The following is a 72,089-nucleotide window of genomic DNA, read 5'->3' on the forward strand; positions in this document are numbered from 1 at the left end:
TAAAAGCAAAACCAACAAGCATAGAAAACTACACCAGATTAAAAAGGGTTAACCACTAATCACTCGGGGTTACCTTCACTAGTTACCATCATCATTAACTTGTTACAAAGATTGAAAAAGTCAGTAAGACATGACCAGTAACCATGTGACCAACATGGCAAAGAGGCCTACAAACCTGACTCAATTACACCAGCTCTGTCAGGAGGAATGGGCCAAAATTCACCACATTATTGTGGGAAGCTTGTGGAAGGTTACCAGAAATGTTTGAACCAAGTTAAACAATTTATAGGCAATGCTACCAAATACTAATTGAGTGTATGTAAAATTTCTGATCCACTGGGAATGTGATGAAAGAAATAAGAAATCATTTTCTCTGTTATTATTCTGACATTTCACATTCTTAAAATAATGTGGTGATCCTAACTGACCTAAGACAAGGATTTTTTTTAGGATTAAATGTCAGGAATTGTGAAAAGTGTAAATGTATTTGGCCATCAATAGTATGAAATTGAAATCATTCAATTTAAATAAATCCATTAGGCCCTAATCTATGGATTTCACATGACTGGGCAGGGGTGCAGCCATGGGTGGGCATTGGAGGGCATAGGTCCATCCACTTTCTAGCCAGAACCACCCAATGAGGAGCCAGGCCCAGCCAATCACAATGACATTTTCTCGACAAAGGGGCTTTATTACCGACATAAGTACTCCTCAGCAACCCCCCAGGCCCCCCACCCACTGATTGAAAACTTGAGACATCTGTGGCATTGTGTTGTGTAACAAAACTGCACATTTTAAAGTGGCCTTTTATTGTCCCCAGCACCTGTTTTATGATCATGCTGTTTGTTTAATCAGCTTTTTGATATGCCACACCTGTCAGGTGGACGGATTATCTTGGCAAAGGAAAAATACTAACTAACAGGGATGTAAACAAATTTGTGCACACAATTTCAGAGAAACAACCAGGGAGCTAGTGCCTGGTACAGGTGGTGGCACTGCCTTCATGCTCATCATTCTGTAATGTGCTGTTTGGAAAAGGAACCATATGGTTGCACATAGATATCACTGAAGCACACAAACAGGACAGAGACAGCATGACAGCAGGCTCCACATCTGTTTGCAAAGTGATCTACAGTGAACATGTAAACCGATATCAATACGATTTACAATAATTTTTCCTATAAAAGACTGACAGATTTTTCTAATAATGGAGAATCAACAAATGCAGTGCACAGCTGTCAAACCTGTGAAAGGGTTAGGCAGTGCTACAGTAGACAAACACAGAGTCCTGTGAAAAGGGTTAGGCAGCACTACAGTAGATAAACACAGAGTCCTGTGAAAGGGTTAGGCAGTGCTAGAGTAGATACACACAGAGTACTGTGAAAGGGTTAGGCAGTGCTACAGTAGATAAACACAGAGTACTGTTAAAGGGTTAGGCAGTGCTACAGTAGACAAACACAGAGTCCTGTGAAAAGGGTTAGGCAGTGCTACAGTAGATAAACACAGAGTACTGTGAAAGGGTTAGGCAGCACTACAGTAGATAAACACAGAGTCCTGTGAAATGGTTAGGCAGTGCTACAGCAGACAAACACAGAGTCCTGTGAAAGGGTTAGTAGTGCTACAGTAGATTAACACAGAGTCCTGTGAAAGGGTTAGGCAGTGCTAGAGTAGATACACACAGAGTAATGTGAAAGGGTTAGGCAGTGCTACAGCAGAAAAACACAGAGTATGGCCATGAGAAATAGCTATATTGTAGAGTTATAAAGGCAATCTACCACCGCAGTAAAACAAAAGTAATGAACTAGATCAATTCTGAACTCTCCCTAATCTCATCTTAATCGTACATATTGATAACCTGAATTTTATGGGGCTCCTCATTCTTCTTCATTGACGTAGAACTCAAAAACAACCTCCCTGTTTACCTTGTTGCATACTGAACATTTAGAGGACCAAACATGAAAATCATTAGTTGTCAAATGAAGGAAGGACTCAAGTAATCAAGCTGGTATCACTTGAACTGAAGCATGTGTTATAGCTAGCTAACTAGCTAGCAACGTGTTATATTCAGTCCCAGGTTAAACAACACCATCATGTTATAGCCTGAGTTGGTAGCTAGCTAGCTGGCGTTGGCTAATATTGTTGATGGTAAACTTACCCCCGTAATTGAAAAGGTAGTTCTTGTGGAAGAACTTGAATCCTTTATCGAGCTTCGAACTCTTAGTCGAATAGTGGAGCTCAACAAGATTGACTACATCTATCTAATAAACTTTTGGCAAGTCAAACATAGAACTTGTAAAAAAAAGAAATAGCAGCTGTGACTCCATTTTGACGGTTTTGCTATGCAACTATGCACTGACTGGATGTGACGGTTATTGGTGATAAACGTCTGTTCTAACCTTTTGCCAATATTTGGGCAAAATAAAAGAATTAGGCTGCCTGTGTAATCACAGCCACAGTATCAGAATGTACAGTGTACATAGTCTTTCAGATGTGCAACATTCTTTGCAGATGCCATTCCCTGAATGTGAATCTATTGTTGGAGGTAACTTCCTGTCCACATGATCTTTTGCAACACAAGCTCCAAAGAAATCAATCCCTTGCCGTAACTGCAGCAACAGAGATACAGTGGGGCAAAAAAAGTATTTAGTCAACCACCAATTGTGCAAGTTCTCCCACTTAAAAAGATGAGAGAGGCCTGTAATTTTCATCATAGGTACACTTCAACTATGACAGACAAAATGAGAAAAAAAATCCAGAAAATCACATTGTAGGATTTTTAATTTATTTATTTGCAAATTATGGTGGAAAATAAGTATTTGGTCACCTACAAACAAGCAAGATGTCTGGCTCTCACAGACGTGCAACTTCTTCTGTCCTCCACTCGTTACCTGAATTAATGGCACCTGTTTGAACTTGTTATCAGTATAAAAGACACCTCTCCACAACCTCAAACAGTCACACTCCAAACTCCACTATGGCCAAGACCAAAGAGCTGTCAAAGGACACCAGAAACAAAATTGTAGACCTGCACCAGGCTGGGAAGACTGAATTTGCAATAGGTAAGCAGCTTGGTTTGAAGAAATCAACTGTGGGAGCAATTATTAAGAAATGGAAGACATACAAGACCACTGATAATCTCCCTCGATCTGGGGCTCCATGCAAGATCTCACCCCGTGGGGTCAAAATGATTACAAGAATGGTGAGCAAAAATCCCAGAACCACACGGGGGGACCTAGTGAATGACCTGCAGAGAGCTGGGACCAAAGTAACAAAGCCTACCATCAGTAACACACTACGCCGCCAGGGACTCAAATCCTGCAGGCCAGACGTGTCCCCCTGCTTAAGCCAGTACATGTCCAGGCCCGTCTGAAGTTTGCTAGAGAGCATTTGGATGATCCAGAATAAGATTGGGAGAATGTCATATGGTCAGATGAAACCAAAATATAACTTTTTGGTAAAAACTCAACTCGTCGTGTTTGGAGGACAAAGAATGCTGAGTTGCATCCAAAGAACCATACCTACTGTGAAGCATGAGGGTGGAAACATCATGCTTTGGGGCTGTTTTTCTGCAAAGGGACCACGACGACTGATCTGTGTAAAATAAAGAATGAATGGGGCCATGTATCGTGAGATTTTGAGTGAAATCCTCCTTCCATCAGCAAGGACATTGAAGATGAAACTTGGCTGGGTCTTTCAGCATGACAATGATCCCAAACACACCGCCCGGGCAACGAAGGAGTGGCTTCGTAAGAAGCATTTCAAGGTCCTGGAGTGGCCTAGCCAGTCTCCAGATCTCAACCCCATAGACAATCTTTGGAGGGAGTTGAAAGTCTGTGTTGCCCAGCAACAGCCCAAAAACATCACTGCTCTAGAGGAGATCTGCATGGCAGAATGGGCCAAAATACCAGCAACAGTGTGTAAAAACCTTGTGAAACCTTACAGAAAACATACTGCCTGTCTTTCAGGGCTTAGTTGTCCCTTAACACAGTGGTCAGAAACTCCTGGTTTACAGGCCACATCAGGCCTGCAAAGTCACTTTATGCCAGTTTGCAAAGCGATGTGTAATTCCTATTGAAATCAAGCATGAGTGAGAATATCCAATCATCTGAATCACCTGCACTCAGAATGACAGCCAGGGTAGGGAAGGTTGACACTAAACTGGAACAACCATCTCAGTAATGGGTACCATAAATCCAATTACTAGCATATTGGATTAGTTTAGAAAAAGTTATGTTATTTATCTTTGTGCAGCATAACACTAATCAACCAATCAATGTATATGCAAAAAATCAGACATTGAAACAAACAGTTATGAAAATGACCTGCAGTAGAGCATGCTGGGACATATGATAATGATGGGTGTAGCCCAGAGGGCGGCAGGTAGCCTAGTGGGTAGAGGGTTTGACCTGTAACTGGAAGGTTGCTAGACAAGGTAAAAATCTGTCATTCTGCCCCTGAACAAGGCAGTTAACCCCCTGTTCCTAGGCTGTCATTGTAAATAAGAATGTTTTCTTAACTGACTAGCCTGGTTAAATAAAATATTTTATTTTTTTAGAGGCAGGGACTGAGAGATTATTCAGGATAGAGGGAAAGATGAATGGAGCAAAGTACAGAGAGATCCTTAATGAAAACTAGCTCCAGAGAGCTGAGGACTTCAGACTGGGATAAGGTTCACCTTCCAACAGGACAACGACCCTAAGCACACAGCCAAGAAAACGCTGGAGTAGCTTCAGGACAAGTCTCTGAATGTCCTTGGGTGGCCCAGCCAGAGTGCAAATTTGATCCCGATCAAACACCTCTGGAGATCTGAAAATTGCTGTGCAGTAACGCTCCCCATCCAACATGACAGAGAGGATCTGCAGAGAAGAATGGGAGAAATTCTCCAAATGCAGGTGTGCCACGCTTTCAACGTTATGCCCTAGAAGACTTGATGCTGTAATCACTGCCAAAAGTGCTTCAACAAAGTACTGTGTAAAGGGTCTGAATACCTATTTAAATGTAATTTTTCAGTTATTTATTTGTTATAAATTTGCAAAAATGTATAAAACCTATTTTTGCTTAGTCATTATGGTGTTGTGTGTATATTAATCAGGGAAGAAAAAAAAACAATTTATTCCATTATAGAATGAGGCTGTACGTCACAAAATGTAGAAAAAGTAAAGGGGTCTGAATACTTTTTGAATGCACTGTAGGTATAATTTGAAACATTCTCACATCTATTGTAGATGATCATGCTCCCTTCAAAAAGTTAAGGGTTAAAAGTAGATCAAATGCCTCGTACACACTGGAATTGTCAGAAGTCATTCAGAAAAGAGATGATGCTTGGCAAGCTTTTAAGCAACTGAGGATGCATTGTATAAAACCAATCAGAAATGCTAAATCTGATTATGTAACCTCTCGTTCAGATTGTAATGGTAATCTGGCTAAGTTCTATAAAAACCGTCAAATCGCTGAAGGGTTCTACTTCCTCCTCTCTGCCACAACAAATTAATTCAGATACTGGCCTCATTACGGGAAAAAAATCCATCATTGATGCATTTAATCACTATTTGATTTCAGCGGGCTATCTCTTTGAAATAAATTCTAAGTGTATTCACGATGATATTGGGCTGATTGCTGATAGGGAAAACTTTCTAAATGAACTTGCTGAATGATCATTGCTTGCAAGGCCTTATTTCATGAGCTTCCGTCTTATCCAACTTTGCTGTTGAAGTATACTGTAGATACCTGGGTTGCCTAACCCGTTCACAAGATGAGTTATATCTTGAGCTTCCTAGGGTCTCCATCGAGGTAGGTAAATCTAGTTTTAGATATAATGCATATAATATATACTGTATAGCTGGAACAAAATTCAAATCCATTTAATCTTGATGTTCTGGTGCCATTCATGCAATTTAAAGTAGTGATTGGGGACTTATTTGTGGAGAAGTATAACAGTTGTTCTGGGTGATTTGTGATGTGCTTCTCATGGCTGTGTTTTGTATTTCGACAGACAGACAGACAGACAGACAGACAGACAGACAGACAGACAGACAGACAGACAGACAGACAGACATAATGTGTATATTTGTTGTATACAGAGGGACCATATGAAAAAGAGACCAAGTTCTCAAAATATCTTAATTAAAAAACATAAAAAATATTTTTTTACTTATTTTTTACTTATTTTTATTTTTTTTAAACTTATTTTACTTATTTTTTACTTATCATATAACTCAAACTCCTGATGTTAAAGTTTAAACACTGAGGTTAACACTAATGTACAGGCACTATTTAAAAGACAGAAATTCTATTTAAAAAAGCTTATTCAGGTTCAAGAGGGTTCTATGTTGAACCTTTGTTGCCTTCCAAAGAATCCTTCTTGACTTCCAAATAATCATCAAATAAACCTTTATTCAAAAAACAGTTATTGGATGAAAAACTTTAGGTTGAACCCATCTTCCAAAAAGGGATCTTCAGATGAAACATGTTCTTGATCCCTTTGGGAACCATTTTTCCTAAGATTGTAGAGTGAGAGCTACTTAGTGACTTCCTGGAGCTGGGGACAGAAAGGCTCCATCACAAAGTCATGGTAAAAGATCATACAGAGCGAGGGACCATGCACTGTCCTGGAAAGCTAGAAAGCTGGTGAGCTGAACTCAAGCTGTTTGTGACAGTAGCAGCAGTACCAATGGCTTTGCGCGTGTTTGGGGGAAAATAACATGGGAAGGAAACGGCACACTCAAAAACATCCACAACTGTACAACGAAAACATCTATTCCATGTTTGGTCAATTTATTCTGTGTAGGAAGGCACTTTGCCAATCCCTTTGGCACCAAGGACTGCTATCTCTACTTCAGATAGTTTGTTTGCGCAACAAAAACACTTGAACATCATCAACAGTAAAAACCAAACTCCTATTAGTGTGTTTTCTGTTTATTCAGTGTAGGTAAGCCCCCAGCCATAGCTCTAAACTGTATTTTAGTGAAGTAGGCACACAGTTCACAGAGAGAGACTCTGTGGTCGTTATCTCCGCAGCCAAAGCAGAGCTGCATTTACCTCACACTGTTACCACAGAGAGGATGGAACGGATCTCTCACAGTACAACTTAGTTGACACACTTAGCTGAATACATATACAGTCAGGAATGTACACTGTAGTATACATATTTGTTTAATAAAATATAGATTTTACTGAAATTGAGAGATGTATGTAAGGTTATTCTAGGAAGGGTTATGTAGACACAGACAAATGCTCAAATTAAGTTTCTGGTTGGAGACTTGCAGAGATCAGTCAACTACCTTTCACCACTGTCTAAACAGAACTCTCTCAGAACACACACACACACACACACACACACACACACACACACACACACACACACACACACACACACACACACACACACACACACACACACACACATATAGTGATCAAGTCGTACAGTATATAGAGAACTAGGTGCAATTTGGGACATAGTCATAGTGTTTTCAAACAGGCTGATAACATCTGGATGACTCAGTCCTCTCAGCTGTCCAGCAGAGAACCAGACAAAAGCTGCTGCTATTGCTGATGCAGAGAGAGGGAGTGAGAGAGAGAGAGAGAGAGAGAGAGAGAGAGAGAGAGAGAGAGAGAGAGAGAGAGAGAGAGAGAGAGAGAGAGAGAGAGAGGATAACTCATATCATCCCTCCAAAGGCAGCTGCACTTGAAACTGCCTCAATGATGAGATTTAAATCTCAAATCTCATCAAGCACTTCCTCAACATTATCTGTTATGAGTTTCAAATCGCAACACACTGTTTTTGTCCAGAATATAGTGTGTGGAAGGTGAACAGCAGCATAATAACATTCAATAGTTTGTCAGAACAACATGTGATGTAGTTTTTGACGTACAATTAATGTCACTGTAAGGGTAAACAACAAATAATTATATCATCTAGGGTTATAGAACTACAGTGGTTAAATGTCACTATTTTGACATATTCTAAATAGACCATTTTGCATCAATAGTGTATTACCATTTAACCTACTTTCAGATAAGAGACTGTTTGAAATGGTTTCAATTTATAATACACTATCAAACACTAAAATAATACACTACTATAACTATACCTACACCATGATACATTATCACACACTACTATACTATATACTATAACTATACTATAAGATTATCAGACACTAATATAACACATTACCACACACTACTATAACTACATATAATACATTATCACACACTACTATAACTATACTATAACACATTATTACACATTACTATAACCATATTATAATACATTAGCATACACTACTATAACTATACTATGATACATTATCAGACACTACTATAATTATAACACATTATCACATACAATTCTGTAACTATTATACATTATCACCCACTACTATAACTATACAATAACACATTATTACACACTACTATAACTATACTATATCACATTATCACACACTACTATAACACATTATCATGTATTATTCATATACCTGTAGATTAATTAGAAATATACCTGATACAGTATTCACAATATAAGCCTGTAGATTAATTAGAAATCTACTTGATACAGTAATTAATCTAAGCCGAGAGAAATAGGAACATAGCGAAACATCAAGAATTCTTTGTTCAAATGTAATGATGAAAATGATGACGAAAGTGATAATGAAGATGGTGGTAATGATGCCATTGGGTGCCTTTGGGGGACGCGGCTCTATTTTCAAGTCAGATCCATACTGTTAATCTTTGAATTGAAACCATGAAGGCTTGACATTTACTGTCAGCCTTCTGTGTCTATTCGCATGTCTTTGTCTCCTTGGCGCTTATTTCTGGTGTCAGTTCTTTGTGCTGTAGACTGCATGCATGTCTTAAGATAGTCTTGGGATCTTCTGCAATAGTACAGGGGAAAGAGAACGGCCCCAAACAATATTATGTGACTCCAAGTAGCATCACTTTATTGGATTGGTGGAATGGAAATAAAGTAAACCCAGTTACAGCATATGAGGGAACACACACAATCACGACACGAGGCGAGACCCAGACGCAGATGGTTGGAGTCTTACAATGTTTAATAATCCAAAAGGAGTAGGCAAGAGAATTGTGATGGACAGACAAAAGGTTAAAACCAGATCAGAGTCCAGGATGTACAAAGTGGCAGAAAGGCTCGTGGTCAAGGCAGGCAGAGTGGTCAGAGTCCAGAACAGGCAAGGATAGAAACTGGGAGGACTAGAAAAAGCGAATAGCAAAGGCAGGAGTACGGGAGCTGGTCGACTTGGAACATACAATACGAACTGGCACAGAGAGACAGGAAACACAGGGATAAATACACTGGCACAGAGAGACAGGAAACACAGGGATAAATACACTGGTACAGAGAGACAGGAAACACAGGGATAAATACACTGGCACAGAGAGACAGGAAACACAGGGATAAATACACTGGTACAGAGAGACAGGAAACACAGGGATAAATACACTGGTACAGAGAGACAGGAAACACAGGGATAAATACACTGGTACAGAGAGACAGGAAACACAGGGATAAATACACTGGTAAAGAGAGACAGGAAACACAGGGATAAATACACTGGCACAGAGAGACAGGAAACACAGGGATAAATACACTGGTACAGAGAGACAGGAAACACAGGGATAAATACACTGGCACAGAGAGACAGGAAACACAGGGATAAATACACTGGTAAAGAGAGACAGGAAACACAGGGATAAATACACTGGTACAGAGAGACAGGAAACACAGGGATAAATACACTGGTACAGAGAGACAGGAAACACAGGGATAAATACACTGGTACAGAGAGACAGGAAACACAGGGATAAATACACTGGTACAGAGAGACAGGAAACACAGGGATAAATACACTGGTACAGAGAGACAGGAAACACAGGGATAAATACACTGGTACAGAGAGACAGGAAACACAGGGATAAATACACTGGTACAGAGAGACAGGAAACACAGGGATAAATACACTGGCACAGAGAGACAGGAAACACAGGGATAAATACACTGGCACAGAGAGACAGGAAGCACAGGGATAAATACACTGGTACAGAGAGACAGGAAACACAGGGATAAATACACTGGTAAAGAGAGACAGGAAACACAGGGATAAATACACTGGCACAGAGAGACAGGAAACACAGGGATAAATACACTGGTACAGAGAGACAGGAAACACAGGGATAAATACACTGGCACAGAGAGACAGGAAACACAGGGATAAATACACTGGTAAAGAGAGACAGGAAACACAGGGATAAATACACTGGTACAGAGAGACAGGAAACACAGGGATAAATACACTGGTACAGAGAGACAGGAAACACAGGGATAAATACACTGGTACAGAGAGACAGGAAACACAGGGATAAATACACTGGTACAGAGAGACAGGAAACACAGGGATAAATACACTGGTACAGAGAGACAGGAAACACAGGGATAAATACACTGGTACAGAGAGACAGGAAACACAGGGATAAATACACTGGCACAGAGAGACAGGAAACACAGGGATAAATACACTGGCACAGAGAGACAGGAAACACAGGGATAAATACACTGGCACAGAGAGACAGGAAACACAGGGATATATACACTGGCACAGAGAGACAGGAAACACAGGGATAAATACACTGGCACAGAGAGACAGGAAACACAGGGATATATACACTGGCACAGAGAGACAGGAAACACAGGGATAAATACACTGGCACAGAGAGACAGGAAACACAGGGATAAATACACTGGCACAGAGAGACAGGAAACACAGGGATAAATACACTGGCACAGAGAGACAGGAAACACAGGGATAAATACACTGGTACAGAGAGACAGGAAACACAGGGATAAATACACTGGCACAGAGAGACAGGAAACACAGGGATAAATACACTGGTACAGAGAGACAGGAAACACAGGGATAAATACACTGGCACAGAGAGACAGGAAACACAGGGATAAATACACTGAGGAAAACAAGCTACATCTGGAGGGGGTGAATACAATAATGAGGACAGGTGAAACTGATCAGGGTGTGACACACACACACACACACAGCAGTATTAATGATTGGTTTACACACACACACACACACACACACACACACACACACACACACACACACACACACACACACACACACACACACACACACAGCAGTATTAATCATTGGTTTGGACACACACAGCAGTATTAATCATTGGTTTGCACACACACAGCAGTATTACTCATTGGTTTGCACACACACAGTAGTATTAATCCTTGGTTTGCACACACAGCAGTATTAATCATTGGTTTGCACACACACAGCAGTATTACTCATTGGTTTGCACACACACAGTAGTATTAATCCTTGGTTTGCACACACACAGCAGTATTAATCATTGGTTTGCACACACACAGCAGTATTAATCATTGGTTTGCACACACACAGCAGTATTAATCATTGGTTTGCACACACACAGCGGTATTAATCATTGGTTTGCACACACACAGCAGTATTAATCATTGGTTTACAGCCTGCAGGATGGTGATGAACTGTACTTTAACCAGAATCTAATTAAATTCTAAACAATGGTTTGACCGACGGAGACCTGGCACAGTGAGATCCTTTCATATTAATGGGATACACTAGAGGAAGGGGAGGGTTTTAAATAACTATTTAAAAACGGTGACTGGTGGATGGAGGAAAGCGACATCAATTAAAATGAGGAATTATTGTGACTGTGGTGACTGTGGTGACTGTGGTGTACTGTACAACTTACTGTTGTAACGATTGTCGTCGGGAGAAGGAGAAGAGGACCAAGGTGCGGCGTTGTAAGTATTCATTATACTTTTAATAAATACGAATACTTGAACAAAACACGACAAACGAACAGTTCTGCAAGGTGCAATACACACAAAACAGAAAACAACTACCCACAACCCCTATTGGGAAAACAGGCTGCCTAAGTATGGTTCCCAATCAGAGACAAGGACAGACAGATGTCCCTGATTGAGAACCATACCCGGCCAAAAACAAAGAAATACAAAAACACAGGATGCCCACCCTAGTCACACCCTGGCCTAACCAAAATAGAGACATAAAAAGCTTCTCTATGGCCAGGGTGTGAGAACTGTAGTGTACTTTAGGTCACTGACTGACTGTCCATATCCCCCTACACATCGCAGCACCCCCTGTTCAAAGCCCCCTACACACCCTGTCCATAGTGCTGACACATCATAGCACCCACTGTCCATAGTCCCCTACACACCCTTTCCATAGTGCTGACACATCATAGCACCCACTGTCCATAGTCCCCTACACACCCTTTCCATAGTGCTGACACATCATAGCACCCACTGTCCATAGCCCCCTACACACTCTGTCCATAGTGCTGACACACCTCAGCACCCCCTGTCCATAGCCCCCTACACACTGCAGCGTCCCCTGTCTATAGCCCCCCACAAACCCTATCCATAGTGCTGACACACCGTAGTGCCCCGTCTATAGCCCCCTACACACCCTGTCCATAGTACTGACACACTGCAACACCTCCTGTCCATAACCCCCTACACACCCTGTCCATAGTACTGACACACTGCAACACCTCCTGTCCATAACCCCCTACACACCCTGTCCATAGCCCCCTACCCACCCTGTCCATAGCCCCCTACACACTGCAGCACCCACTGTCTATAGTGCTGTCACACCGTAGCGGTCCCTGTCTATAGCCCCCTACACACCGCAGCACCCCCTATCCATAGCTCCCTACACACTGCAGCGCCCACTGTCTATAGTGCTGTCACACCGTAGCGCTCCCTGTCTATAGCCCCCTACACACCGCAGCACCCCCTATCCATAGCCCCCTACCCACCCTGTCCATAGCCCCCTACACACTGCAGTGCACACTGTCTATAGTGCTGACACACCGTAGTGCCCCGTCTATAGCCCCCTACACACCCTGTCCATAGTACTGACACACCGCAACACCTCCTGTCCATAAGCCCCTACACACCCTGTCCATAGCCCCCTACCCACCCTGTCCATAGCCCCCTACACACTGCAGCACCCACTGTCTATAGTGCTGTCACACCGTAGCGCTCCCTGTCTATAGCCCCCTATTTTTACAAATTTGATCCATTTTAGGTTAAGGCTGTAACGTAACAAAATATGGAAAAATTCAGGGTAAAGGCGGGACATTTATAGGAGACTATAGGAGACATTTATACTGGTAGGATAAAGACAGTACATCTATAGGAGATTTATACAGTATACTGGTAGTGTAAAGACAGTACATCTATAGGAGATTTATACAGTATACTGGTAGTGTAAAGACAGTACATCTATAGGAGGCTTTTCTGCTGGTAGGGTAAAGAAAGTACATCTACAGTGGCTTCCGAAAGTATTCACCCACTTGGCATTTTTTCTATTCCTTCCAATTCCCAGTCCCTGCCGATGAAATGGTTTTCTCGGGGTGATGAGAGGTGTTGGGTTTGCGCCAGACATACCATTTTCCTTGATGTACAAAAAGCTACATTTTTGTCTCATCTGACCAGAGTACCTTCTCCCATATGTTTGGGGAGTCTCCAACATGCCTTTTGGCGAACACCAAACATGTTTACTTATTTTTTCCTGGCCACTCTTCCATAAAGCCCAGCTCTGTGGAGTGTACAGCTTAAAGTGGTCCGATGGACAGACACTCCAATTTCCTCTGTAGAGCTTTGCAGCTCTTCCAGGGTTGTCTTTGGACTCTTTGTTGCCTCTCTGATTAATGCCTTCCTTGCCTGGCCCGCGAGTTTGGTGGTCGGCCCTCTCTTGGCAGGTTTGGTGTGATGCCATATTCTTTCCATTTTGTAATAATGGATTTAATGGTACTCTGTGGGATGTTCAAAGTTTCTGATATTTTTTATAACCCAACCCTGATCTGTACTTCTCCCGAACTTTGTCCCTAACCTGTTTTGACATCTCCTTTGTCTCCTTGGTGGTGCCTCTTGCTTAGTGGTGTTGCAGATTCCGGGGCCTTTCAGAACAGGTGTGTATATATACTGAGATCATGTGACAGATAATGTGACACAGATTGCACACAGGTGGACTTTATTTAACTAATTATGTGACTTCTGAAGGTAATTGGTTGCCCCAGATCTTATTTAGAGGCTTCATAGCAAAGGGGTTGAAAACATACTGAATGCACGCACCACTTTTCCATATTATTATTTTTTTAAACAAGTTTTCACTTCATCAATTTGGATTATTTTGTGTATGTCCGTTGCATAAAATCCAAATAAAAATCAATTTAAATTACAGGTTGTAATGCTACAAAATAGGAAAAACACCAAGGGGGATGAGTACTTTTGCAAGGCACTGTATAGGAAACTATAGGAGACATTAATTATGGTAGGGTAAAGACAGTATGTCTATATGTGACATTTATACTGGTAGGGTAAAGACAGTATGTCTATATGTGACATTTATACTGGTAGGGTAAAGACAGTATGTCTATATGTGGCATTTATACTTGTAGGGTAAAGACAGTATGTCTATATGTGACATTTATACTGGTAGGGTAAAGACAGTATGTCTATACAGTATGTGACATTTATAATGGTAGGGTAAAGACAGTACATCTATAGGAGACATTTATACTGGTAGGGTAAAGACAGTGTATCTATAGGAGACTATAGGATACATTTATACTGGTAGGATAAAGACAGTACATCTATAGGAGACTATAGGAGAAATGTATACCGGTAGGGTAAAGTTAGTACATCTATCGGAGACTATAGGAGACATTTATACTGGTAGGGTAAAGACAGCACATCTATGGGACACTGTTGGGTCTATTGTCCATTACTATAAACTCAACATGGTAGAAAGTCCACACGTCATCAACAAACACTCCAGCGATGCTGGCATGGTATGATCTCATGTTTATTTAAGACATGACCTTTCCATGATATTAGATGAGTCATTCTCCTACACTGATGCCCTGGTCTCATTTCAAATAATGCAGAGCATTCCAGTGTCTGCATCCCAAATGGTTTCATATCCCCTATATATTGCACTACTTCTGTAGCACACTATATGGTGAATAGGGTACCATTTGAGACATTTCCTGTGACATTTAACTAATTTATCACTCAGTCATTTACAGTAGTTTAGGTTGTATTAATGAATGTAGTAACCTTTTAGCTCCTGAAAATGGGAGAGGGTGCTTAATATGTTAACATATGCCTTCTACCAAGGGTATATATGTCATTACACCTAACTCTGTATCTATGGGTTGTAGTACAGGCTGGGTCTATTGAGTTGGGCGGATTAATTAGACTGCATTTTATTTCACCACTGATAGAGGTTTAGAGAGTCAACTATTTGTATCCTTTCTTCTCCAAAAGTGAGAAATACTCAGTGAAAATATATACAGTATCTTGCCAGCACTGTTAATATGTTTACTGAAGGGATCAACAATGTTCCTCTAGTCATCTTCTCCAAAAGGTTAGATTCAGTTTGATAATGATATTATCCCTCTATATATCCATGGGGAAACATGCTAAACAGATTGAGACAATAAAGGGGGAGAATGGTATCCAGTGTCAAATCTAAAGGGCGTGTTAGGAACACAGCCAAAGCCACCCACCTAGGGACTTTATGCCCAATTCCTTCACAGCTTATTCACAATTTGCCCTTAGAAATGAACAGATCATCAATGCCAATAGTAAGGAGATTGAAATTCAACAGAAAAGTGAATGAAGTGACAGGTTGGTGATATAAACAGAAAACAGAGAGGGAGAGAGGGAGCAGGAGAAGAAGGGAGGGGAGGGAGAGAGGGAGAGAGGGAGCAGGAGAAGAAGGGATGGGGAGGTAGAAGGGAGGGGAGGGAGAGAGGGAGAGAGGGAGAGAGGGAGCAGGAGAAGAAGGGATCGGGAGGTAGAAGGGAGGGGAGGGAGAGAGGGAGAGAGGGAGCAGGAGAAGAAGGGATGGGGAGGTAGAAGGGAGGGGAGGGAGAGAGGGAGAGAGGGAGCAGGAGAAGAAGGGATGGGGAGGTAGAAGGGAGGGGAGGGAGAGAGGGAGAGAGGGAGCAGGAGAAGAAGGGATGGGGAGGTAGAAGGGAGGGGAGGGAGAGAGGGAGAGAGGGAGCAGGAGAAGAAGGGATGGGGAGGTAGAAGGGAGGGGAGGGAGAGAGGGAGAGAGGGAGCAGGAGAAGGAGGAGTGGGGAGGTAGAAGGGAGGGGAGGGAGAGAGGGAGAGAGGGAGCAGGAGAAGAAGGGATGGGGAGGTAGAAGGGAGGGGAGGGAGAGAGGGAGAGAGGGAGCAGGAGAAGAAGGGATGGGGAGGTAGAAGGGTTAGGAGGGAGAGAGGGAGCAGGAGAAGAAGGGATGGGGAGGTAGAAGGGAGGGGAGGGAGAGAGGGAGAGAGGGAGCAGGAGAAGAAGGGATGGGGAGGTAGAAGGGAGGGGAGGGAGAGAGGGAGAGAGGGAGCAGGAGAAGAAGGGATGGGGAGGTAGAAGGGAGGGGAGGGAGAGAGGGAGAGAGGGAGCAGGAGAAGAAGGGATGGGGAGGTAGAAGGGAGGGGAGGGAGAGAGGGAGAGAGGGAGCAGGAGAAGAAGGGATGGGGAGGTAGAAGGGAGGGGAGGGAGAGAGGGAGAGAGGGAGAGAGGGAGAGAGGGAGAGAGGGAGAGAGGGAGCAGGAGAAGAAGGGATGGGGAGGTAGAAGGGAGGGGAGGGAGAGAGGGAGAGAGGGAGCAGGAGAAGAAGGGAGGGGAGGGAGAGAGGGAGTGAGGGAGCAGGAGAAGAAGGGATGGGGAGGTAGAAGGGAGGGGAGGGAGAGAGGGAGAGAGGGAGCAGGAGAAGAAGGGATGGGGAGGTAGAAGGGAGGGGAGGGAGAGAGGGAGAGAGGGAGCAGGAGAAGAAGGGGTGGGGAGGTAGAAGGGAGGGGAGGGAGAGAGGGAGAGACTGAGCAGGAGAAGAAGGGGTGGGGAGGTAGAAGGGAGGGGAGGGAGAGAGGGAGAGAGGGAGCAGGAGAAGAAGGGGTGGGGAGGTAGAAGGGAGGGAGACAGGGAGAGAGGGAGAGAGGGAGCAGGAGAAGGAGGAGGGTGGAGACGATTTAAAAAAGGGGAAAAGGGAGAGCAGTCTGAATGGAATCCTGTGTCAAATTACACATAGCAGCAGCATCAGAAGACAAATTGATCAAGGCTAATAAACAGAACGAATAAAGAGATGTGAGGAGGCAGTGAGGTTCTCTGGAGGTTTTAGGGGGTGAAATCAAATGGAGAGTACGAGAGAGACAAAGACAGAGAGAGAGAGAGAGTGTTGGGCGGTATCATTAAGCTCCCTAGACGCTGGTGTCTACAGATCTGGGACCAGCATGGAGGTTTTATCCTCTCAATATATCACCAGGAAAAGATATCTAGCTAATGATGCCACATGAGGATGAAAGCAGTGTTTTACACAAGCTGGAGAGAATGTCTACGTTAATGCAATATCGCAGATATGAAGATGGCCATTTTTCACTATCACTCTAAATGAAACATTGCTAACTTGCATAATAAGATGTAATAAAGGTGTTGGCATTATTATCCTCATTGAAAAGAGTAACCTATATATTCCCTCAAATAATCTATGCAGAATTGAGATGTTATGAATAAGACAATTTGATATACAGTATGCAATCAATCAATCAAAATCAATTGCCCCTTGTCAGGCAAAGAAAACATGGATCTATCTACAAGCAGTAGTTGAATAATTGGTAATTGTGCTTGATACAAAAACAGAACTTTCCATAATCCTACACTGTCAGTCATAGAGATGATAGGTCAACGACCTTTCCATTATAATACACTGTCAGTCATAGAGGTGATAGGTCATCAACCTTTAGATAATCCTACGCTGTCAGTGTCCATTGGCCCAACACTAATACAAATATTTTATCCTGGGAGTCTCAGACTCCATTGGCCCAACACTAATAAAAATGCCACAAACAATACATACCAGCACCACAGCAGCGACACACCATTCTTACGTACTTTCAATCACAAGGGCCAAAAAGGTAGTTCCCTGCATATTGCTTTCTGTCTGCGATCCATACATCCAATTTGAGGAGAAAACCAATGACAGATTGTGTGTTACCTGCATATTGATAGAGAGAACCGAATGTAAACAGATCAATTTCAGCATGACAGAGCATCAATTATGTCCATATCTCTCCACAGGTAGACTGACTGGGCTTGGAGTTCTCAGCAGCCCCCCCCCCCCCACACACACACACACACCGCCAGCTATTACCATAATAACAACATTACTGGCATCAGCAGTAATGGCATCATCTCAGAGGGAGATGGGGACAGGAGAGAGACACTGGAATATTTTGAAAATGACACAGCCACTTTTGTTGAAAATCAGGCAACTAACGTTCCTATGTGGAGGGAAATTGATTAATTGGCTGCTAGACCCTTTGAGAGAGAGAGTTTTTCCTAGTTTATTGGTAATTAATATATACAAAAGGGACTAATAAGGCTGTGAGCTATAGGAGTGCATAGCAGAGTTAATGAGGTGGTTCTCCCGCTCTTGACTCCTAGGGAATAGAGGCAGAACATCTTTAGAGAAGTCAGGACTAAATTTGTTGACATGATAGTGAACACTAACAGGTCCCGTATACACAGCACTGAGACAGAATAAAACCATCCACTTATGTTGGCGTGCCTATTAAAATGGCAACTCTGTGGCAACACTGTAGGATAATGATGGGATTGACATTGACGCTCAACACCTGGAGAGTTGTATGAGAGATGTAATGATTCAGAATCTCCATGTCCTCTACAGGCCAATAAGAAAGTCCCACTGTTATGATTAGAAATCTACCGGTTTGGACACAAGCCTAATTTTAAATGTTTACATTACACTTCCCTGTGACATTGAACATTGGAATAGCATAATACATATCTTTGAAAATGGCTTTAATGATAGCAGTGCATGGTGCAAGAATGTGCATACTGCGCTGCTGTAGGATCGTAATTAATTTGAGCAAGTCTGCTTAAGCAGGTAAATAATACAGTAGCAACAGGAAATGTGAATTATTATGTGGATTATAGTTAATTGACATTTTTGTAGGGGTTGATACATTTTCCGTAAGGGAAAGTCAAGTCTGAAATTTCAAAGTGGAAATTAAAAACTTCAGAAGTTTTTTAAACCACAAATACACCCTTTTTTAATGCAATGCATTGCAGGAGTTCTCCTGCATCAGGGTGATCAACTTAAGATCCTACATCTGTAGAGGTGCAAATGATCCATACATTCTCTCCCTCATGTTCAAATAACTACCTACTGTATTGTCCCAGTCAGTTTTAGACAGAACGTCACGGCCCCACCTGCCAATGGGAAAACTACCTATGATTACCTACAGTAGGTTACATTGGCTCACAGTAAAATTGAACTTTTTTCAAATGCAATTTTCTTGATGTATGCTTGTTTTAGTCAATTACAAAACTAAATTTAAGAAAAGTACATGTCTATTGATTACTTTCAACATTGCCTGCTCCCGAGCATTCTCACTACTTAGAAAACATTATGTTGTAGGGCTTCCCTCATGCCCCTTTTCATGACGGTGCTAGCAGCTACGTGTGTGAGTGAGTGAGTGCTAGCTACCGACTGGAACATTAAGCTAGCCATGACCAACAAAACCAACAGACGGACCATACAGCTACAAGAAGTGAGTGGAGAATCAAATGGACTATACAGCTATAAGTAGTGAGTGGCGAAACAAACAGAGTATTCAGCTACAAGTAGTGAGAGGAGAAACAAAAAGACTATATAGCCACAAGTAGTGAGTGGAGAAGCAAACGGACTATGCAGCTACAACAGTGAGTGGAGTTACAAACAGACCATACTACATGTAGTGAGTGGAATTACATATGGACTATACAGCTACATGTAAATCAAATCAAATGTTTTATGTCACAAGCGCCAAATACAACAAGTGTAGACCTTACCGTTAAGAGCGTAATTACTTACAAGCCCTTAATAACCAAAAGCTTAGTTCAGGAAGAGTTAAGAAAATATTTACCAAATAAGCTAAAGTAAAAAATTCTAAAAAGTAACACAATAACATTACAATAACACGGCTATATGCAGGGGGTACGGTACCGAGTCACTGTGGGGGGTACAGGTTAGAGGTCATTTGTACATGTAGGTAGGGGTGAAGTGACTATGCTTAGATAATAAATAGCGAGTAGCAGCAGTGTAAAAAACAAATGGAGGGTGGGGGAGGGTCAATGTAATAGTCCGGTGGTCCATTTGATTAGTTGTTCAGCAGTCTTATGGTTTGGGGGTAGAAGCTTTTAACTTACAACGAGACAGTTGAAAACCATGCAGCGCCTTGTGTCACGCTCACAGATTTTAGAGAAACAACAAATGACGGTACATAGAAGTGTCTTACATTGGCTGAAAGCTTAAATTCTTGTTAATATATTTGCACTGTCCAATTTACAGTAGCTATTACTGCAAAAAAATTACATGCTATTGTTTGAGGAGAGCTCCAAACAACAAAACACTTTTTTCACCACGATAGGTTTGATAAATTCACCTCTGAAGGTGAAATGTGTACTTACATTCTGAAATCTTCTTCTGGTTTATCTTCCAAAGGGTCCCAGAGATAACATGAAGTGTCGTTTTGTTAGATAAAATCCTTTTCATAAACTAAAAAGGGCCATTTAGCGTGCACAATCTATTTTGTTTATCCACTCGTATGATTTGCAAAGAAAGGAATCTGTGAAAATATAACCCTAAACATGATTTCATCCAGTCAAATCACATTCGTATTTATTCCTCATAGATCCTAGAACGTAACCAGACTTCACTATATCATTAGGGGTGTAGTATATCCTATAGGACACCAAATTTGGTCAGAGAGCGAAGCCTTCATGGTCTTCACTTGATTGACTGTAACTTTGTCAAATAAGCACCAATCGGGGTCAAACAAAGCTAGCTAGATAGCCAATAAGATGGGCTTTACGGGAGTATCGGGAAACTCCGTATCTGTCGCAAAATGTAGCAGCTAACCTTGTGCGACAGCAAGCCTTTTCCTTTTGGACAAAAATTAGAAGAATATGGAGAGTTTTGAAGTTATGAAAACTGGGTGTTGTGCAAATGTTCAACCTATAATATGGCTACTAATACTGGAAAAGCTAAATCTAAGTCCAAGTATACTGATTTGATTATATTCTTGCAGAAAAATGTAATGTGGATGTAAATGTCTCCTTCACGATCTGCCCAAACGTACCTGGGTAACTTCACACTAAATGTCATGTAGTTTGCTCATACTTCAAGTTATCCATCTGAGACTTTGCACATACACTGCTGCCATCTTGTGGACACCATCGGAATTACAACCAGAGTGATGGAGATATGTGGGACCTTCTTGTTGCATTACAAAGATGGTGGTAAAAAAATATATATATTTTTTTGTCTACCAGATCTATTGTGTTATATTCTCCAACATTTAATTCACATTGCAACACACTTCAAAGTGTTTCCTTTCAAATGGTACTTCCGGCGCCGAAAGAGATGCCCGCCTTGCTTTGTGTTCCTAGGTAACTATGCAGTATTTTGTTTTTTTATGTGTTATTTCTTACATTGTTACCCCAGGAAATCGTACGTTTTATTACATACAGTCGGGAGGAACTATTGGATATAAAAGCAACGTCAACTCACTAACATTACGACCAGGCATACGACTTTCCCAAAGTGGATCATCTGTTTGGTCCACCACCCAGGACAATAGATCGGATCCCAGCTGGAGACCCAAAACAACGGCGCCACAGAAGGGGCAAACAGAGCGGTCTTCTGGTCAGGCTCCGTAGACGAGGACATCGTGCACCGCTCCTGAGTATACTACTGTGCCAATGTCCAGTCTCTTGACAACAAGGTAGACGAAATCCGAGCAAAGGTTGCCTTCCAGAGAGACATTAGAGATTGTAACGTTATTTGTTTCACGGAAACATGGCTCACTCGGGATACGTCATCAGAGTAGGTACAGCCACCTAGTTTCTTCATGCATCGCGCCGACAGAAACAAACATCTCTCTGGTAAGAAGAAGGGCGGAGGTGTATGACTTATGATTAACGAGACGAGGTGTGATCGTAACAACATACAGGAACTCAAGTCCTTTTGTTCATGTGACCTAGAATTCCTTACAATCAAATGCCGACCCCATTATCTACCAACAGAATTCTCTTCTATCATAATCACAGTATTGTATATCCCCCCCCAAGCAGACACATCGACGGCCCTGAAATAACTTAATTCTACTCTATGTAAACTGGAAACCACATATCCTGAGGCTGTATTTATTGTATTGTATTTATTTATTAACATGGCTAATCTGAAAACAAGGCTCCCTAAATTTTATCAGCATATCGAATGAATGACCCGGGCTGGCAAAAGCCTGGATCATTGTTATTCTAACTTCCGCGACGCATACAAAGCCCTCCCGCGCCATCCTTTTGTAAAATCTGACCACGACTCCATTTTGTTGCTCCAAGCCTACAGACAGAAACTAAAACAGGAAGCGCCCATGCTCAGGTCTGTTCAACGCTGGTCCGACCAATCGAATTTCACGCATCAAGATTGCTTCGATCACGTGGACTGGGATATGTTCAGCGTTGGACAATAACATTGATGAATACACTGATTCGGTAAATACACCGATTCGGTGAACCTCAGGAGGCTGAAGAAATTTGTCTTGTCACCAAAACACTCACAAACCTTTACAGATGCACAATCGAGAGCATCCTGTCGGGCTGTATCACTGCCTGGAACGGCAACTGCTCCACCCACAACCGTAAGGCTCTCCAGAGGGTAGTGAGGTCTGCACAACGCATCACCGGGGGCAAACTACCTGCCCTCCAGGACACCTACACCAACCGATGTCACAGGAAGGCCAAAAATATCATCAAGGACAACAACCACCCGAGCCACTGCCTGTTCACTCTAATATCATCCAGAAGGCGAGGTTAGTACAGGTACATCAAAGCGGGGACCGAGAGACTGAAAAACAGCTTCTATCTCAAGGCCATTAGACTGTTAAACAGCCATCACTAACATTGAGTGGCTGCTGCCAACATACGGACTCATCTCTATTCACTTTAACAATGGAAAAATGTATGTAATGAATGTATCACTAGCCACTTTAAACAATGCTACTTGATATACTGTTTACATACCCATTACTCATCTCATATAAAGTGGGGAGAAAAAGTATTTGATACACTGCCGATTTTGCAGGTTTTCCTACTTACAAAGCAATGTAGAGGTCTATAATTTTTATCATAGGTACACTTCAACTGTGAGAGACTGAATCTAAAACAAAAATACAGAAAATCACATTGTATGATTTTTAGGTAATTCATTTGCATGTTATTGCATGACATAAGTATTTGATACATCAGAAAAGCAGAACTTAATATTTGGTACAGAAACCTTTTTTTTTTAATTACAGAGGTCATACGTTTCCTGTAGTTCTTGACCAGGTTTGCACACACTGCAGCAGGGATTTTGGCCCACTCCTCCATACAGACCTTCTCCAGATCCTTCAGGTTTCAGGGCTGTCGCTGGGCAATATGGACTTTCAGCTCCCTCCAAAGGTTTTCTATTGGATTCAGGTCTGGAGACTAGCTAGGCCAGTCCAAGACCTTGAGATGCTTCTTACGGAGCCACTATTTAGTTGCCCTGGCTGTGTGTTTCAATGCTCTTACTGAGGGAAGGAGGCTGTTGGCCAAGATCTCACGATACATGGCCCCATCCATCCTCCCCTCAATACGGTGCAGTCGTCCTGTCCCCTTTGCAGAAAAGCATCCCCAAAGAATTATGTTTCGACCTCCATGCCTCACGTTTGGGATGGTGTTCTTGGAGTTATACTCATCCTTCTTCTTCCTCCAAACATGGCGAGTGGAGTTTAGACCAAAAATAACTATTTTTGTCTCATCAGACCACATGACCTTCTCCCATTCCTCCTCTCCTCTGGATCATCCAGATGGTCCTTGGCAAACTTCAGATGGGCCTGGACATGCACTGGCTTGAGCATGGGGACCTTGCGTGCACTGCAGGATTTTAATCCATGACAGCGTAGTGTGTTACCAATGGTTTTCTTTAAGACTGTGGTCCCAGCTCTCTTCAGGTCATTGACCAGGTCCTGTCGTGTAGTTCTGGGCTGATCCCTCACCTTCCTCATGATCGTTGATGCCCCACGAGGTGAGATCTTGCATGGAGCCCCAGACCGAGGGTGATTGACTGTCATCTTGAACTTCTTCCATTTTCGAATAATTGCACCAACAGTTGTTGGCTTTTCACCAAGTTGCTTGCCTATTGTCCTGTAGCCCATCCCAGCCTTGTGCAGGACTACAATTTTATCCCTGATGTCCTTACACAGCTCCCTAGTCTTGGCCATTGTGGAGAGGTTGGAGTCTGTTTGATTGAGTGTGTGGACAGGTGTCTTTTATACAGGTAACGAGTTCAAACAGGTGCAGTTAATACAGGTAATGAGTGGAGGACAGGAAGCTTCTTAAAGAAAAACGAACTAGGTCTGTGAGAGCCGGAATTCTTACTGGTTGGTAGGTGATCAAATACTTATGTCATGCAATAAAATGCAAATTAATTACTTAAAAATCATACAATGTGATTTTCTGGATTTTTGTTTTAGATTCCTTCTCTCACAGTTGAAGTGTACCTAAAATAAAAATGACAGACCTCTACCTGCTTTGTAAGTAGGAAAACCTTCAAAATTGGCAGTGTATCAAATACTTGTTCTCCCCACTGTAAATATACTGTACTCTATACCATCTTCTGCATCAGACAGTAGGTTCGGCCATTGCTCATTCATATATTTTTATGTTCATATTCTTATTCATTCCTTTACACTTGTGTGTATCAGGTAGTTGTTGTGAAAATGTAGATTACTTGTTAGATATTACTTGTTAGATATTACTTATTTCGCTACACATCTGCTAACCACGTGTATGAGACAAATAAAATTAGATTTGGATTTGATTTATTTGATTTAGTAGAATATGCATATCCTTGCTTCATAGCCTGTGCATATAGGCAGTTAGATTTGGGTATGTCATTTTAGGCAAAATTTGAAAAAAAGGGGCTATCCCTAGGAGCCTTTTGGTCCTAGACTTGGTGGTCCGGTACCGCTTGCAGTGTGGTAGCAGAGAAAACAGTCTATGACTTGGGTGACTGGAGTCTCTGACAATTGTATGGGCTTTCCTCTGACACCGCCTATTGTATAGGTCCTGTATTGAAGGGAGCTTGGCCCGAGTGATGTACTGGGCTTTAAGCACTGCCCTCTGTAGCGGTGAGATGCTGAACAGTTGCAATACCAGGCGGTGATGCAACTGGTCAAGATGCTCTCAATGGTGCAGCTGTAGAACTCTTTGCGGTTCTGGGGACCCATGCCAAATCTTTTCAGGTTCCTGAGGGGGGAAAAGTTTTGTCTTGCCCTCTTCACGACTGTCAAGGTGTGTTTGGATTATGATAGATCATTGGTGATGTGGACACCAAGGAACTTGAAACTCTCGACCCGCTCCACTACAGCCACGTTGATGTTAATGGGGGCCTGTTCGGCCCACCTTTTCCTGTAGTCCACGATCAGCTCCTTTGTCTTACTCACATTGAGGGAAAGGTTGTTGTCCTGGCACCACACTGCCAGTTCTCTGACCTCCTCCCTATAGGCCGTCTCATCGTTGTCGGTGATCAGGCCTACCACTGCCGTGTCGTCAGCAAACTTAATGATGGTGTTGGAGTCGTGTTTGGCCACGCATTAGTGGGTGAACAGGGAGTTCAGGAGGGGACTAAGTACACACCCCTGAGGGGCCCCAGTGTTGAGGATCAGCGTGGCAGACGTGTTGTTGCCTACCCACCCCCAGGTGGTTGTTGCCTCAGGAAGTCCAGGATCCAGTTGCAGAGGGAGGTGTTTAGTCCCAGGATCCTTAGGTTAGTGATAAGCTTTTTGGGAACTATGGTGTTGAACTCTGAGCTGTTGTCAATGAAAAGCATTCTCACTTAGGTGTTCCTTTTGTCCAGGTGGGAAAGGGCAGTGTGGATTGTGATTGAGATTGCGTTATCTGTGGATCTGTTGGGGCGGAATGCGAATTTGAGTGGGTCTAGGGTATCCGAGAGGATGCTGTTGATGTGAGCCACGACCAGCCTTTCAAAGCACTTCATGTCTACTGACGTGAATGCTATGGGGCGGTAATCATTTAGGCAGGTTACCTTCGCATCCTTGGGCACAGGGACTATGGTAGTCTGCTTGAAACATGTAGGTATTACAGACTCAGTCAGGGAGAGGTTGTATATGTCAGTGAAGACACTTGCCAGTTGGTCCACACACGGACCACACAGCTACAAGTAGTGATTGGATTTGCAAATGGACTATATAGCTACAAGTAGTAAGTCAAATTTCAATCAATCAAATGTATTTATGAAGCCCTTTTTACGTCAGCCGATGTCACAAAGTGCTATACAGAAACACAGCCTAAAACCCCAAACAGCAAGCAATGCAGACGTAGAAGCACAGTTGCTGGGAAAAAACTCCCTGGAAAGGCAGGAACCTAGGAAGAAACCTAGAGAGGAAACAGGCTCTGAGGGGTGACCAGTCCTCTTCTGGCTGTGCCGGGTGGAGATTATAACAGCACATTATAACAGATATTCAATCAATCATAGATGACCAGCAGGGTCAAATAATTATAAATCACAGTGGTTGTAGAGGGTGCAACAGGTCAGCACCTCAGGAGTAAATGTCAGTTGGCTTTTCATAGCCGATCATTCAGAGTTAGAGACAGCAGGTACGGTGGAGAGAGAGAGTCAAAAACAGCAGGTCAGGGACAAGGTAGCACATCCGGTGAACAGGTCAGGGTTCCATAACCGCAGGCAGAACTGTTGAAACTGGAGCAGCAGCACAACCAGGTGGACTGGGGACAGCAAGGACTCATCAAGCCAGGTAGTCCTGAGGCATGGTCCTAGGGCTCAGGTCCTCTGAGAGAAGAGAGAGAGAATGAGAGAGAAAAAGAGAGAGCCAGCTAGAGGGAGCATACTTAAATTCAAACACGACACCAAATAAGACAGGAGAAATACTCCAGATACAGTTGAATTTGGAAGTTTGCTTACACTTAGGTTGGAGTCATTACAATCATTTTTCAACGACTCCACACATTTCTTGTTAACAAACTGTAGTTTTTGGAAGTTGGTTAGGACATCTACTTTGTGCATGACACAAGTAATTTTTCCAACAATTGTTTACAGACAGATTATTTCACTTATAATTCACTGCATCACAATTCCAGTGGGTCAGAAGTTTGCATACACTAAGTTGACTGTGCCTCCTTTTTTGACTAGGGGGCAGTATTTTCATTTTTGGAAAAATAACATACCCAAAGTAAACAGGATATTTTGTTAGGACAAGATGCTAGAATATGCATATAATTGACAGTTTAGGATAGGAAACACTCTAAAGTTTCCAAACCTGTAAAAATATTGTCTGTGGGTATAACAGAACTGATATTGCAGGCGAAAGCCTGAGAAAAATCCAATCCGGAAGTGCCTCGTGTTTTGAAAGTTCTGCGTTCCTATTGAGCAGTGAATGGGCTATCAACCAGATTACTTTTCCTACGTATTCCCCAAGGTGTCTACAGCATTGTGATGTAGTTTTACGCATTTATGTTGAAGAATACCCGTAAGAGGCTACATTGTGTAAGTGGTCACCTGATGACTCTCAGAGTGACTCTCGCGTAAAATACAGAGGAAGCCATTATTCCAATCGGTCCTACTGAAAAACCAATTGTCCCGGTGGATATATTATCGAATAGATATTTGAAAAACACCTTGAAGATTTATTATAAACAACGTTTGCCATGTGTCTGTCGATATTATGGAGCTAATTTGGAATGTTTTTTGGCGTTTTCGTGACCGTAATTTCCGGTCGATTTCTCAGCCAAACGTGAAGAACAGACGGAGCTATTTCGCCTACAAAAATAATATTTTTGGAAAAAATGAACATTGGCTCTCTAACTGGGAGTCTTGTGAATGAAAACATCCGAAGCTCATCAAAGGTAAACAATTTAATTTGATTGCTTTTCTGATTTCCGTGACCAAGTTGCCTGCTGATAGCTGGACAAAATGCTATGCTAGGCTATCAATAAACTTACACAAAAGCTTGTCTAGCTTTGGCTGTAAAGCATATTTTGAAAATCTGAGATGACAGGGTGATTAACAAAAGGCTAAACTGTGTCTCAATATATTTCACTTGTGATTTTCATGAATAGGAATATTTTCTAGGAATATTTATGTCTGTTGCGTCATGCTAATTAGTGTCAGTCGATGATTACCCTCCCGCATGCGGGATGGGGAGTCACAAGAGGTTTTAAACAGCTCGGAAAATTCCATAAAATTATGTCATGGCTTTAGAAGCTTCTGATAGGCTAATTGACATCATTTGAGGCAAATTGAGGTTTATCTGTGGATGTATTTCAAGGCCTACCTTCAAACTCAGTGTCTCTTTGCTTGACATCAAGGGAAAATCAAAAGAAATTTGACAATACCTCAGAAACAAATTGTAGACCTCCCCAATTCTGGTTCATCCTTGGGAGCAATTTCCAAACGCCTGAATGTATCACGTTCATCTGTACAAACAATAGTAAACAGGTATAAACACCATGGGACCACGCAGCCGTGATATCGCTCAGGAAGAAGATGCGTTCTGTCTCCTAGAGATGAACATACTTTGGTGCGAAAAGTGCATATCAATCCCAGAACAACAGCAAAGGACCTTGTGAAGATGCTGGAGGAAACAGGTACAAAGGTATCAATATCCACAGCAAAAATAATCCTATATCAACATAACCTGAAAGGCTGCTCAGCAAGGAAGAAGCCACTGCTCCAAAACCGCCATAAAAAAAGCCAGACTGTGGTTTTCATTTTGGAGAAATGTCCTCTGGTCTGACGGAACAAAAATGGCCATAATGGCCATACAGTTGACTGTAATGTTTGGATGAAAAAGGGGGAGGCTTGCAAGCCGAAGAACACCATCCTAACCGTGAAGCACGGGGGTGGCAGCATCATGTTGTGGGGGTGCTTTGCTGCAGGATGGACTGGTGCATTTCACAAAATATATGGCATCATGAGAAAGGAACATTTTGTGGATAGATTGAAGCAATATCTCAAGACATCAGTTAAAGCTTGGTCGCAAATGGGTCTTCCAAATGGACAATGACCGCAAGCACACTTCCAAAGTTGTGGCAAAATAGCTTAAGGAAAACAAAGGCAAGGTATTAGAGTGGCCAACACAAAGCCCTAACATTAATCGTATAGAACATTTTTGGGCAGAACTGAAAAAGCGTGTGCGAGCAAGGAGGCCTACAAAGCTGATTCAGTTACACCCGCTCTGTTAGGAAGAATTGGACAAAATTCACCCAACTTAATGTGGGAAGCTTGTGGAAGGCTACCAGAAATGTTTCACCCAAGTTAAACAATTTAAAGGCAATGCTACCAAATACTAATTGAGAGTATGTAAACTTCTGACCCACTGGGAAGCTGAAATAAATAATTCTCTCTGCTATTATTCTGACATTTCACATTCGTAAAAAGTGTTGATCCTATCTGACCTGAGACAGGGAATTTTTACAAAGACTAAATGTCAGGCATTGTGAAAAACTGAGCTTAAATGTACTTGGCTAAGGTGTATGTAAACTTCCAAATTTAACTGTATACCAGACTGATCCTAGCCCCCCGACACATAAACTATTGCAGCATAAATAATGGAGGCTGAGACAGGGGGGGTCGGGAGACACTCTTGCCACGTCCGACAATACCCCCAGACAGGGCCAACTAGGCAGGATATAACCCCACCCACTTTGCCAAAGCACAGCCCACACACCACTAGAGGGATATCTTCAAACCACCAATACACTACCTGAGATAAGGCCGAGTAAGTGGATTTACAAATATAATATTCTCTGCAGATCCTCTCAAGCTCTGTCAGGTTGGTTGGGGAGCATTGCTGCATAGCTAATTTCAGGTCTCTCCAGAGATGTTCGACTGGGTTCAAGACCAGGTTCTGGCTGGGCCACTCAAGGACATTCATGTATACTGAACAAAAATTTGAAACGCAACATGCAACAATTTTATTGACTTCATAAGGAAATCAGTCACAAAAAAAAATAATTAGGCCCTAATCTATGGATTTCACATGACTGGGCAGGGGCGTAGCCATGGGCGGGCCTGGAAGGGCATAGAGTCAGGCCCAGCCAATCAGAATTAGTTTTTCCTCATAAAAGTCCTTCATTACAGAAATAAATACTCCTCTGTTTCATCAGCTGTCCGGGTGGCTGATCTCATATGATCCCGCAGGTGAGGAAGCCGGATATGGAGGTCCTGGGCTGGCGTGGTTACAAGTGGTCTGCGTTTGTGAGGCCGGTTGGACATACTGACAAATTCTCTAAAACGACGTTTGAGGCGGCTTAGGGTAGAGATATTAAAATTATATTTTCTGTAAACAGCTCTGGTGGACATTCCTTCAATCTGCATGTCAATTGCATGCTCCCTCAAAATTTAGCAGGATTGTGTTGTGTTACAAAACTGCACATTTTTAGAGTGGCCTTTTAATGTCCCTGGCACAAGGTACACCTGTCAAATGACCCTGCTGTTTAATCAACTCCTTGATATGCCACACCTGTCAAATGATCCTGCTGTTTAATCAACTCCTTGATATGCCACACCTGTCAGATGGAGGGATTATCTTAAAAGGAGAAATGTTCACCAACAGGGATGTAAAAAGGAAATTGCACAAAATTTGAGATAAATAATATTTTGTGCATATGGATAATTTCTGGGATCTTTTATTTCAGCTCAGGAAACATGGAACCAACACTTTCCATGTGGAGTTTACATTTTGTTCAGTCTACACTGAACAACAAAGCAGTTTTTTTTCATGTTTTGTTATTACTGTATAACACAAAATAAATGACGAATTGGCTCTTTTAAAATGGTGTTCAATGTGAAAGACTGTTTTCCCCAATTTATGGCCGTGGTCAAGGCCTTATTAACTACTTGTAGTACAGTATAGGAGAACCTGCTGTATAGTAGAAAAAAACCTGATTGGCAGAGAGAAGATCAAGTTGGATGTGAAGTTAAATCTTCTCGTTTGTTTGTGAAAAGACGCCTCGTTCTGGAATTTCTGTCTTAATTTTCCATAAAATACAACTTCCTAAACTCTACCCACAATATGCATGGGACCTGGAAAAATTAAGAAAATCAATAATTGTATGCAATGGCTGTGTTCTCACCCCGGGATGAGACAGGCAGTAAGGCAGCCACTTCAGTCAGGATCCATCTTTGCCTCATTATAGCTAAATCTATCTATCTATCTATCTATCTATCTATCTATCTATCTATCTATCTATCTATCTATCTATCTAGTGTGCGTGTGTGTGTAATTCTAAGTAGGACAAACACAGATACATCACTTTTTCTGTAGAATAAATTAAGGGACAATCAGGATTAGCTGCGTTTTACCCCCGAGTCATCAGGATTAGTTGAGTTTTAGCGCCCCATTCACAAATTGATTAAATCGGCCTTGATGGCTGGTAAATGACAGCTGGCTGATCGATTCCAAATAGATAGTTAAGATTTTCCTTCACTGGTACTAAGAGGCCTAGCCCAATCCATGAAACAGTCCCAGACCATTATTCCTCCTCCACCAAACTTTACAGCTGGCACAGCTGGCACTTTTTCCACTTCTCCAGAGTCCAATGGCGGTGAGTATATTATTTACGATGACACCGCCACTTACGACGACACCGCCACTGACAACGTGGTTGCCCCTGAGAAACCAGGGGAGACTGAACTAGTAACAGTCATTGCTAATTGCCTAGCAGAGGTGGAGAGCACACCTCCCTGTAGTAATTGCTGATTGACTAGGAGAGGAGAAACCACTCTCCCTCCAATACGGTCACTGATTACCAAAACAAATCACAAATTGCCCTGCTCCTAGATCCTGTTTGATGTGTCATCAATCATCTATAAGTTATGTGCAGTCAGCAGTTCACAAGCAGGCTACTGGGAAGACAGGCATCACTTAAAGTAGATTGCCCTAGCTAGCAAAAATACCTTAATAGACAACAGATGAAGACAAAAAATATACTTACCCCTCCTGGAGATATCTGGAGTCTTCTAGCACCATATGTTAGCCTAATGGCTTGGCCTATACTTAGAGTCCATAGACAAATAATAATACAAATAATAATAAGTAATTCCCCTCGACAACGCCCACAAATTGTGGAAAACAAACATCCTTTCCTGTAAGGGCCGACTCCAGACAGGAGAAGCAGGTACGGGGAGTCAAACATTTATTCGGAAACAGACAATGAAACAAGTCGGTTACAGCATCGGAACACGGGTAACACGGACATGAGACAATTTATCCTGAAGCAGGGAACAGCGCTTGGGAACAGAGAGATACAGGGAAGGTAATGACACAAGTAAATGAGTCCACGTGAGTCCAATGATCGCTGACGCGAGTGAATACTGATGGTGGCATGCATACTGATGGTGGCATGAGTGCGTAATGCTGGGGATCCTGGAGCCCTCGAGCGCCAGGGGGAGGAAGAGCGGGAGCAGGCGTGACAGTACCCCTAGGTACTAGGCGAGCCGGCCGAGACATGGGTGCTGGACAAGCCGGCTGGGGGTAAACTCCCCACGAACCGGCAGGGGCGTGCGTGCCTGGCGAGCCAGCTGCGGCGTGGAAGCCCAATGATCTGGCGGTGATGGAACAGTCTGACGAGCCGGCTGAGGCCCGATGTCGGATGGGCACCCTCCGAGCCAACCGGGGCAAGGAAACCTCTCGAGCCAGCTAGGGTGTGGAAGCCTGATGAGCCAGGTAGCGTGTGGAAGCCTGACGAGCCAGCTAGGATGTGGAAGCCTGACGAGCCAGCTAGGGTGTGGAAGAGCCGGCTAGGGTGTGGAAGCCTGACGAGCCGGCTAGGGTGTGGAAGCCTGACGAGCCTGCTAGGGTGTGGAAGCCTGACGAGCCAGCTAGGGTGTGGAAGCATGACGAGCCAGCTAGGGTGTGGAACCCTGACGAGCCGGCTAGGGTGTGGAAGCCTGACGATCCAGCTAGGGTGTGGAAGCCTGACGAGCCGGCTATGGTGTGGAAGCCTGGCGATCCGGCTAGGGTGTGGAAGCCTGACGAGCCGGCTAGGGTGTGGAAGTCTGACTAGGCACCCCCGGTTCCATCGGCGGCGACCCAGGACCGACGTCACCACCAACCAGAACGTCAGTACTCCCAGACGCTTTGTGTGATGGCGTCGGGATTCTGTAAGGGCCGCCGCCGGGAAGGAGAAGCAGGTACGGGGAGTCAGACATTTATTTGGGAACAGACAATGAAACAAGACAGGAACAGCATCAGAACACGGGTAAGGGACATGAGACAACTAATCCCGAAGCAGGGAACAGAGCTTGGAAACAGACAGATATAGGGAAGGTAATGACACAAGTAATTGAGTCCGCGGGAGTCCAATGATCGCTGATGCGCGTGACGGGGGGAAGGCAGGTATGCGTACTGATGGTGGCTTGAGTGCGTAAAGCTGCGACGAAGAGCAGGAGCTGTTGTGACACTTTCCCATTCCTTCACATTGTAAAAGCCAACTTCGTCATAGATTTTTTTGCTATAGAGAAATAACAAAACATGTTGAAAAGCTCTGTGTTGTTCAATGTACATGTAACCAGGTCAAAACCCAGACCTATCAATCTCAAATCTCACACACAATCTTTGGTATGACTTAAAACCTGTTATGGCTGCAATCCCCCTATCGGGATAAGTGTCATCAACAACCGCTGAATAGCATAGCGCTACATACAATAAATATTACTATAAATATTTATATTCATGAAATCACAAGTGCAATATAGGAAAACACAGCTTAGCCTTTTGTTAATCCACCTGTCGTGTCAGATTTTGAAATGATGCTTTACAGCGAAAGCAATCCAAGCGTTTGTGTAAGTTTATCGATCGCACGATAAAACATTAAGTACACTTAGCATCAGGTAGCTCGGTCACGAAAATCAGAAAAGCAATCAAATTAATTGTTTATCTTTGATGATCTTCGGATATTTTCACTCACGAGACTCCCAGTTACACAACAAATGTTCCGTTTGTTCCATAAAAATCATTTTTATATCCAAAATACCTCCGTTTGTTTGTCGCGTTTATGTTCAGAAATCCACAGGAAAGAGCGGTCACAACAACGCAGTCGAAAATTCCAAACAGTTTCCATTATGTCCACAGAAACATGTCAAATGTTTTTTATAATCAATCCTCAGGTTGTTTTTAAAATGTATAATCAATAATATATCAACCACAAATGTCTTTCACAGTATAAGAGGGGAAAACAATGGCTGTCCAAATTCTGTTGCGCAAGCAAAACTCATGTGACCACTTGACGCAATGTTATCGTTCTGGCTCATTTTTCTAAATAAAAGCCTGAAACTATGTCTGAAGACTGTTGACACCTTGAGGAAGCGATAGGAAAAGGAATCTGGTTCATATCCCTTTAAATGGAGCAAAGGGAGGCTATGGAACATGCAGTTTTCAAAATAGAAGCCACTTCCTGCTTTGATTTTCCTCAGGGTTTCGCCTGCAATATCAGTTCTGTTATACTCACAGACAATATTTTGACAGTTTTGGAAACTTTAGAGTGTTTTCTATCCAATACTAATAATAATATGCATATATTAGCAACTGAGACTGATGAGCTGGCCATTTACAATGGGCACCTTTTCATCCAAGCTACTCAATACTGCCCCTGCAGCCATACGAAGTTAAAGATTTCTGTACAGCAGTGGAACCCATCCAACTTGAAGGAGCTGGAGCAGTTTTGCCTTGAAGAATGGGCAAAAATCACAGTGGCTAGATGTGCCAAGCTCATAAGGACATAGACCAAGATAATTTCATCTGTAATTGCTGCAAAAGGTGGCTCTACAATGTATTGACTTTGGGGGGTGAATAGTTTTCCTTTTTTTTTTTTTTTTTTGCTTGTTTCACAATAAAAAATATTTTGCGCCTCCAAAGTGGTAGGCATGTTGTGTAAATCAAATCTATTTTAATTCCAGGTTGTAAGGCAACAAACCAGGAAAAATGCTAAGAGGTGAATACTTTCGCAATTCACTGTAGCTGTATAGTCATTTTGTAACTTCACTCACTACTTGTAGCTGAATATTCAGTTTGTAACTCCACTCACTACTTGTAGCTGAATAGTCTGTTTGTAACTCCACTCACTACTTGTAGCTTTACTGCCTGTTTATAACTCTACTCACTACTTGTAGCTTTACTGTCTGTTTATAACTCTACTCACTACTTGTACGTTTACTGTCTGTTTATAACTCTACTCACTACTTGTAGCTGAATAGTCTGTTTGTTTTGTGTTGTTGGTCTTGGCTAGCTTAAGGGGCATGAGAGAAGCCCTACAATATAATGTTTTTCTAAGTAGTGAGAATGCTCAGGAGCAGGCAGTGTTGAAAAAGTATTCTTTAGACATTATGTACTTTTCTTAAATGTAGTTTTGTAATTGATTAAAACAAGCAGACAACAAGAACATTGCATTTGATTAAGGTCAAGTATTTGCTGTGAGCCAATGTGGTAACCAAGGTAACCACAGGTTGCTTTCCCCACAGGCGGGCAGGCGGGCAACGTTCTAAATTATATACCTTGCCTAGTTCCTTGCCTCAGAGCTGGGCTTGGACTTGGAACTATGGTGAATCTCAAAGCCAACGGTGAAGGTGAAGGTGAAGAAAACTCCACCTGTTAGCTAGCCACATGGCTTGGCCCCACAACCTCCACCTACCCCAGAACCTCCCCAATCCCCTGCCCATTTCCTTGCCTCGGTGCTGTGCTAGGACAGCCACCTCCCTCTGCCACCAAACCATTGAGAAGCTGAGGATCTCTTGGGTGTCTGCCAACTCTTGAAGAGGTATAATCTGGGCTACATCTGTCCACTTGGAATACTTTAATTTTCTTTTCGGGTGGGTTTATTGAAGGCTGTGTGGTAAAACACTTTGAAAATGTTTGACACCTTGCAACACCTTGGGCAGTGTTTCTCATCCTGGGAGTGTGAGCTAACAGAGCTCTTAGCTTGCTTAGAGATAGAAAAGGATTTTCCTTTTAACATGTTCTCTCTATTCTGTCTGGTAGTGTGAATACTGACAATATTAAACTTTATTGTGATTCCAACTCCATTACTCACACAAACACAACACACAGGTGTAAACATACACACACACAAACACACACATCTTCATCATCATCATCATCATCATCATCATCATCACATACAGTATCTGAGGAAATCATAGACATATTAGCTGAAACATTGTAGTATTGGTATCAGTTTCCAGAGAAACATACCATCATCACTGTAGTATTGGTATCCGTTTCCAGAGAAATGTACCATTACTCCCTTTAAGAGTGTGCTCCTAATCTAAGCTCGTTACCTGTATAAAAGACACCTGGGAGCCAGACATATTTCTGATTGAGAGGGGGTCAAATACTTATTTCCCTCATTAAAATGCTAATCAATTTATACAATTTTTGACATGCGTTTTTCTGGATTTTTTTGTTGTTATTCTGTCTCTCACTGTTCAAATAAAGCTACCATTAAAATTATAGACTGATCATTTCTTTGTCAGTGGGCAAACCTACAAAATCAGCCGGGGATCAAATAGTTTGTTCCCTCATTGTAACTATTCACCCCCCAAAGCAGCAATTACAGCTGCAAGTCTCTTGGTCTATGTCTCTATAAAATGGGCACATCTAGTCACTGGGATTTTTGCCCATTCTTCAAGGCAAAACTGCTCCAGCTCCTTCAAGTTGGATGGGTTCCGCTGGTGTACAGCAATCTTTAAGTCATACCACAGATTCTCAATTGGATTGAGGTCTGGGCTTTGACAAGGCCATTCCAAGATATTTAAAGGTTTCCCCTTGAACTACTCAAGTCAAATCAAATCAAATCAAAAGTATTTGTCACATACAAATGGTTAGCAGATGTTAATGCGAGTGTAGCGAAATGCTTGTGCTTCTAGTTCCGACAATGCAGTAATAACCAACGAGTAATCTAACTAACAATTCCAAAACTACTACCTGATACACACAAGTGTAAAGGGATAAAGAATATGTACATAAAGATATATGAATGAGTGATGGTACAGAGCGGCATAGGCAAGATGCAGTAGATGGTATCGAGTACAGTATATACATATGAGATGAGTATGTAAACAAAGTGGCATAGTTTAAAGTGGCTAGTGATACATGTATTACATAAAGATGCAGTAGATGATATAGAATACAGTATATACGTATACATATGAGATGAATAATGTAGGGTATGTAAACATTATATTAAGTAGCATTGTTTAAAGTGGCTAGTGATATATTTGACATCAATTCCCATCAATTCCCATTATTAAAGTGGCTGGAGTTGAGTCAGTGTGTTGGCAGCAGCCACTCAATGTTAGTGGTGGCTGTTTTACAGTCTGATGGCCTTGAGATAGAAGCTGTTTTTCAGTCTCTCGGTCTCAGCTTTGATGCACCCGTACTGACCTCGCCTTCTGGATGATAGCGGGGTGAACAGGCAGTGGCTCGGGTGGTTGTTGTCCTTGATGATCTTTATGGCCTTCCTGTGACATCGGGTGGTGTAGGTGTCCTGGAGGGCAGGTAGTTTGCCCCTGGTGATGCGTTGTGCAGACCTCACTACCCTCTGGAGAGCCTTACGGTTGTGGGCGGAGCAGTTGCCGTACCAGGCGGTGATACAGCCCGACAGGATGCTCTCGATTGTGCATCTGTAGAAGTTTGTGAGTGCTTTTGGTGACATGCCGAATTTCTTCAGCCTCCTGAGGTTGAAGAGGCGCTGCTGCGCCTTCTTCACGATGCTGTCTGTGTGGGTGGACCAATTCAGTTTGTCTGTGATGTGTACGCCGAGGAACTTAAAACTTACTACCCTCTCCACTACTGTCCCATCGATGTGGATAGGGGGGTGTTCCCTCTGCTGTTTCCTGAAGTCCACAATCATCTCCTTAGGCGTAGCCCTGCCTCTCTTTCTTTATCGATACGTTGTCCGCGTAGAGAGGTATTTTGCCTTGTCACTCTCAACGGTCTAGCTCTAGCTGGGATGTGTGAACCCCACGTTTATCCTCTAGACTCCTTTTACACCACTAATGGATCCTTGAGTTGTTATTAAGCCTTCTTCCTACCAGTCTCTATATGATTTCCCTCAGGTTGAGTATTTCCCTTCTGTGATGTATCTAGTTTAAAGTGTGAAGACCTTTAGTCAACTTAGTCTCACTACTCTGCCCGTCGGCTATGTATCACTTGGATAATAAAACTTAGATAGATCGATAAGACAATTAATGAATCACTACTGGACACACCTTCCTCTTTGTCTTTTAATGGTAACTCACTTTGTCATGGAGTATTGGTCTCCGTTTCCAGTGTCCCGGTAGGGGGGAGTGTCAGAGTTGTTATCTCCCGTGCCATTAACTGTCTTGGGAGAGCGTTTTACTCGAGACAAAATAAGACTACCGTTTATTTTTGGAAAAACTCTGTTTTTGTCTTTTACAATCAAACACACTTCAAAATACACAATTTGGTACTTGGTTACACACAGCGTTAATCAAAAACATGCAAATGCCTTAATGCTCTATAATGCCTGGTACAATGATAACACTAAAGGTAACACAATTACCTTTAAAAGATGACAGGGAGACCCACGAGATCAGGAGCGGTGTTTCAATCGGTCAGAGTTTTTGGCTGAGAATTTAGTCTATGTATCGATTTCTCCTTTTGAGTAAATTGGTGGTTCAACTAAATTTCGAGATTCTGTTTAGACTGGAGGTGAGACCTCGCCCTAGTAGATTTATCAGAGTTTGTCTGCGGCTCTCGACCTGTCCGTAGTATTGCGCTCAACCGATTAAGATTTATTGCAACAGTACAACACAGACCTAGGTCTTCTGGCGACAATCACCTGGTTCCTAAGCGAGGAGTTCACTGTTGAACTACCGCAGCGTCTGTGGCACTCAACCTTGGCCGTAATACTGCGCTCAATCGGTTAAGACCTTATTGCAACAGTACAACACGGACCACAGTCAGATGGCGACTAGAGCAGCTGTTCAATAGTTAAACGGCCGAACCTGGATCCAGCAAATTATAATCTGTTTGGTAATTTGAGTCGAGCCCCAATAGCCCGAAGTCAAATGGTTGTCTAAATGAATTCAAGATTGAAGAAGTCAGCACCAAAGTAATGGCAATTTCTCTTTATATACCTTTTGTTTTTCGCTCCAGATCAAGTTAGGTGTCCCCTCTGAAAATGTCACTGCAGTATGCTTTTGACTCTCCACTAGATTTTATAGTGAAGGTAAACCACAGCAGGAAACACATTACAACAGTACATATATGGGCATCCACTTAGGGCAGAGCCCTTTAATCTATTAGCAATGACTCTAGCAGTTTCTCCCATTCGTCTGGAGTGTCGTTGAGAGGTTGGGGTGGTCTTTCCTGATACCACTCTTGTAGGTTGGTTGGTGGGCTGGCTCCCTCTCCTGGTGACTGAGCCCAGTCTGGTAGTTCAGTCAGTTCTTGCCGCACTTGTGGTAGGTAAGCCAGTGGGAGGGGAGCAGGAGGGAGATCCATTTGGCGTTTCACTACACTGAACAGCGCGATATCAGCCGTGAGCATATCGGACTGCTTTTTATCCACTACATCACCGGATTCCTGCCGCAAGCGCTGGACCATTACACCAGATCATCGCAGCTAGCTAGCTGCTACCGAGTGGCTATTGTGACTAACGCCCTTGTCCAGAAGCAAGCACCAGGCTAGCCTCGAGCTAGCCTCGGGCTAGGCCCATCTCCCGGCTAGCAAACGAAGTACACCAACTACAATACCGCTCTTGCCAATTGGCCTGGACCCTTTGTCAACACGGAGCCCAGCTGATCCATCACGACTGGTCTGCTGGTCTGCTGACTTATTTCGGCCGATGTGCTCTCAACCGGCATCTGCGTCGTGGATGTCGGTGAAGACCCATCTGCTAGCCCCGGCCTGCAAGTTTTTCAACGCTCGCCTAACGTAGTAACGACTACGGAACGGCTCCCTGTTTCATCATTTGCTGCTCATTGGACCCTATGACCACTAGCCTACACAGCTGATGCCTGCTGGACTATTCATTAACACGGTACTTCACTTTGTTTATCTGTCGGCCCCAGCCTCGAACTCAGGCCCTCTGAGTTTCTAATTGACCCTCTCTGCCCTTTTATCGCCATGGGGCGGCAGATAGCCTAGTGGTTAGAGCGTTGGAGTAGTAACCAAAAGGCTGCAAGATCCATCCATGAGCTGACAAGGTAAAAAGCTGTTGTTCTGCCCCTGAACAAGGGCAGTTAACACAGTAGTCCATCTTTGAAAATGATAATTTGTTCTTAACTGACTTGCCTAGTAAAATAAAATGTTACCCATTGTCTTAGCTCTCCCAATCAACACCTGTGAATGTTTTCTGCCTCTCTCTAATGTCAATTAGGTTAGCTCTCATTGTTTTATTTTACTGCGGAGACCCTAGTCCCGCTCAACATGCCTCAGATATCTCCATTGTCCCACCGCCCACACACGTGGAGACCACACCTAGCTTAATTGGCACCTCCAAAAATGCAACCTCTCTCATCACCACTCAATGCCTAGGTTTACCTCCACTGTACTCGCACCCTACTATACCATTGTCTGTACATTATGCCCTGAATCTATCCTAACACGCCCAGAAATCTGCTTGTTTTATTCTCTATTCCCAACACACTAGAAGACCAGTTCTTATAGCCTTAAGCCATACTCTCATCCTACTCATCCACTGGTGATGTAGAGGTTAACCCATACCCTGTGTGTCCCCATTCGCTCTCATTTGTTGACTTCTGTAACAGTAAAAGACTTGGGTTCATGTCCTAGTCGTGTCTGAATCCTGGCTCAGGAATGCCACCACAATTACAACATTTTACGACCTTTATGACCTTTCCATCCACAATTAAAACATTGGAGTTGGAGTTGCAATCTACTGTAGAGATAGCCTGCAAAGTTCTGTCATAATATCCAGGTCTATGCCTAAACATTTCAAGCTTCTACTTTTAAAAATCCATCTCGTCAGAAATAAGTCCCTCTCTGTTGTCACTTGATATAGACCCCCCTCAGCTCCCAGCTGTGCCCTGGACACCATATGTGAATTGATCTCCCCCCATCTATCGTCAGAGTTCGTACTGTTAGGTTACCTAAACTGGGATATGTTTAACACCCCGGCCGTCCTACAATCTAAGCTAGATGTCCTCAATCTCACACAAATGATCAAGGAACCTACCAGGTACATCCACACATCCGTAAACATGGGCACCCTCATAGATATCATCCTGACCAACTTGCCCTCTAAATACACCTCTGCTGTTATAAACCAAGATCCCAGCGATTATGTCTACTTGCCTGCGTCCCTTAATCGACCTGGCCCAGGAAACCTGGAAGGATATTGACCTCATACCGTCAATAGAGGACGCCTGGTTGTTCTTTAAAAGTGCTTTCCTCACCATCTTAAATAAGCATGCCCCTTTACAAAAAAAATTAGAACTAAGAACAGATATAGCCCTTGGTTCACTCCAGACTTGACTGCCCTTGACCAGCACAAAAATATCCTGTGACGTACTGCACTAGCAACAAATAGTCCCCGCGATTTGCAACTTTTCTGGGAAGTCAGAAACTGTTAGAATTATTATGAGTAAATGAATAAACAATATCCCCATTTTAAATAGAACTGTAACTAAGTAAACTTATACTCTGTTTTATTATATCTGATTGACAATATGAGTTCATAAGATGGGATTGTGTGACACAGACAAGGAGTAATTCAAGTTAATAAACACCATTCCAACTAGGAAGAAAGAAGTGGACTGTGTAAACAGATAAGGTCGTTAACCTATGGTTGAACCGACGAAACTGAGCTCGGGTTATTAGATAAGACAGTGAGTGCATTCCTAGGTTTTCTGTTAATTAGAACTGTCAGCTAAGTGGTGATCGATAATGTTGAGGGGTCAAAAGTTACCAGGGAGTGTGTTAGTAAGTTAGAATGAACTTTTCACCTCACTTTGTCCCTGTCGAGAGGAGGGATTTCTGTTAAGCAATGAAATGACGTCATGTTTTGTATATAAACTGCGTGGTGAAGTGGCAGCGCGCTCCGAGAATAAATTCTGTTACCTATTATTGAAATGGCTGGTCTCCGTCTATTTTATGCAAACAAGAATCTTACAAATTCTCATAAAATAGATTAAGGGTTTTCAATTAATGAAAACACATTGACATAATTAAATTACAGTAACAGAAACCAATATATACAGTCAGTTAGGAAAGCAAAGGCTAGCTTTTTCAAACAGAAATTTGCATCCTGCAGCACTAATTCCAAAACGTTGTGGGACACAGTAAAGTCCATGGAGAATAAGAGTACCTCCTCCCAGCTGCCCACTTCACTGAGGCTAGGAAAAACTGTCACCACCAATAAATCGATGATAATCGAGAATTTTAAGAAGCATTTCTCTATGGCTGGCCATGCTTTCCACATCTCTACCCCAACCCCAGCCAACAGCTCATCATCCCCCGCAAAACCTGGCCCATGCTCACCCTGCTTCTCCATCAACCAAATCCAGACAGCTGATGTTCTGAAAGAGCTGCAAATTCTGGATCCCTACAAATCAGCTGGGCTACACAATCTGGACCCTCTCTTCATAAAATGATCAGCTGCCATTGTTGCAACCCCTATTACTAGTCTGTTGAACCTCTCTTTCGTTTTGTCTGAGATTCAAAAAGGATTGGAAAGTGGCTGTGGTCATCCCCCTCTTCAAAAGGGGGAGACACTCTACACCCAAACTTTTACAGACCAATATCTATCCCGCCCTGCCTTTCTAAAGTCTTCAAAAGCCAAGTGAACAAACAGATCACCGACAATTTAGAATACCACCGTACCGTCTCCGCTATGCAATCCGGTTTCCGAGCTGGTCACGGGTGCACCTCAGCCATGCACAAGGTCCTAAACGATATCATAACTGCCATCGATAAAAGACAGTACTGTGCAGCCATCTTCATCAACCTGGCCAAGTCTTTCGACTCTGTCAATAACCATATTCTTATCTTCAGACTCAACAGCAAATTGGATGCAGTCTATCACAGTGCCGTCCGTTTTGTCACCAAAGCCCCTATACTACCCACCACTGCGACCTGTATGCTCTTGTTGGCTGGTCCTCGCTAGATATTTGTCGCCAAACCCAATGGCTCCAGGTCATCTATACGTTTTCGACAGGTAAATCTCTGCCTTAGCTCACTGGTCACCATAGCAACAAGCACACGCTCCGGCAGGTATATATTTCACTGGTCATCCCCAAAGCCAACACCTGCTTTCGCCGCCTTTCCTTACAGTTCCTTTCTTTCCTTTCCTTAGATTGTACACAGGTGCACCCTATTTAACTAATTATGTGACATCTGATGGTAATTGGTTGCACCAGATCAGTTTTGGTTGCACTTATTTAGGGGCTTCATAGCAAAGGGGGTAAATACATACATTTGAAGTTCGGAAGTTTACATACCGTAGCCAACTACATGTAAATCAGTTTTTTTTTTACAATTCCTGACATTTTATCCTTGTAAAAATTCTGTCTCAGGTCAGATAAGGATCAACACATTGTTTTAAGAATGTTAAATGTCAGAATAATAGCAGAGAGAATGATTTATTTCAGCTTTTATTTCTTTCATCACATTCCCAATGGGTCAGAAAAATACATACACTCAATTAGTATTTGGTAGCATTGCCTTTAAAATGTTATCTTCGGTCAAACGTTTTGGGTAGCCTTCCACAAGCTTCCCACATTAAGTTGGGTGAATTTTGTCCCATTCCTCCTGACAGAGCTGGTGTAGCTAAGTCAGGTTTGTAGGCCTCCTTGTTCTATAGGATTGAGGTTAGGGCTTTGTGTTGGCCACTCCAATACCTTGCTTTTGTTGTCCTTAAGCTATGTTGCCACAACTTTGGAAGTATGCTTGGCGTCATTGACCATTTGGAAGACCCATTTGCGACCAAGCTTTAACTTCCTGACTGACGTCTTGAGATGTTGCTTCAACATATCCACAAAATGTTCCTTTCTCATGATGTCATCTATTTTATGAGGTGCGCCAGTCCATCCTGCAGCAAAGCATCCCTACAACATGATGCTACCACCCCCGTGCTTCACAGTTGGCATGGTGTTCTTTGGCTTGCAAGCCTCGCCCTTTTTCCTCCAAACTTTACAGTCATCTGTTTGGTCATTATGGCCATTTTTGTTTCATTAGACCAGAGGAAATTTCTCCAAAAAGTACCATCTATTTTCCCATGTGCAGTTTGAAATCGTAGTCTGGCTGTTTTATGGTAGTTTTTGAGCAGTGGCTTCTTCCTTGCTGAGCGGCCTTTCAGGTTATGTTCATATAGGACTCGTTTTGCTGTGGATATACATACCTTTGTACATGTTTCCTCCAGCATCTTCACAAGGTCCTTTGCTGTTGTTCTGGGATTGTCTAAGAGACAGAACACGTCTCCTTCCTGAGCGGTATGACAGCTGCGTGGTCCCATGGTGTTTATACTTGCGTACTATTGTTTGAACAGATGAACGTGGTACCTTCAGATGTTTGGAAATTGCTCCCAATGATGAACCAGACTTGTGGAGGTCTACAATTTCTTCTCTTTGAGGTATTGGCTGATTTCTTTTGATTTACCCATGAGGTCAAGCAAAGAGGCACTGCGTTTGTAGGTAGGCCTTAAAATACATCCACAGGTACACCTCCAATTGACTTAAATTATGTCAATTAGCCTTTCAGAAGCTTCTAAATCCATGACATTGTTTTATGGTATTTTCGGAGCTGTTTAAATACACAGTCAACTTAGTATATGCAAACTTCTGACCCACTGGAATTGTGATAGGTGAATTGTAAGTGAAATAATCTGTCTGTAAACAATTGTTGGAAAAAATGACTTGTGTCATGCACAAAGTAGATGTCCTAACCAACTTGCAAAAACTACAGTTTGTTAATTAACAAGACATTTGTGGAGTCGTTGAAAAATGAGTTTTAATGAGTCCAACCTAAGTTTATGTTTTCTTCCGCATCCAACCGTATGCACACACCACTTTTCCACTTTTTACTTTTTACACATTTTTTAAACAAATATTTTAATTTTATTTCATTTTATCCATTTGGTCTATTTTGTGTATGTCCACTACTTGAAATCCAAATTTCCAGATTAATGATCTGGGGATGTCTCTCATAGTTAGTTCCATTGAAGGGAAATCTTAACTCCACAGCATACAATGACATTCTAAACGATTCTGTGGCGACTTTGTGCCAACAATTTGGGGAAGTCGCTTCCTTGTTTCACATGACAATGTCTACGTGCACAAAGCGAGGTCCACACAGAATTTGTTTGTCGAGATCAGTGTGGAAGAACTTGACTGGCTTGCACCTAGCCCTGACCTCAACTCCATCAAACACCCTTGGGATGAAATTGGAACGCCAACTGCGAGCCAGGCCTAATCGCCCAACATCAGTGCTCGATCTCACTAACGTGCTTGTAGCTGAATGGAAGCAAGTTCCCGTAGCAATGTTCCAACGTCTAGCGTAAATCCTTCCCAGAAGAGTGGAGGCTGTTATAGCAGCAAAGGGGGGACCAACTACATATTAATGTCCATGATTTTGGAATGAGATGTTTGATGAGCAGGCGTCCACATACTTTTGTAGTGTTTAATTGGCTCCCTCTCTCCATCTATCCATCGCTCCCTCTCTTCTTGACAGACCTTTTTATCACCTTGTAGTGCTGGCTAGAGAAATGGTGTAGCAGGGAGGCAATGTGGCGGTTGGTGGTGTAATCAAGCATATTCTACCAGCTCTGTATATCAGGAACATTTATGTTTTTATTCTGCCCAGAGGAAAACGCACATAAAGGTGCCTAGTTTAGTGGAGGCTTGCTCATAAAGGTGGGAACTGGTAGTCTACAATGGAATTGGTAGTCTACAACGGAACTGGTAGTCTACAATGAAAGGACACTGTGCTAATAACTGACAAGAGTATTTGGCTAAGACATTATCAATGGCAAATAATGTTTTCATGGCACCAACTATTATGTGGAATTAGGGCACTCACACAATAATTGTTTTTTACATATTTAATCATATGGTTTTTAGAAATTTTAGAAATTTGACCCTAATTAAAAATGTTTCAAATTAAAATATGTTGGGTTGTTGGTATAATATATTTAGATTATAGATGAAAATTAACACAAAATAATAAACACTATCCATATACAATAGCAACAGATCAGCCAAATAGACTGCGGAAGTAGGGCCGCACCCCCTGGTCTGCACACCTTTGAAGTTCAGATGGGTTAGATGGAAAAGTAACTGAATCTGAATACTGACTGCAGGCCTATAACTCTCACATGTAGCTTAATATAACATTAACTCCTGCAGAATTAAGCATTTCTTACAGTAAAATGATAGACTAATTATAATTTTGTCTTGGGAACAGGAGTGAATAAATGTGATTAATTTATTTCAGCAACTTGAGAGAACACAAATGCGCGGTTTGGGACCGTGCAAATGTTTTGTCTTTGTCAGTGACATAAAAACTGACAGTAGGTTATTTCAAGTCAACCAGAGAAAAGAATGCCTCCAAGATGAACTGAAATCTTATCAGATTCATATTGTGTCATTTTCACAGCTTTTTCATTCCTTAAAGCGGATAAACTGATGTCATTTGGACATTTTGCATGGGAAATGCTGTTTTAGAGATTCCATGTTCTCCCAGGGTCCTCTACACGTCCTCACTCTGCAACAAAATGAAAGAGAAAACGTTACCGATGTCAACTAGATTGATGCATTCATTCTATTGATTTACGAGGTTATCCTAGTCTTTTAAGGCAACAAGTATTAACAGAAGAAAAGCTGTATATAATTATATACATGCAACATTTGTGAATGGACTTGAAAACGGGTGGTAGGTTTATACGCTCCAAAATGGCAAAAAAATCAATTCAGGCTACACGTGTGCTTTCCCACATTTAAAAAAATAATACTATGGCATAAAGTATACTGTGGCATAAATACCACAGTATTCACTCGAGTGTTTTTGCAGACTTTACTGTAGAATTCACTGCAGTGTTTCTGTAATCTATAGTTTACTGTAGTATACTGTAGTATTAAGAGTTAACTATAGTATAAATACTGTAGTAAAAGAAAACTGTAGTATATAATATAGTAATTCATGTAATGTTTTTGTGGATTGTAGTACTCTGTAGTATTTACTGTAGTTATTTTGCAGACATTACTGCAGTATTTGTTATATATATGTATATGACATGTATATGTTTTTGTTTTATTATCTTTGAAATAGAAGTGGAGGCTTTCTCCTTCCTGAAACTTACTTGAAAGATACAAAAATAGCACATTATCTATAACAGACATACAGGTTGGAGGGACTGGGTTCTTAACCTTTCTAACCCAGATAATTCAGAGTTGATGCTCTTTTCTATAACCTGGACTATTTACATTGACAATAAGTAAGAATTTCACGATATAAGGTTGTATTTGGCGCAAGTTACAAATAACATTTGATTTAATTTGTGGGGAACACAATATATGCTCAGTACTTGAAATGTAGGTTTATCACTTACGGGTGGCACACATTGGCATATGGGGGAGGGGAATGGGCATTGGCATATGGGGGAGTGGAATGGGCATTGGCATATGGGGGAGGGGAATGGGCATTGGCATATGGGGGAGGGGAATGGGCATTGGCATATGGGGGAGGGGAATGGGCATTGGCATATGGGGGAGGGGAATGGGCATTGGCATATGGGGGAGGGGAATGGGCATTGGCATATGGGGGAGGGGAATGGGCATTGGCATATGGGGGAGGGGAATGGGCAGGCTATATGCAAATTAAATGCTGCTACATTTACTATAGTTATAAAAGTGTAGTGTTTTTGCGGACTGTAGTGTTTTTGAGAACATTACTGTAGTATTTGTCTACAGTGTTGTTTTGGGGTGTCACAACTCCGACCGAAGATGGCTCCCCTTCCCGTTCGGGTGGCGCTCGGCGATCGTCGTCGCCGGCCTACTAGCTGCCACTGATTATTTCCTCCCCCTCCTTGTGTGTATATTGGTTACACCTGTTATGAGTTTGTGGTAATTAGTTGGGCTTTATTAGTCAGCCAGCCCGCCTGTTTCTTTGTGCGGGATTAATTATTGTAACATTTGTGTATGTTGGAGACTAACGTGTTTGTTTCTGTTCGTGGATTTTGCTGGACTGTTTTCGTCCCCGCGTTTGGGGCATTTGTTTTGAGCACCCAGTGTTTCGTGGGGTGGCCGTTGTTCACCGTGTGTGCATTAAAAGAGCACTATATTGAACTCTCTGTTTCCTGCGCCTGACTTCACACCCACGACACCCAGATCGTTACATGGGGGGGTTAATTACTATAGCATTTACTATATTATTCTACAGTATAGCATTTCGCTACACTCGCATTAACATCTGCTAACCATGTGTATGTGACAAATAAAATTTGATTTGATTTGTATACTACAACATATTTCGATCCCAGGCTGTGTCACAACTGGCCGTGACCAGGAGTTCCTTAGGGCGGCTCACAATTGGCCCAGTGTCATCTGGGTTAGGGGAGGGTTTAGCCCTGGGGGCTTTATTTGGCTAACCACGCTCTAGTGACTAATTTTGATGGGCCGGTCACCTACAGGCTGACTTCAATCATTAGTTGAACAGTGTTTCCTCTGACACATTGGTGCAGCTTGCTTCCCGGTTTAAGAAAAAGGAAAAAAAATCTAAATAGTAATATGATATTTCCACACTATGAAGTCAAAATAATGCCCTATTTCTGTAAGAATTTCAGCCTGTTCAGGTGGGATGGAGTTTTTGGCCGAGATCATGATGTCAAAATCTGATCTGATTATAATAGACCAATGACGTTAATCTGGGTAAGGTGGTGGGCTCTGCACCATCCTATCAGCCAATCAGGGCATTTGTTTCCTAAGGCTTACATGATTAGACTGAGCATTTCAATGTCCAAAGGGGGTTCAGGGAAAGAAATATAAAACATATTTATTTGAGTTATTTTCGTTGAATAAACATGAACCATGATGTATTGGACATACAGTGATGATTTAAAAATACAATTAAAATGACTGCATGGGGGCCCGATCCTGACTTTGGAATTGTATGTCTTTCCTTTCCTTCACACTTCTTATATTTGGTATTCAGACTTAACTTTTAGTTGCTTAATATGGCTGCAATCCCAGTTCGATATGACTACTACCAGTGAAAGTAGAGGGCGCCAAATTCAAACCACAGAAATCTCATAATTACAATTCCTTAAACATACATGTGTCTTATATCATTTAAAGGTAATCTTGTTGTTAATCACACCAACGTGTCCGATTTCAAAAAGGCTTTTCAGATGATTCAAATGATTATGTTAGGTCTCCACCAAACCACAATAAGCACAGCCATTTTCCAGCTAAATATAGCATTCACAAAAAGCTGAAATAAAGATAAAATGAATCACTAACCTTGAATTATCTTAATCAGATGACACTCATAGGACTTCATGTTACACAATACATGCATGTTTTGTTTGATAAAGTTCATATTTATATAAAAAAATCTGAGTTTACATTGGCTATTTAGATTCACTAGTTCCAAAAACATCAAGTGATTTTTCATAGCCACATCGTTTCACCAGAAATACTCATCATAAATGTAGATGATAATACAAGTTATACACATGGAATTATAGATATACCTCTCCTTAATGGAACTGCTGTGTCAGATTTAAAAAAAAGTTTACAGAAAAAGCAACACATGCAATAATCTGAGACTGCGATCAGAACAGAAGCTAAATTAGCCGCCATGATGGAGTCAACAGAAACCAGAACCAGGGGGCAGCATGGGGCACTCATTTGCACGTCACGTCAATGATATCATGGGTCAATTAACCTTGTCAGAGTGGGCGCTCTGACTCTAGTTTGTGAGCTAGGCAGGCTACTGCCTGGGAAGGTCTCCCACTCAGAAGTACAAGATGGGGAGGGGGCGGGGTAAGTTGACCTCAGGTCTCCCCACTGGAAGCCCGAGGCAGGGGGGGCTGGGGAATCTATCAAGTAGCGCACCTCCAACTTTGTACAGTACTAATGCAATTAGTTGTGCAATTTAGTTTGTGGGTTTCTTGTTTGAAGTGCAATAGTGTAATCAGTATTTTCCTATGTGTGTTTTTCTATTTGTGTGATATAGGATTTGTGCAATTGAGTTTTATTTGTGTGTTTCTTGTTAGCAATAGGGTAATAGTGTAATATTTCAATTCTCTTTTTTATCTGTATTTATGTACTACAATTTGTTTCTATTGGTCTTTCTTACTTCTTTTTGATATTTATGAGGCTTATTTTTGTATATATATTTATAGTTTATAGTTTTAAATATTATTATTTCCACTGCCCCTACAGAACACAAAACAACACTAAACAATACATTAATTGCACTATAATGGTGATAGGCGGTACCCACAAACTGTTAGGGCTTACATAAAGCTGTTCTAACACCAGCGCTTTCTTTCAGGACCATTGACTGAATCCTTACCACCGCTACACCTGGCTATCAGCAGTCTGGCAGCAAAACAGTTCACCTCATTTACTGCCTTTTCAAAAAACATAGCTGATGGCTGACTTGCTTAAACAAATGTTGTTTCTTCTGACAATTGAGATGTACAAACTATGGCATAAGGGAATGACGAGTGGATAAGAGGAAATACGTCATTTGGATAAAGACTAATGGGTGAGCTAGGATGGACAGCATAGGTGGTAACTCCTTCAAGACTGTTGGAAAAGCATTCCTCGTGAAGCTGGTTGAGAGAATGCCAAGAGTGTGCAAAGCTGTCATCAAGGTAAATGGTGGCTACTTTGAAGAATCTCAAATATAAAATACATTTTGATTTGTTTACAGTTTTTTTGATTGCTAAACGACAGTGGGCACAACTGGAGTCACATGTGCAAAACTCTAACTACAGTCTGCACTACCAACAGTCACCTGAGCTAAACAGTTCACATCACCTGCAAAACTCATTCCAAGCAACACAACTCTTAACACATGGCTCAAAACACGCTCAGTGCAGCCAAACACTATGCACAACCCTCACTGAGATAACACACACTGTCACTCAGAACACACTGAGAGTAAAAACACTAGCATCAAACACCAATACAGAAAATACAAACTTTTCATCTTTACAGTTTGAACAATTTCAGTGACTTCATACAAAGTAATATTTTCTTCAAAGAAAAGAGTGACATTCTTTCACATGATTTATTAAAATTTTTAGAACATAACAATTCTTTAAGGTAAATGAAAATTAGCAGTTTGATTCAATAGTCTGTAGTAATTTACGGAATTACAGTAATGAGAAAAAAAAGGTAGAAACTAAAAGTACATACTGTAATTCGAACAAATAATTGAGGGGCTAATCCTGCCTCTCTCTAGCATCAGGCGACAGGTTTTCTTCAACATCACATCTAATGTTTTCTCTTGCCATGCACCTGGGGAAGAACTTTCTGGAGTGCCTTATCCATCCCTGGCAGTCCTCTGGACTCGTGTCCTCACATCCGGCACGCATGGCTTCCAAAAGAGACATTTGGTCATGTGGGTGGTGACCAAACACTTTCCACCTCCAGGCAGAGAAAAACTCCTCTATTGGGTTGAGGAATGGTGAATATGCAGGCAGGTACAAAACCATAAATCTGTGATGTGCTGCAAACCAATCTGTGACAGCTGCAGAGTGGTGAAAAGCAACTGTATCGCAAACTATGACAAAAACTTGGGGGTTTCTTACTGGCTCCCCCTGTTCTGCTGGCACTAGCTGAGCATAGAGCTGTTCTAGGAAAGCTATAAGCCTTTCTGTGTTGTATGGGCCAATGAGTGGTGTGTTGAGAAGCAAACCATCATTGGCCATTGCAGCACACATGGTGATATTTCCCCCCCTTCGGCCTGGAACCTCCACAGTGGCCCTTTGACCTATAACATTCCTTCCTCTGCGCCGTGTTTTGGCAAGGTTAAATCCAGCTTCATCGATAAATACAAATGAATGTGGTCTTTCCAGTGCTTCCACCTCCATTACTCTCTGAAAAACAGTAAGTGCACAGTTTTAATGTAGAAAAGCTAGTGTTTTTTTTACTGTAAATATTTTGTATAGCTGTGTACGTAACCTCAGACGTCTTACCTGGACATATTGGTATCTTTGCTCTTTTACCCGTTCACTGTTTCTCTCGAACGGTACAGTGTATAACTGTTTCATTGTAACTTGGTGTTTCTTTAGGACTCGAGCAATAGTTGTTGTGCTGACAGAATTAACATTTTCAAATATATCATTATCAGCCAGAACTCTATCTTGAATCTCCCGCAGTTTTATTGCATTGTTGACAACAACCATGTCAACAATAGCATTTTCCTGCGCATCTGAAAATATTTTTCCTCTTCCCCCGGTTGGGGGCAGCCTTTGGGTCCTGTTGTAAAAATATATTTTACAGTCAAACTTACTGTAATATATATCTGTGTAAATATTCTATAATTGCAATACAAAATAGATTCCTGTAATGTTTTCATTTACTGTAAGGATGTAACTCTCACCTGTTTGCATGATGGAAAATTCGCATTACAGATGCCACTGTGGATCTTTGCAGATTGGGTTGCACCCTCAACCCTGCCTCTCTCAATGAGAGACCATGGTTCACAACATGGTCTATAAGTGTAGCCCTTATTTCATCTGAAATAACAGCTCTTTGTCTTCTTTGTCTTCCTCCACGCATCCGCCCTCTCCCTGCCACCCTTCTCCCTCCACGAACCCATCTTCCTTGTTCCATTTCCAAAATGAGTCTTTCTGAGCTCTACCTATATATACTGTAATATGTGTGTGTGTTCACTAACAAGTCTAAAACAAGACACCTGCTTAGCCTTTCAGCTGAAATTGCAATCAGCAGTGTTTGAAAGGCACAAGGCTGAAATCTATTCCGTTTTGAATGTGTGGTTCACAGTTTTGACAGCAGTGTGTTAGCATTTGAACAAAGTGCTGTAAATCCCCAGTGTTGTGCAGGTTGTGGTTAAAGTCATGGGATAAGTGTGTAAAGTTTTGAAAACTGTGTTCAAGCAATGAAAAACGAACTAGAGTTTGGTCCACATGAACTGCTGCTGTGCAGACTGTAGTTAGAGTTTTGCACATGTGACTCCAGTTGTGTCCACTGTCGTTTAGCAATCGAAAAAAACTATAACACTTTTTTGGTTACTACATGATTCCATATGTGTTATTTCATAGTTTTGTCTTCACTATTATTCTACAATGTAGAAAATAGTCAAAATAAAGCAAAACCCTGGAAATGAGTAAGTGCGTCCAAACTTTTGACTGGTACCGTAAAATACCAGATAATTACATTAGCATGTGTTGAATCTAAGATGTAAGTCAGTGTGAGTCAGTCTAGGTACCGTAGGTGGAACGAACATTTCAATTTCCCGCAAACGTATCTCACTAGATTAGAACATTTATACACTGCCAGCCATTAACATTCGACAAGCCTACAGTAGCCTATACCAAGATGTAGAAATAGAGATGGAAATTCTTGCCATGCCTTTACGTTATTATAATGAGTTTTGGCTTTCCAAAGCACCTTGCATGTTTAGCGCAGAGCCAGCAGCATATTTGCAACGTAATCAAAAGTGGCCTTTTGGTGGGAATTAGCATATTATATTTATTTAGCTATTTTGACATGCCATTGATCATTTAATATAATCTATATTAAGGACTTTCTAGGGCAGCTGGAACAACGATAGTGCTAGATCACATTACCTTAATCAGCAAGAACAGACCAGTGAGCCATAGCAGAATTATCTTATTCTGCTTTCGCTGAAACATGCAGTGGTTCTGATAGCCAAGGTTTCTGAATTGACAGGTATCAGGAAATAAGCCTAAACAAAACAATAAAAAAAACTACTTACTGAGAGACAATTCAAATAGTTTGTATGTTTTGACAATGATTGTCCTATACAGTGTGTTTTCTGTCATGTATAGGTAATTGTTTAAGTGTATGTATTGGGACAGATGATAAGTAAAATCAGGGAAATTAGTAACAGCTAGCGAGTTACGGTTATTCTAACATATTCTGGGCAATTGGAAGAAAAAGTTGCTTGTTGACCAAAATTGGACTAGTCTCATACTGGATCTGTAAAAGGAGAAGGCTCCAGTTGTCACGTGTGCTCCCTCTCCGGCCTCTAGGTCACCAGGCTGCTCGTTAGGGCGCACACCTGTCACCAGCGTTACGCGCATAATGACACTGACCTGGACTCCATCACCTCCTACCTGCCCATTATATGTCATTCCCTTAGTTTTTTCCCCAGTCGTCATAGTTGCTGTTTCATGTCGGTGCGTTGTTTGTGTTTCTTGTTTTGTTCGTTCATTCATTAAATGTATTCAATCCCTGAACTTGCCTCCCGTCTCTCAGCGTACATCGTTACAGAATGACGACTCAACAAAGGGAAGCATCAGGGAGTGTTTTTTGTTGTTTTTGTGATGGGGGTGATGCCGGGTCCGGGTGTTGGAGCCAGAGCTACCTAGGAGGCCTCAGACGGTTTGTAGGCTCCCATGCCTCAGCGGGTTCAATAGGCTTCCATGCCTATGCTGAATGAACAGGTTCCCGTGCCTCAACCGAGGTAACTGGGAGGATCTCAGCAGGCTCAAAGGGATCTCACTCCTCATCCAGTTCATCAGGTTTCTGTGCCTCAGCAGAGGCAACTGGTCCACTCCGGATCCCCGGGATCATCCCTGTGGTTGGCATCCTGCGGCTGAGGCCGAACGTGCCGGTGAGGGGGTACTATCACGTATGCTCTAGGTCGTCATGCTCCCGCGCCTCAGACAGAACGTCTGCCTTAGCAGAGGTGACCGGTCCGCTCCTGATCTACGGGATCGTCATCTTGGTCGGTGTTCTGTGGCGGGAGCCGCACATTGGGGAGGGGGTACTGTCACGTGTGCTCTTTCTCCAGCCTCTAGGTCACCAGGCTGCTCGTTAGGGAGCACACCTATCACCAGCGTTATGCACAAATAATTACAATGCCTGGACTCCATCACTTCCTTGGTTACCTGCTCTTTATATATGATTTATATTCTGCCCTTGAACAAGGCAGTTAACCCACTGTTCCTAGACCAGTTAACCCACTGTTCCTAGACCAGTTAACCCACTGTTCCTAGACCAGTTAACCCACTGTTCCTAGACCAGTTAACCCACTGTTCCTAGGCCGTCCTTGAAAATATGAATTTGTTCTTAACTGACCTGCCTAGTTAAATAAAGGTAAAATAAAAAATGTCACTCCCTTTGGTTTTTTTCCCCAGTCGTCATTGTTGCTGTTTCAAGTGCGTTGTTTGTGTTTCTTGTTTTGTTCTTTTTTTTTCATAAAAAAATATATATAGTCACTCCCTGAACTTTCTTTCCGACTCTCAGCGTACATCTTTACAAGAGTACACAGAAGGAGAGGGCTGGAGTACAAGCTATGGATGGCTGTGGAGAAGGGAGTTGTTGGCTGCCGTTATAGGGCTGGGAGGGCTGGTAGCTGTTGGCTGCAGGTATGGAGATAGGAGGGCTGTTGGCTGCAGGTATGGGGCAAACTGTAGGTCTGGTTATAGCTACAAGGCTAACAGCTAATCGTTAGGTACCACAGCCCAATCCAAGCTGCCAATGGTTGGATAGAAGGGAGTTGACTGCCGGTCTGGGGCTAGGAGGCTACAAGGCTAATGGTGGCTAATAGTCAGGTACCATAGCACAGTGGTTTTCAAACCTCCCCCCAGGGACCACAAAACATTTCACAATTGTGTTGTATTCCTGAACTAGCTCACCTAATTCAACTAATCACGGGCTTAATAATTAGTGTACAGTTGAATCAGGTGTGCCAGCTCTAGAATAGTTCAAATACATTGAAAGCCTGGCGTCCCAGGGGAGAGGTTTGAGAACCCCTTCAATAGCACAACTGCTAATAGGGTGACGTAATGTGTATTCTGAATGTTTTACAGGATTACTGAGATACAGTATTTGGGATGGGGTGGACAGGAATAGGTCTTAGTTTTGGTATTAAGTATTATTATTGGTTGGGTGAGAGCTATTCATCTATTTGTAGGTCTCTGTATTAGTTTGAGCTATCATACTATACATTTTTGTTTATTGAAATAACTGTATTTAAACATTTCAGTTTGATTCTATGTGTAGTCCTTCAATCCGTAGTGTACTATTCCTTTACTACGCTCTTTCCTATGGTATAATGAAAGGCATGACAACAGTGTAGTTTCAACAGATTTCCTATCAGTTTACTCACTTGGTAGCCATAGAGTTTGGTCAGGGATTAGTCTCAGTTCCCGCTGTAGACAATGTGCAGCCAACCGATAAAGCATATGAATGTGTGTGTGTGTGTGTGTGTGTGTGTGTGTGTGTGTGTGTGTGTGTGTGTGTGTGTGTGTGTGTGTGTGTGTGTGTGTGTGTGTGTGTGTGTGTGTGTGTGTGTGTGTGTGTGTGTCTGTGTGTGTGTGTGTATGTGTGTATGTTCATGTGTGTGCCTGGGTGTGTGTGTCAATGTGTTGTGGTTGTGGTGTGTGGACTATCAATGTGCTGCTGTGTCACTTAACCACCTGGTAAGTGATGTTTAAGTCCTCTCATAACTGGGAGCTATCAGTCTGGAAATGGGATGTGTTGGTAAGTGATGACCTACTCCCCTCATAACTTGAAGCTATCAGTCTGGGACTGGGACTGGAACTGGGACGTGTTGGTAAGTGATGACCTACTCCCCTCATAACTAGAAGCTATCAGTCTGGGACTGGGACTGGAACTGGGATGTGTTGGTAAGTTTGAGTTTGAGTTTGAGTTTATTTTTATTTTTACAGGGACAGTGCACATTAATCAACGTTTCAGTAAAAGTGCCGGTTTTAGCCAGCCGGCTAATTTTCAACCGCAGTCCCTGGGCAGGTTATTAAAAACAATTACAATATAGACAATAGCAGCATAGAACAAGCAAGACATAGCAACATAGGACAAGCAAGACATAGCATACAGAGCAACATAGGACAAGCAAGACGTAGCATACAGACAGAGCAACATAAAACAAAAAGCAGCAAGACAAAATTCATAAAAGCAACAAAAGTGTTTCCACACCTCACAAGCTACAGACAACAGACAACATGGAAAGCGGCAACACACAGCTAGGGACCATGTTCACAAATCTGATTGACCTTTAGCCATGTCTTCAAGCATTTTGTGAAAGTGTGATATGTGGTGCAGTTATGTGTGTCTGATGGCAGTGTATTCCAGACATGGGAAGCTCTCACAGAGAATGCAGATTTACTAAAGGTGCTTTTCCTTAGGAGAACTATACAGTCACCTCTCATGGCAGACCTTGTGGATCTGCTGCCATATGTCTGGGTTTTCTGTTTAACAAAAATATTGAGTGGAGGGGGAGCCAGGCCATTAAGGATCTTGAATACAAGACATGCGTCGGTGTATTGCACAAGATTTTCCCAACTCAAGAGCTCATGCTTTCTAAGAATGTGACAATGATGATGGCTATTGGGCTTCCTATCAAGCACTTTGAGAGCCTGTTTGTAGACAGACTGAATAGGTTTTAATGTTGTACAGCAAGCTTGGGCCCAACTAGTCAAGCAGTATGTTAAGTGGGGGAGTATCATAGTTTCGAAGTACAGTTTTGCTACCTCTGTAGTCAAACAATTTCGTATAAATCGGAAATTAGCTAGGTTGAATTTGGTTATTTGAATTACTTTTTTCACATGCTTTTTAAAAGAGAGGTTGGAATCAAGTATGATGCCAAGGTACTTAAAATCGGATACCACCTGGAGCTTCTCCCCTGACACATAGACATCTGGCTCAGTAGCATCTGTTGCCCTCTTTGTGAAGAACGTGCAAACAGTTTTTTTCACATTGAGATGCAAACACGAGTCACTGAGCCACTTTGTAACCTGGACCATTACAGTAGTGAGTTCTTGTGCAGCTTGTTGTTTGCTCTTTGCATGCACATATATCACTGTATCATCTGCATACATTTGAACTTCAGACCCAGTACAGACAGAAGGCAGATCATTAATGTACAGGCTGAACAGGAGGGGCCCCAGTATTGACCCTTGGGGCACGCCCACATCATAGCTACGAGTGGGCGACAGCTCATTGCTCACTCTGACACACTGAGTTCTGCCTTCAAGGTATGATTTCAACCATCTCAAGGCATCAGGGGAAAAGTTGAACTTGGACAATTTTGTGATGAGAATCTCATGGTTAACAGTATCAAAAGCCTTCCTTAGGTCCAGAAACACAGCCCCCACAACACCCCCTTTGTCCATCTTGGACTTCACATTTTCCAGAAGAAAGCAAGTGATGACCTACTCCCCTCATAACTGGAAGCTATCAGTCTGGGACTGGGACTGGAACTGGGACGTGTTGGTAAGTGATGACCTACTCCCCTCACAACTAGAAGCTATCAGTCTGGGACTGGGACTGGAACTGGGACGTGTTGGTAAGTGATGACCTACTCCCCTCATAACTAGAAGCTATCAGTCTGGGACTGGGACTGGAACTGGGACGTGTTGGTAAGTGATGACCTACTCCCCTCATAACTAGAAGCTATCAGTCTGGGACTGGGACTGGAACTGGGACGTGTTGGTAAGTCATGACCTACTCCGCTCATAACTAGAAGCTATCAGTCTGGGACTGGGACGTGTTGGTAAGTGATAACCTACTCCCCTCACAACTAGAAGCTATCAGTCTGGGACTGGGACTGGAACTGGGACGTGTTGGTAAGTGATGACCTACTCCCCTCATAACTGGAAGCTATAAGTCTGGGACTGAAACTGGGATGTGTTGGTAAGTGATGACCTACTCCCCTCATAACTAGAAGCTATCAGTCTGGGACTGGGACTGGAACAGGGACGTGTTGGTAAGTGATGACCTACTCCCCTCATAACTGGAAGCAATCAGTCTGGGACTGGAACTGGGACGTGTTGGTAAGTGATGACCTACTCCCCTCATAACTAGAAGCTATCAGTCTGGGACTGGGACTGGAACTGGGACGTGTTGGTAAGTGATGACCTACTCCCCTCATAACTAGAAGCTATCAGTCTGGGACTGGGACTGGGACTGGGACGTGTTGGTAAGTGATGACCTACTCCCCTCATAACTAGAAGCTATCAGTCTGGAACTGGGATGTGTTGGTAAGTGATATTCTAGTCCCTTCATACCCGGGAGATATCAGTCTGGAACAGGGACGTGTTGCTAAGTGATGTTCCAGTTCCCTCATAACTAGAAGCTATCAGACTGGGACTGGAACTGGGATGTGTTGGTAAGTGATATTCTAGTCCCTTCATAACCGGGAGATATCAGTCTGGAACAAGGACGTGTTGGTAAGTGATATTCTAGTCCCTTCATAACTGGGAGATATCAGTCTGGAACAGGGACGTGTTGGTAAGTGATATTCTAGTCCCTCCATAACTGGGAGATATCAGTCTGGAACAGGGACGTGTTGGTAAGTGATATTCTAGTCCCTTCATAACTGGGAGATATCAGTCTGGAACAGGGACGTGTTGCTAAGTGATGTTCCAGTTCCCTCATAAGTGGAAGCTATCAGTCTGGGACTGTCCAGATATTCCACACAACTTGACTGTTTTCCTTCCTCTTACTTCCCATCGGTACCCTCTCACTCTCTCTTTAATAAAGGGGATGAGGACCGTATTAAGCACTCGCCAGAGATTAAGCTGGTACTGACTGTGCATCATGGCAGGTGTTATCATTCTAATGGGAATGAGGTTGGTGTCTATTGCTTTCTCTCTCTGTCTCTCCCTCTCCCTCCTTTACACCCCCTCCTCTCTTCTCTTTCTCTCCCCCTCTCTCTCTCTCCTCTACCTATCCCCCCCTCTCTCTTCCTTCCCAGTTCTCCCTCGCTCTCTCTTTCTTATTCTCTTCCTCATCTAAGCCCAATTTCTGAGCCACTGCTGTGCGGAGATGCAGCTGTTCAACCCGAGGGCATACTGAAGCAGGGCTGGCTCCATTTCAATGTGGTAATTGCTGATTTTAACCAGCCCTGTTCAATGGCAATGAGCAAATATTGTGACAGGCTTTCCACTGGGTTCCCTCTGAGAATAAAGTGCACTCTATTCTGAAGGTGACATATTCCACAACAATTATTCCAGACTTCTTCTTCTTCTATATCTTTCTCTCATTCACAATCTTCCCTCAATCAGGTAAGCCTGTTAGGGTGCAATCCCCTTCAATTCCCTTTGTTTCATTTCACTATGCTAAGATTTCATATTTAATAAAATCCCCAATATTTCATGAACCAGTCCCCCCCAAAAATACTTAATCCTCACCTTTCCTTTATTTGTTGTTATCAAATAATCTAAATTGCCATGGGTGCCTATGGCCAACCTCTGAACCTGCAGACTATTAGTGGTAAATAAGCATTTTGGTGGAGCAGCGGCTTGAGAGATTGATGACAGCAGCACGGACAACTGTGTGAGTGGCTTATTGCGTCCAAAGACACACACTGCCCCTCCAAAAACACACACACACACCTGCATCATGGGAGGTGTGCTTGAGTGGCGTAACTGGTCCCCAGATACACAGGGATCTCTTAGGACCAAAATAAAGATGAATACCTTCTCCAGGGCTACATCCCAGAAGGCTCCCTATTCCCTATATAGTGCACTACATAAGGAATAGGGTGACAAATTGGGATTCAGTTCTGGACAAGCCTGATGGATGATGATCACCACCAACCAATGATCTGAACCCACAACGCTGAACAATACATTCTCAGGGACAAATAGCTGAGATTAGGTCCCATAACTTCCTCGCCACCTGGCATCACCTCCTAGCGTCACCACCTGGCTTCTCACCTGACTTCTCACCTGGCCCAATCTGCACCAAAAGTAGAATTCCCATCTATTCTAATCAAGTGTACTGTAAACATGACTTTACATCTTACCTTTTCCTCTCCCCCTCACAAATAAGCTACAGCAGGCCCGTAACAGATGGCTGCACGTGTTTGTGTGGGTTGTGTAGTGTCAGTGTGAGTGTGTGTGCTGGTGCTGTGAGAGAGAACAGCCTTGTGGCAGTGGGCGTGGTGCATTGTGTTATTGTGGGTAACAGAACAATGTGGTAAATTAGTAATTTAATGATTGATTCTTGATTACTGAGGTTTCAACTGGATCACCTCCAATCGCTGAGAGGGAGGCAAGGAATTGGAGGGTACAAGGATTTGACAGTAATGTTTTAGATACAGCCAACATCTCTTCAATGCCCCTCTACACTGAGTGTACAAAGCATTAGGAACACCTTCCTAATATTGAGTTGCAGCATTTTTGCCCTCAGCAGAGTTGGGGCATGGACTCGCATGGTGTCGAAAGCGTTCCACAGGGATGCTGGCCGATTTTGACTCCAATGCTTCCCACAGTTGTGTCAAGTTGGCTGGATGTCCTTTGGGTGGTGGACCATTCTTAATACACACGGGAAACTGTTGAGTGTGAAAAGCCCAGCAGTGTTGCAGTTCTTGACACCCTCAAACTGTTGCGCCTGGCATCTACTACCATACCCCGTTCAAAGGCACTTAAATCTTGTGTCTCGCCCATTCACCATCTGAATGGCACACACACACAATCCATGTCTCAATTGTCTTAAGGCTTAAATATCCTTCTTTAACCTGTCTGCTCCTATAAATATCAGTATCACAGTAGCAACTAGCCAGTGAGCTTGAAAACTATTCTTCTAAAACAGTGGTTGCCAAACTTTTTATAGTCCCGTACCCCTTCAAACATTCAACATCCAGCGGCGTACCCCCTCTAGCACCAGGGTCAGCTGTACCCCCTCTAGCACCAGGGTCAGCTGTACCCCCTCTAGCACCAGGGTCAGCACACACTCAAATGTTGTTTTGTGCCATCATTGTAAGCCTGCCACACACACAATATATGATACATTTATTAAACATAAGAATGAGTGTGAGTTTTTGTCACAACCCGGCTCGTGGGAAGTGACAAAGAGCTCTAATTGGACCAGGGCACAAAAATGAATATAATAAAAATCCACCATTTTGCTCTTTATTTAGCCAACTTACATATAAAACCTTACTGTATTTGTTCATCAAAAATGGTGAAAAACTCACCACAGGTTAATGAGAAGGGTATGTGCGAAAGGATGCACATACCTCTGAAATGTTGGGTTATATTGTAGAGAGTCTCAGTCTTAAGTCATTTTCCACACACAGTCTGTGCCTGTATTTAGTTTTCATGCTAGTGAGGACTGAGAATCCACTCTCACGTAGGTACGTGGTTGCAACAGGCATCAGTGTCTTAACAGCGCAATTTGCCAAAGCAGGACACTGAGCGCAGCCCTGTCCAGAAATCTGGCAGTGGCTTCTGATTAAATAAAATTTCAACTGCTAGTTGAAATTTCAATGAGGCTCAGACATCGGTCAGTGGACAGGAGGCAGGGCATGAAAAAGATAACGAATCCAGTTGTTTGTGTCGTCCACACCTGCGTGATTGCGCACCCAGCTCACTCAGATGCTTCGCCTTTGTAACCGAAAGGTTCACAAGGTAAAAATCTGTCGTTCTGTTCCTGAATAAGGCAGTTAACCCACTGTTCCTATGCTGTCATTGAAAATAAGAATTTGCTCTTAACTGACTTGACTAGTTAATAAAGGTTAAATAAAAAATGCAGTCAGAGAAGAGCTCCAACTTCTTAATCATAGCCTCAATTTTGTCCCGCACATTGAATATAGTTGCGGATAGTCCCTGTAATCCATTGTCAAGTGAAAATTCAATAAGACAAGTCTCCAATATAATGAAACTGTCTACTCATTTCAGTTGTTTCAAAATCATGCTGTGCTATTAGTATTTTAACTGTGTGACTGTTGTTCTCAACTTGACAATTCTGTTTACGTTGTCCTGCTTTAAGGGGGGCAACTATTGGGCGAGTGTCATGGGCAACCGCCAGAGGTAGTGATCAATTACAGTACAATTACATTACAGTAATATCTCTCGAGAATCGATACCTCTTGAGAATCTCTCAAAATGATCCTTAATTCTCTTCAATGAGAATAGACCCATAGTGTCCTTGAATGACCGTTCTTTGTCATTAGTATAATACACATGGTGCATGTTCTTTAACTGTGTGTGTGCGTGGGTATGTGTGTGTGTGCCTGGTTACGTGTGTGTGTGTGTGTGTATGTGTGTGGGTGCCTGGTTATCTGTGTGTGTGTGTTGCTATGTGTGTGTGTGTTTATGTGTGTGTGTGCGTGGGTATGTGTGTGTGCGTGGGTATGTGTGTGTGCGTGGGTATGTGCATATGTGTGACTCCTTGTGTTAGATGCAAAGGGTCCATCAAAGTATGTTCTGTTCTATGAAGGCCTCTTGGGATGAGGAGAACAGAACGACAGCAGGCCCTTTGATGCCACAGAAAATGAGGCGCTGCTGTTTGTCAAGAGGGAGGGAGGGAGGCAGGGAGGGAGGCAAAGAGGGATGGAGGGAAGCTGTGATGATGCATGCACACCTGGGAAGACAGATCAGTTGACAGTTCCACCCATCCTCTGAAGTATCAGGGTCTAGCAGTAAACACCACCACAGGTTACCATTGAACTCATCCTCTGAAGTAGCAGGGTCTAGCAGTAAACACCACCACAGGTTACCATTGAGCTCATCCTCTGAAGTAGCAGGGTCTAGCAGTAAACACCACCACAGGTTACCATGAGCTCATCCTCTGAAGTAGCAGGGTCTAGCAGTAAACACCACCACAGGTTACCATTTTGGTATCTTTCAAGGATTTTATATCATCTATCAAAAGACATGTAGAGGCCCTTGTGGGTACTTCATATATTTACAGGTGTCTGTAATGATATCTGATCCCCTGTGTGGCCTTATCACATGTAAAATATATGAAGAAATAAGATTATTTGAAAATGACAAAACTGTGAAACATCCTAAATATGAACCAAAAACGTTGTGAATACCATGTGTTTAATGTGATGGTTTCAAAACAACATAACTTTATATATATATATTTTAGTTGTAAATAATGTCAATAGTTGTAAGAATTGCCGTGTCCAATGAAAATAATGCCATTGCTTATTAGATGCTTTTTAGAATTAATTGTGACGCTCGTTGTTGGAATGAGGTAAGGACCAAAGCGCAGCGTGGTGGGTGTTCATCGTATATTTATTAAAACGAGAACAAAGGAGAAACGAAACGAAACAGTTCTGAAAGGTGCCATACCCATAACAGAAAATAATCACCCACCAAACACAGGAAAAGGCTACCTAAGTATGATTCTCAATCAGAGACAACTAACGACACCTGCCTCTGATTGAGAACCATACCAGGCCAAACGCAAAACACAACATAGAAAAAGGAACATAGACAACCCACCCAACTCACGCCCTGACCATACTAAAACAAAGACATAACAAAAGAACTAAGGTCAGAACGTGGCAGCTGACCGGCGGCTCTGACAGCCCTGAATGACGGGTGGCTCTGGCAGCTCAGGACAGACGGGCAGCTCTTGCAGCTCAGGACAGACTGTGACTCTGGCAGCACTGGACAGGAGGGAGACTCTGGCAGCGCTGGACAGGAGAGACTCTGGCAGCGCTGGACAGGAGGGAGACTCTGGCAGCTCAGGACAGACGGGAGCCTCCGGTGGCACCGCTGAGCAAGCGGGAGCACCTGTAGGGAGGAAACGGAGAGACATCCTGGTGCGGGGGGCTGCCACCGGAGGCCTGGTGCGTGGAGGAGGGACCGGATAGACCGGACTGTGGAGGCGCACTGGAGGTCTCGAGCACCGAGCCTGCACAACCCTACCTGGCTGGATGCTCCCCGTAGCCAGGCCAGTGCGGCGAGGTGGAATAGACCGCACTGGGCTGTGCTGGCGAACCGGGGACACCCTGCGCAGGGCTGGTGCCATGTACCCCGGCCCGAGGAGACGCACTGGAGACCAGATGCGCTGAGCCGGCTCCATGGCACCTGGCTCGATGCCCACTCTAGCCCAGCCGATACGAGGTGCTGCTATGTTGCGCACCAGGCTATGCCTGCGCACCGGGGACACCGTGCGCCTCACGGCTTAACACGGTGCCTGCCCGGTCCACCTCTCTCCACGGTAAGCACGGGGAGTTGGCGTAGGTCTCCTACCTGACTTTGCCATATTCCCCAGCCTGTGCCCAGGGTCCCTTGCCGTCCAAAATCTCCTCCCATGTCCAGGAGTCTTGCAATTTTGGCTGCTGCCCGTTACCACGCTGCTTGGTCCTTGGTTGGTGGGTGATTCTGTGACGATCGTCGTTGGAATGAGGTGAGGACCAAAGCGCAGCGTGGTAAGTGTTCATCATATATTTATTAAACCGAGAACACTAAACAAAATAACAAAGGAGAAACGAAACAAAACAGTTCTGAAAGGTGACATACACATAACAGAAAATAATCACCCACCAAACACAAGTGGGAAAAGGCTACCTAAGTATGATTCTCAATCAGAGACAACTAACGACACCTGCCTCTGATTAAGAACCATACCAGGCCAAACGCAAAACACAACATAGAAAAATTACTTTTCATTTTAATGAGGGAAATAAGTATTTGACCCCTCTGCAAAACATGACTTAGTACTTGGTGGCAAAACCCTTGTTAACAATCACAGAGGTCAGACGTTTCTTTTAGTTGGCCACCAGGTTTGCACACATCTCAGGAGGGATTTTGTCCCACTCCTCTTTACAGATCTTCTCCAAGTCATTAAGGTTTCGAGGCTGACGTTTGGCAACTCGAACCTTCAGCTCCCTCCACAGATGTTCTATGGGTTTAAGGTCTAGAGACTGGCTAGACCACTCCAGGACCTTAATGTGCTTCTTGAGCCACTCCTTTGTTGCCTTATTTTGGGTCATTGTCATGCTGGAATATCCATCCACGACCCATTTTCAATACCCTGGCAGAGGGAAGGAGGTTCTCACCCAAGATTTGACAGTACATGGCCCCGTCCATCGTCCCTTTGATGTGGTGAAGTTGTCCTGTCCCCTTAGCAGAAAAACACCCCCAAAGCATAATGTTTCCACCTCCATGTCTGACGGTGGAGATGGTGTTCTTGGGGTCATAGGCAGCATTCCTCCTCCTCCTCCAAACACGGCGAGTTGAGTTGATGCCAAAGAGCTCCATTTTGGTCTCATCTGAACACAACACTTTCATCCAGTTGTCCTCTGAATCATTCAGATGTTCATTGGTAAACTTCAGAAGGGCATGTATATGTGCTTTTTTTTCCGCACGGGGACCTTGCGGGCACTGCAGGATTTCAGTCCTTCACGGCGTAGTGTGTTACCAATTGTTTTCTTGATGACTATGGTCCCAGCTGCCTTGAGATAATCAACAAGATCCTCCCGTGTAGTTCTGGGCTGATTCCTCACTGTTCTCATGATCATTGCAACTCCACGAGGTGAGATCTTGCATGGAGCCCCAGTCCGAGGGAGATTGACAGTTCTTTTGTGTTTCTTCCATTTGCGAATAATCGCACCAACTGTTGTCACCTTCTCACCAAGCTATTTGGCGATGGTCTTGTAGCCCATTCCAGCCTTGTGTAGGTCTACATTCTTGTCCCTGACATCCTTAGAGAGCTCTTTGGTCTTGGCTACGGTGGCGAGTTTGGAATCTGATTGATTGATTGCTTCTGTGGACAGGTGTCTTTTATACAGGTAACAAACTGAGATTAGGAGCACTCCCTTTAATTGGGGCAGGGGAGGAAAGGGGAGAAAAGTCGAAGAAGGCTTGAGATGAAGGACTCTCCCAACTCCTACCCTGTGTGACATTAAGAGTGTGCTCCTAATCTCAGCTCGTTACCTGTATAAAAGACACCTGCGAGCCAGAAATCTTTCTGATTGAGAGAGGGTCAAATACTTATTTCCCTCATTAAAATGCAAATAAATTAATAACATTTTTGACATGCGTTTTTCTGGATTTTTTTGTTGTTATTCTGTCTCTCACTGTTTAAATAAACAGACTGATAGTTTCTTTGTCAGTGGGCTAACGTACAAAATCAGCAGGGGATCAAATACTTTTTTCCCTCACTGTATGTATCTTTGTATATATTTTCCTTCATTATTTTCCCCTAACCCTACCACCCCTCTCCGATTTGAAGTAAACTAATGGACAACAACGGCTTGTACTTCCAGCTTATATATTTGAGATTCTTAAAAGTGACAGGTTTGACAGGTTTGCACACTCTTGACATTCTCTCAACCAGCTTCACCTGGAATAATTTTCCAACAGTCTTGAAGGAGTTCTCACATATGCTGAGCACTTGTTGGCTGCTTTTCCTTTTAGCATCAGCTGTCAGAGCAGCTTACCGATCGCTGCAGCTGTACACAGCCCATCTGAAAATAGCCTTTCCAACCAACTACCTACCTCATCCCCATAGTGTTATTTTTTTGGTTTCTGCTCTTTTGCACACCAGTATTTCTACTTGCACATCCTCATCTGCACGTCTATCACTCCAGTGTTAATTGCTAAATTGTAATTACTTCGCCACTATGGCCTATTTATTGCCTTACCTCCTTAATTCATTTGCACACACTGTATACATATATTTCAATTGTGTTATTGACTTAACGTTTTTTTATCCCATGTGTAACTCTGTGTTATTGTTTTTGTCATACTGCTTTGCTTTATCTTGGCCAGGTTGCAGTTGTAAATGAAAACTTCTTCTCATTTACCTGGTTAAATAAAGGTGAAATAAATAAATCATTAAAAATACGTACTATATACATTTTACGGACACAGTATATGTTTTATTAGTTATCCGTTGTTTGTTTTTAGTCCCATCCAACAGCTACCCTAAACCCCTCCCATCTATCTCTGAAGACAATCCAGTTTAGATTTCTATTTATTTTGTGTTTTCAAATGTGCTGTGATGTTTCACAAAAGTTCTGAACCTATATACATTTTATGGACACAGTATATTTCACATTCATTATGTAGCTTTTTGTTTTTGATTTCAGGAAGTGTTACTGTATGTTACTGCGGCATCTCAAGAGGGACACAACGTAATATGGCCACTTTTCTCTTGTTTTTCAAGCAAATGTCTTTTTAATTAAACATTTATAAAATAATTATTTGATAGAATATTGTTTTTAGCTTTTAATTACATAATCCAGAGAAATTAATTGAATAACACATTCATCAATGACAAGAAAGACATCCAAAAAATACATCATAAACATAAAGAAAAACCCTGGAATGAGTAGGTGTGTCCAAATGTTTGACTAGTACTGTATGCATTATAGATTTTTTCACATATTTAACCCCTTATTTGGGTAAAAACTACCTCCATACTTAATTTTTTAAAACCGGTACCAGTTACCTTCAGACAAGTCCTGTGACACTGGTGGGGGTTGTAGAGGAAAACAGAACACTGTGCGTGAGATTCTCTGCTTTCCCCAGAGGGGTCACATTCATTTGTTCGGACTCCACAGACATTTTCGTGAGAAGATTTTCTGGATGTTCATGGTCTGACAAACACCGCTCTAGCTCTGCCACCTTTCACTGTAGATGTGTAAGGTCACCATAGCCGGATGCGGTGGATTGAGTCACATCCAATGCAAAAAAACAGTTATCTTGCTTAAACTGACAGATTTTATGGGGAGTTTTATATTATGTTACTTAGTATGATGCACCGGTGTGTCAATTAACTCAAGGGGGTATGCGAAGCACAGATGTTCACTTTGCCGAGCTGAGTTTTGCTAGGAGCAAACCGAACCTGGTATGCAGACTAGGAGCAAACCGAACCTGGTATGCAGACTAGGAGCAAACCGAACCTTGTATGCAGACTAGGAGCAAACCGAACCTGGTATGCAGACGCCTTAAGACCAAAACTTCACAGAGACATCCTTCTTTTCACCATTTTCTTAATTTAGCCTAAATCCTTGTATTCAATTTGGCTGGTCTAGATTTGGATGCAATTCACATTTACAAGCATAAAATTGTGCATGGTAAAATTTTGGTAAAATTGGTAAAAACTTTTTTAAAAAATTGTTTAGCATAAATGTGACAAATATTTAGTGACTAAATGCAGACACAGTTTCATATTGCATGTGTGCCTGCTGGGAGTTGATGTTCAGAGCATCTTTCTTTCACTCCCCAGTTCTCCCTCCTCCCTACCTCCTTCTCTTCCTCCCTCTGATCCTTCTCTCTATTCTGATGGATCTGCTCCTCTGAGACTAATTATTAAGATTCTCTTGTTATTCCCCTGTGAGATGATTCGTCTTCTCCCTAATCTACAAGCGTGTCATTCGGTGTAATTAATTCCTATTTAACTTTCTATTACTGGACTGGTAGGCAGCGGGCTCACTATGCTGGCTTGCTGGGCTCTCTCTATCACTCACACACACACACGCACGCACGCGCACACACACACACACACACACACACACACACACACACACACACACACACATACACACACACACACACACACAAACTCGTTCTCTTTCTCTCTCTGTCTGTCTCTCATTCTTCCCTCTCTTTAATACAAGTAGGAGGAGACACCGTCTATAAGGCTGTCAGAACAGAGCTTTAACAAGCTCTGACACCAGCAATAGACTGGAGGTGGAACTCCTTGTGAATCAGCACATCCAGACTACTGAAATGTGTAACTGTGTGGTCTCTAGTTGTTGATGGCTAAACAACAGAAGCTGAGGATGTTAGACTTTAAACTAGGTACATTAATACAAAGATAAAAGAAGCAAATATACACCCCACCCACAACCATTAACATACACCCCACCCACAACAATTAATATACACAACACCCACAACAATTTATATACACCCCACCCACAACAATTAATATACACCCCACCCACAACCATTAACATACACCCCACCCACAACCATTAATATACACCCCACCCCAACCATTAACATACACCCCACCCACAACCATTAATATACACCCCACCCACAACCATTAATATACACTCCACCCACAACCTTTAATATACACCCCACCCACAACCATTAATATACATACACCCCATCCCCAACCATTAATATACACCCCACCCACAACCATTAATATACACCCCACCCACAACCATTAATATACACCCCACCCCCATCCTTTAATATACACCCCACCCACAACCATTGATATACACCCCATCCCCAACCATTAATATACACCCCACCCACAACCATTAATATACACCCCACCCACAATCATTAATATACACCCCACCCACAACCATTAATATACCCCCCACCCCAACCTTTAACATACATAAACCCCAACCACAACCATTAATATACACCCCACCCACAACCATTAATATACACTCCACCCACAACCTTTAATATACACCCCACCCACAACCATTAATATACATACACCCCATCCCCAACCATTAATATACACCCCACCCACAACCATTAATATAAACCCCACCCACAACCATTAATATACACCCCACCCCCATCCTTTAATATACACCCCACCCACAACCATTGATATACACCCCATCCCCAACCATAAATATACACCCCACCCACAACCATTAATATACACCCCACCCACAATCATTAATATACACCCCACCCACAACCATTAATATACCCCCCACCCCAACCTTTAACATACATAAACCCCACCCACAACCATTAATATACACCCCACCCACAGCCATTAATATACACCCCACCCCCAACCTTTAACATACATAAACCCCACCCCCAACCATTAATATACACCCCATCCCAAACCATTAATATATACCCCACCCCAACCATTAATATACACCCCACCCACAACCATTAATATACACCCCACCCCCATCCTTTAATATACACCCCACCCCCATCCTTTAAATCAAATCAAATCAAATTTTATTTGTCACATACACATGGTTAGCAGATGTTAATGCGAGTGTAGCGAAATGCTTGTGCTTCTAGTTCCGACAATGCAGTAATAACCAACAAGTAATCTAACTAACAATTCCAAAACTACTGTCTTGTACACAGTGTGAGGGGATAAAGAATATGTACATAAGGATATATGAATGAGTGATGGTACAGAGCAGCATAGGCAGATACAGTAGATGGTATCGAGTACAGTATATACATATGAGATGAGTATGCAAACAAAGTGGCATAGTTAAAGTGGCTAGTGATACATGTATTACATAAGGATACAGTTGATGATATAGAGTACAGTATATACGTATGCATATGAGATGAATAATGTAGGGTAAGTAACATTATATAAGTTAGCATTGTTTAAAGTGGCTAGTGATATATTTACATAATTTCCCATCAATTCCCATTATTAAAGTGGCTGGAGTTGAGTCAGTGTCAGTGTGTTGGCAGCAGCCACTCAATGTTAGTGGTGGCTGTTTAACAGTCTGATAGCCTTGAGATAGAAGCTGTTTTTCAGTCTCTCGGTCCCAGCTTTGATGCACCTGTACTGACCTCGCCTTCTGGATGATAGCGGGGTGAACAGGCAGTGGCTCGGGTGGTTGATGACCTTGATGATCTTTATGGCCTTCCTGTGACATCGGGTGGTGTAGGTGTCCTGGAGGGCAGGTAGTTTGCCCCCGGTGATGCGTTGTGCAGACCTCACTACCCTCTGGAGAGCCTTACGGTTGAGGGCGGAGCAGTTGCCGTACCAGGCGGTGATACAGCCCGCCAGGATGCTCTCGATTGTGCATCTGTAGAAGTTTGTGAGTGCTTTTGGTGACAAGCCGAATTTCTTCAGCCTCCTGAGGTTGAAGAGGCGCTGCTGCGCCTTCTTCACAATGCTGTCTGTGTGAGTGGACCAATTCAGTTTGTCTGTCATGTGTATGCCGAGGAACTTAAAACTTGCTACCCTCTCCACTACTGTTCCATCGATGTGGATAG

Source organism: Oncorhynchus clarkii, chromosome 23 (assembly GCF_045791955.1).
Source record: "Oncorhynchus clarkii lewisi isolate Uvic-CL-2024 chromosome 23, UVic_Ocla_1.0, whole genome shotgun sequence".
In the NCBI taxonomy this organism is placed as follows: domain Eukaryota; kingdom Metazoa; phylum Chordata; class Actinopteri; order Salmoniformes; family Salmonidae; genus Oncorhynchus; species Oncorhynchus clarkii.